Source organism: Antechinus flavipes, chromosome X (assembly GCF_016432865.1).
Source record: "Antechinus flavipes isolate AdamAnt ecotype Samford, QLD, Australia chromosome X, AdamAnt_v2, whole genome shotgun sequence".
Lineage (NCBI taxonomy): Eukaryota > Metazoa > Chordata > Mammalia > Dasyuromorphia > Dasyuridae > Antechinus > Antechinus flavipes.
Window position 1 is genome coordinate 75,082,766 of NC_067404.1, and position 72,089 is coordinate 75,154,854.

General features: G+C 42.6%; 1 protein-coding gene across 1 annotated transcript; it reads right to left on the bottom strand.

The window, feature by feature from the left end:
• Positions 1-10,337: 10,337 nt before the first annotated feature.
• On the bottom strand, positions 10,338-24,020 carry TSPAN6 (tetraspanin 6). Its single transcript, XM_051967784.1, has 8 exons — positions 23,714-24,020; positions 22,864-23,052; positions 22,448-22,522; positions 19,727-19,825; positions 17,939-18,079; positions 17,540-17,623; positions 13,439-13,543; positions 10,338-11,235 (listed from the first exon to the last, which is right to left on the bottom strand). The coding sequence occupies exons 1-7, from the start codon at positions 23,798-23,800 to the stop codon at positions 13,475-13,477; spliced, it is 744 nt and encodes a 247-aa protein (XP_051823744.1). The 5' UTR covers positions 23,801-24,020; the 3' UTR covers positions 10,338-11,235; positions 13,439-13,474.
• Between the last annotated feature and the right edge of the window lie 48,069 nt (positions 24,021-72,089).

Below are 72,089 nucleotides of genomic sequence, written 5' to 3' on the forward strand. Positions count from 1 at the left end.
TTATATATGTGTGTGTGTGTATTATACACACACACACACACACACACACACACACACAAACACACACATACACACACATATGAGAGCAGTCCTAACCCCATACAAGTCACAAGTCACTGTGTCTCAGTGGAACTGGGGGAACTGGAGGGAAGGTAAAGCTGCTCCGCACATCAGCCTTCCCAAGCTCATTCAAGCTATTCCTGCACCTGCATTTTCCTGTCTTCTCCCATTCTGTTCCCTGGTTCCACCTTCCTGTTAACAGCAGGAAATGACAAAAGAGGTCAGCCAGTGGGAGAATTAGGGTTAGGGTTAGACTTAAGGTATGAATTTAGGTTTTAGGTTCAGGTTGGGGTTAAGGTTGGGCGTGGGATTGGGGTTAAGGGAGAATGGTTAGAGTTACAGTTAGCATTAAGGTTCGGGTTGGGGCTAGGGAGAATAGTCCGTGTAAGTCTTCTCATCTGTCACCTTTTCTTTTAGTTGACATTATTCGTGCTGTGCTCCCAAGAGCCTACTGGGCACAGTGAAAAACTACAGATGTTTTCTTCCATGCCCATCAAAGTCTCCACCAAGAGAAGTTCATCAAGGATCGTTGACCGTCTTGCTTTTCCTTTGATTGTCCAGCATAATATTCAGCCTTATTTTGGAGGCTTGGAAAGAGAATGAACAACTTTTCAAAAATCCTTGGAGGAATCACAGACTCGAGGCATTTGGGAGCTCAGAAAGAGCCCTTGAATCTAGTCTAAGCCTCCTTCATTTTATAAAATAGATAAGGAAACCAAGCCCCAGAAAGGTGAGTCAGGGGTATCGGCATCGAAATCCCCACTGGGTCCACAGCTCCTCTATGGTCATCAATTTTATTCTTGATTGGATTTGGTCCCTTAAGGATTTTCCCGGCATTTTGGGCCTGCCTTCTTTCATTTGGCCCATGTTTCTCAATCACTGCTCTTTACGCTTCTGATTGTGAAGGGCACAATGCTCTCCCTGGGCCTGGAAAGGACAGCGTGTGCTGGACACAAAAAGGACACCGCATCAAACAAGCTGTCAGAAAGAGTACCCGAGCCCAGAGGACCAGCCAAAGAATGAAATGCATCAGCTGAGTCGAGGGAGGTACTATACTTATCAGGAGATACAATAAATCTGCCCCCAAATGTCACCTGGCATCTCTCTAGTCAATAGCTGCCTTTGATTCCAACAAAGTCCTCCCTCACCCCACTTTTCACATCACCATGAGTGTTTCAAGCACACTGGACACTGTGGCAATCTTCTCCCGCACTCTCTAACCTGTCTGTGATCTCCAAAGCAAACACAATTTATTTCTGGTCCGCAATGGTGCAAGAGAAAGGTCGATGACAGCTCATGGCTATTAAGACTTCATGCAGCCTCGGAGCACTTGAAGAGAAAGGGGATGTCCATTCCCGAGGTGTCAGAACAAATCCAAAGGGGGCAGAAATCCATTCTCCCAACAACGCCACCCCCTCACACACCATGATCCATGGGGATGTGAAACAAGTTCATGAAGCTGAGAACTGCAAGGGAGCCCATCTCATCCTCCTTTTGCAAATGGGGCCTATTCTGTGAAGCTTCCAGCTCTTTGCCATTTTCAATTAGCTCTTTATTTAACAAAGCTCCAGGCCGGTGGGTTTCTAGCAGCACATAAGAGGGCCAAGTGCAGTCTAGTGATGGATGTACTATCATTCAGTACGGTACCCCGACACTCAGTTGCAGCTAGATGATTCAAACTGTTTTAAAAGCATCAAGAAGACCGTAAATTTTGATGTAGATGCAGCCAGCTAGCTAGATGCAGATATTTACAACATTCATTATGGCACTATTCATTATGGGAAAACAGGATATACTCTTTCATTAAGATTCCATCTTTAAAAGCATGGCAATGACTTAAGTGGATGGCTGCAGATTTCCCACAATGACTTGCTTTGTATGAAAGAAGAGGTAGCAAGGCTATGAAACCCTAGAAAAGAGATATGGACCAATGACATACATAGAGGTAAGAACATATGACCCAAATGTTGCACAGGCAGTCACCAAAGCGTAACAGACTCCGAGTACATTGATTAGATGTTCCGATGACTTGTTCTAGGATGTTGAGATGTTCCAGGACTCGAAGTCACGGACTGTTTTTGCCTTTCTTTGTGTAACCTGCATTTATCACGATATCTGACAAATGGTAGATAATTAATAAATGCTAGTCGACTAACTGATCAGTATCAGAAGGAGTCCTAACCCTCACATAGATCCATCGAGGGATTGAATCATAAAATTCAACAACAGAGATGGACTAAAGTATATTATCATACTATTGTGCAGGGGTTGGGCAGCAGAGTGGGGAAGCCAGAAGCAATTTCTTTTCACTCTGTGGTAATTCCCTTCTCTCTCTAGTATCTATGGGGGGAAAAACTGGTGGACCAAAAAACCAAAAAGGGCCATTCCTTTATGTACTGGCTCAGTATTCCAAGAATTCTACTTCTTTCTCATAGCCATTCACTCTCATTAGTTCTTATACCCTCATATGTTGTAGCTGATAACCCATACCTCAATACTCCAATGAAGCTGTTGCCTCAATAATGTGGGAGCACCTTCCAGCTCGGCAAATCATAACCCATCTATAACTGCCTCCCTCCTCAATCTATAGCACTATCAATGTCTTCCCATAGTTTATCCCAAAAAAAGGTCTACCCAATGCAGTCCATGGGTTTTGATGATTTCGACTTTAACATACAGTTTGAGATCTGAAATTGCTATTCCCTTTCCTCAAAACTATGTTATAAAGTAACAGTCAAATCTACCACTTGGTATCTTTAAGAAAAAAAAGGAAAAGAAGATGAATGGAATAGACTACGTAAGGAAGAATAAGAAATAATGGAACTCAAAACCCTAGTATTCTAAAGATCCCCAAATAAAAGTTACCTAGAAAAAAATTCCATTTGACAAGAACTACAGGAAAAACTGGGAAGTACTCAGGCAGAAATTACGTTTATACCACCATATTGTACAATGAATTAAAAATGGATATGTGACCTAAATATTAAAGATCATGACATTAAAAAATTGGGAAGAGAAGCAAATCTTAGGTATGCCTTTTTACAGGTATGAGGAGGGAATAAATTCTTAGCCAAGCAAAGGATAAAGGTCATTACAAATGATAGAATAGATCATTTTGATTATATGAACTTGAAAAGCTTCTGCATAAAACTAAAGAGCCTAGGAGAAGAAAAGACTGTTTTAACTGGGACAAAAAAAAAATCTCTTTTTATCAAATTTCTCCAATAAGGATCTGGGATCTAAGACACATAGACAATTAAGAGAAATATGTCTACTTTACCATATTTAATATGTATGGTACTACCTGCCATCTAGGCGAGGGGGTGGAGGGAAGGAGGGGAAAAAATGAAACAGAAGTTTTTGCAAAGGTCATTGATGAAAAAAATGAAAAAAAAAAAAAGGCCACTGCTGAAAAATTACCCATGCATATATTTTGTATATAAAAAGCTATAATAAAAAATGTAAAAAAAAGAAAAATGTCAAACCAAAATCCATTCCCTCACTAGATAAATGATCAAAGGCTACAAATAGTTCTCAGAAGAAGAATTGCAAATCGTGAATAGCTACATGAAAGAATACTCTGAATCACTAATAATAAGATAAATGTGATTCCAAACAGACACAAAGTTTCATCTCACTAGTGAATTGACAAAGATGAGAACAGTCCGTGTTGGAGGAGTTGTGGAAAGACAGCTGTGAATTAATACAAACACTCTAAATAGCTAAGCAAAGAAAGTGGCTAAAATGGCCCTACTCTTTGATCCACTGCTAAGCATATATCTCAAGGAGGTCACTAAAATTCACGTGATCTTAAGTGGTCAATTTCATTCGGTAGACTGGCACACTTAGGGGAACACATGCTATAAATGACAAAAAGAAATGAGAAGAAGTTAGCATTTATGAAACCCTTTAAGTCCTGCAGAACCCTTTACAAATATCTCATTTTGTCCTACCAATTCTGGGAGGCAGGCGCTATTATAATCGCCATTTTACAACTGAGAAAACTGAGGCAGAGAGAGGTGACTTGCCCATGATCACACACCTAGTAAGCATCTGAGACGTACTTTGTACTCAAGTTTTCCTGACTCCGGATCCAGCACTTTATCCACCATGCCGCCTGGCAGCCCTTAAAAGACTGATTTCATATACACCAAAATATTCATAACGCCACTTTTTGTGGAGGGAAGAACTGGAAACAAAAATCTCATCTCTCCATAGCCAAACAAGTGTGGGGCTTGGGGGTCCTGGGCTATTGCTATGCTGTAAGAACTGATTATGAAGAACATAGGTAAGACTAACATGAACTGATGCAGAATTAAACAAACAGACCTTGAAAAACAAGATAAGTGTTAAAAAAAAAAAAACAATATAAATGAACAGAACCACCACAATTGAGGCTGAATATTGGAAAGTGATTTTTAAAAAACTAACGTGACATCAACAAGGAATTATGAGAAGATATCTCCCCACTTCCATTCCATATTGCATATACAGTGGTTCTCAAACTTTTGTTCTCAGTATCTTCATGTTGTTACAAAAAACTATCGAGGATCTGTTCAAAAAGTTTTGTTCACATGGGTTATATTTGTAGCTATTTACTATATTGGAAATAAAAAATAATTTTGAATGTGTAGACCCTCTGAAAGGGTTTCAGAGACCCCAACAATTCTTTGGACTACACTTTGAGGACCACTGGGGCATATAACATCAGGTAGAGGGAGGGAAGGGAGAGAGGCTTGGACCAAATGTTGCCCAGATTCTGTTCATTGGTCTTGCTGAATTTTTTTCTCTTGTTCCTCCTTTTTAAAAAAAAAAAAAAAAAAAGTCTTTGTTAGGGCACCAGCCCTGAAGTCAGGAGGATCTGAGTTCAAATCTGGTCCTAGCTGTGTGACCCTGGACAAGTCACTTAATCCCAATTGCCTCAGCCCTTCCCCCCCCTAAAAAAAAGTCTTTGTTAAAAAGCATGGCTCTGTGGATGTAGGAAGAAGAGATATAAGAAATTTAAGTGATGTAAAAGCAAGATACCAATAAAAAATATATTCCAAACTAGTCTCATGGATAACAGTGAGTGCTGCCCATGTGATATCCCTCGTTCTCATCCCACGTCTAGCTCATCTCTTTTTCCAATTATACATTTCCTGGGCAATATCTTTCAGGCTTCTCATGCCTGTGACTGGTGTATACATCTCTCCACTAGCCTTTGAGTCCCCTGTAATTCTGAGGCCTCAGAGATCATGCTCTATAAGTCACAGTCAGATAGCATCGCCAAAAGAATATGGATACTTTAAAAAAAAAGTGTGTTTATTTCAAGGAGTAAGTTGGGATCTTTGAAAACGTTGAGAAGTTTTCCAGCTGCAGACTAGCCTAGCCTCTCCAACCAAGTCATTTCCAAACCCAGCCTGTTCCCCATCAGCAGGACCTGTCCAAGATACTTCTCCGCAGGCTGCCCATCCAACTGGGGGCGATATCTGTTCTTCAGTCCTTTAAGCCTTTCCCCTGCATAAATATCAAACATTCCCAATTTTCATCCTATATGTCATCTCATCAAATAGTCTATATGTCAACTGGTCGTGAAAACATTAACCTCTTTAAGATGGCAAACGCCGGGAAAGCAGGGACCGTGTCTGTTTAACCAACTTTATCCAGTACCCCCTTTACGGAGCCTTGTTTGCTAATGATAGATATCGGCCTTGAGGTTTTCCACAACAGGTGATAAGAGACATTACTGGGGAGAAAAGCATCCCCATTTCAATAGCTCTTATTTAAAAGTAAAGATTTTCAAAAGGCAATTATGGGAGCACTGCCATAGAGCATCCACTCATGTTAAAGAAATCCCATTTGCCTAATAAATGTACAATAGCTTTCTAGAACTCTCCTAGGCCAAGTGCTCTGCCCCAGGTAGATGACCTCCCTGCTAAGGGAGACAGAAAATCGAGCAGGCATCTGGTCAACAATACCGACCGTCGATTCTGGAGAGCGCTGCACTAAGTATTCCAGTGGATTGGATGCTAGACTTGAAGTCTAGAAGACCTGTTTTCAAACCCAGCCTCTGATGCCTACTAACTGTAACCCCGGGCAAGTCACTCCATCCCCGAGCTTCAGTCTTCTCACGTGTCCAATGGGAATACTAAGACCTACAGCCTCTACCCAGAGGGTTGCTGTGAAGCTCAAATAAAAGCAGAGACATAAGTGCTTTGGAAACCGGAAGATGTCACGGAAATGCCGTTACTCTTATCCAAAGAACACAAAATAACTTAAGTGGTCCATGTGTTCAGTTCAAATGTTGCAAGACCATTCAAACAGAGAAGTCCTTTCACAGCTAGAGGTAACAGTGACCCTAATCACCAAAATGGCTATCATTTCCAGGGTCTACATTATCGCATTTGATCTTCACAACAACTCTGCGGTACAGGGGAAGGGAGTATTGGATCCTGAACCAAATCCACTCTCTATCACTACTTGCAAGTTACTTAACCTGTATGAGCCTCACTTACTCTCTAAAATAGGGATAATACTAGCACCTCTCTCATAGTTATTGTATAAATCAAATGAGATTCCACATGTAAGGCACTTTTTAAAACCTTCAAATCTTCTCCAAAAGCTAGCTGCTGCTACTCTTATTATGACTACCTGGCAGCCGTGAGCTAGTCACTTAAATTCTCAGGCTGTTTCTCCTGTAAAATGATGGGGATAGGGCAGCTGGCCTACAAAGGCCCAGATCCTAATTCAGGATCCTATAGAGACTTGCCCATGGTCATATAACTGGCAAAGGAACCGAGGTGGATTAAGGACCCAGGTTTTCCTTGATTCAAAATCTCCTACATTAAAATTAACCTCAAGGCCTGCTGGAACCAGATTCAAATGCAATTGGGAAATGAAAAGAATAAATAAAAACCCATTATAGATGTTGTGAATTTGTAGTCTTCAAAATCCAGCTGAGTTACCACTGGGTAACACTCCAGTGTCAGGGGAAGTCAGGGAGCTGATGAGCTCCCAGATGGTGAGAAAGGGAGGCAGTTAAAACTCTGGAGGCCGGGCACAACGATGGCAGAAGCACCATAGAGAGGGTGAAGTGTCTAAAAGAACAAAAGGGAAGACTCTGCACCCCCAGAATAACACCCAGATGGCAGAAACCAAGGAGAGGACACCAGCAGCATCAAATGCAGCTGGGTTGACTCCAGAAGGGCCAGGATGGAGAAAGCAGATTTGATCACGAAACCTCTGGAAAGGTTTCGGTCCAGCAATGAAGATAGGAGTGGGGGAATGCTGGCGTCCCGGATTGGAGAACTTGGGCCGACTATCCACGTGCCGTTCACGTGTCATTAGTCGCTTCCTCACTTATTCATTCTATCAACTAGAATCTACAGAGCCCTCACGAGCCTTGGCAGCCATACTAAACCAGACAGCCACAGTTCTTAAAGGGTTCCCTGGAGGTCCACAAGGTCAAAACACTTCTTAGACCATACTAAGGCATTCTAATGTCTAATGCGGTAAGTATGAATACAACAAAAGCTCTTTGGAAGATTGGTGTATCTCAATGATTTTTAAGAATGCAAAGAAATGGGCAGCCAGGTGGCACAGTGGATAGAGCACCAGTCCTGAAGTCAGGAGGACCTGAGTTCAAGCCCAGCCTTAAGCACTTACTGTGTGAATCATGTCATCTCCGCCTCAGTTCTCTCACCTATAAAACCACCTCTCAGGATTATGAGAATAAAATGAGATGTTTGTAAATGTGATCACCGTTAACCGTAGGTGTAGAAAACAGAAGCAACAATTAGATAATAATGGCTTCCCCCCTCACTAACAATCAGGGCTGAGTTACAGCAAATAATCAAAGTGGTCCCCTTATTTGCCTATTTCAATTATGTATTATCTTCTGGTACCCTAGCTACCTTGTATTTTCTAATTTCCAAGGAAAAAGCAGAGAGTGTGTAACTATAGTGCCCTATCTTGGCCAAGGAGAAATAGAATGAGGCCCTGTACTGCCCTTCTTTTTTTTTTTTTTTTTTTTTTGAAATTGAAGGCAAATATGGGCAGAGAACATATCAGCTGGTTTTGTTTAATTTAAAGGCCTACTGAATTTTATGGGATTGAGTCAGAAATGACTGTTAGAAAAAAAAGCAAGAGTGAGTAAAACATATTTTTTACATCATTATTTTGCCACGTCACCAAGAAAACCTCCACTTGAGATGGCCACAAGCTAAGAAAGATCAGCTCTCAGAGTTTTAGGCATGCTACCGGCAGGGAGAGTGAAACATCACGATATTTGTAACACCACCAAAAAGGGGTTTCTTGTTTCAATCAGAGCTTTCGGCCTCTACGGCAAACCACAGAGACCAGACGCTGGGGTCTTCAGAAACTCCAACTGCTCCAGCAGCCTGGCAGACTAATTGTATTGAATGGACATGCTCACCTTCCCATCACTTTCTAAAAGAAGTCATTTTGTTCTAAATCACAGAGACTAAGGAACGGGAGATTTTTTCCCCCCCTCTTTTCACTTTATAATTCTGGATTATCCAGCTAGGCCACTCTCTCCTTTGTCAACTGTCAACATTTCCGAATCATCGTGTACACAAACACTTTACCCTGTGCCTCCCGAGCAAAGGGCAAACGAGCGACCGATTCTCGAAGGGACTTCCGCTTCGACAAACCTTTGGAAATGAAGCCACTGTAATCCGAGACATGAAGGAATTCAAGAATCCCCACGGGCCGGGCTCGAGATGATAGAGATAAAAGTTCCAGTTCCAAGAGTAGCAAAGTTGTCTCTGCCAAGAACAACATTCTGTAGACCTTCTTGCTGCTACTTAGAAATCAGAGTTTAGCATGGAAAACAGAAGGTCAGAGCCAAAAGGGACATTAAAGATCACCCTTTTACAAATAGGAAACTGAGGTCCAGAGAGGGGAAGAATCTTTCCCAAGATTCTAGTTCTAGTGAGTAACCAAGCTCTGCCCAGTATCTGGCCCTCTTGACTCCAAGCCAAGCTTTAAATCAGAACCATATCTATGATTCAAAGGTCATACGAAAAAGTCAGTAATTCTCCATGCACTATGTTAACGATTAGTTGCCTCAGCTTACCATAAGGAACTGAATCGCTCCAATGATAGCCCACGTCTTTCAAGCTGGTTAATATCTCCAACAGTGCTATACAAAGCAATCGTAGAGTAAGCAATGAAAAAGGCCTCCCCTGTGTCTGTTTCAGTTTGAAAACTACTGACTAATCTATTCCCATTTACTTCTAAGTTTATAAATTATTTCATAAAGACATTAAGTGGCCTGGGAGCAAGGCCGATAGAGCACTGGGTCTGGAGTGGGCAAAACCTGAGTTTAAAACCAGTCACACACACTTGGTAGCTATGGGACTCTGGGCAAGTTATTTTCCTTCTTTATGCCTTAGTTTCCTCAACTGTAAAATGGGGATAATAAAATCACCTCTCTTCCTGGATTGTTACGAGGATCAAAGAAGATCATATTTGTAAAGTGCTCGGTGGAGTGCCCAGCATAGAGTAGGTGCTTAATACTAGGTGGCATTTATATAGATTTGCCCACCCCAAGGGTAAAGTGCTGGGACAGCTGACAGAAACCCATCCAATGGGAAAGTTTAATGTCTCTGAAAGAACTTCAATAAAACGGTTAGGATTTCACACCATTAAATCTGGCTGCATTAAAAAGAAGGGCTGGTTTTTTTTTTTTAAAGACGAGTTGTGAAAAGATGAGAAAATTCCTCTTCCTCCTCTTGGTTGGTAAATGGGGGACTGTGTGCCTGAGACAGCTCAAATGCTGCCAAGCATGACCGAGGAGATGAGGGGTTAGCCCCCACTTCCTTCTTTGGTATAAAGGAAGGATCATTATAGGATGGGGGGAGGGATTGCAAATCCAGAAATGACAGATAGAAAAGAGACAGCAAAGGAAGGAGAGACAGGCAGAGGGAAGGAGGGAGAGACAGAGATAGAGAGGGAGAGACAGAGAGGGAGAGTCAGAGTCAAAGAGCAAGAGAGAGAACGAGTCAAAGACAGAGAGAAAGAGAGGGAGACACAGAGAGAGAAGAGAGACAGAGAAGGAGGAGGACACAGAGAGACAGATAGAAACAGAGGAAGACACAGAGAGGAAGAGACAGAGGGAGAGATAGGTAAGAAGGGGGAGACAGAAAAAGAAACAGAGGAAAAGACTGACAGAGGGAGAGACAGAGAAAGAGGGGGAGAACACATGAGCAAAAAGCAACCAACTCCCTGGCAGATTTCCTAAAAGGTTCAATAAAAAACATATCCGACACGACTGATATTTTTGAGGACAAGAGTCAACCTTTTATTGGATATTAAGACAGCAGAAGTCCTATTTATTGGCCCAAAACACACATCAATACACAAGAATACAAGGCAAAGGAGCACGTAATACTGACAACTAAGTCATGCCAACCTGGTTGGGAAATACTAGCAGCTTAGGCTACTGGGAGCAACTACTATCCTACAAGTCCCTTAGGGAAAAACAAATCACTACAGTTTAATTCAGAACAAAGTAAGGCCTTTCTATGAACAAAAAGGGAGCGAAAATCTACAAAACAGATATGACACCTTGATCTAGGAGAGAAAGGAAGAGAACATCAGCTTGCTGAACCTGGTCAAGCCCAGAATGGGAGTGTCTGTAGTGTGAATAGGTTGGGTCAGAGATCCAGAAGCACCACACAGCAGCTAAGACGCCAGACGTGTCCACTTGCGGCCAGGCCCGGGCCGCACCCCCCCACCCACCCCGGCGAGCTCTGTGACCAGCGGCCACCCTCTACAAGCACATGGTCAAATGAGGGTGGCTCCGCCGGGCACAGGGCTCGCCTTCCCAAGCTAAAGAAGACCACCGAAGAGGAGAGTTATATATTCAGATGATCTCGAGGGCAGTCGCACCAAGGGACAACAGGAGCGTAGAGCCCGGCACCAAGAGAGAAAGGCGGGCCAGAGGCCCGAAGGCGCACGGTTGTGACCCACAACGCACGCTGTGTTAGCTTTACGTGACTTTTAATGTGCCCCCAGCCTCGACAAAACGAGCTGAGGGAGGTATGTGATGAAGAACTCCTAAGTGCCAGATGTTGATCAGATCGGTCTGTTCATACAACTTTTTAAAACTTTACACATTGAAGGCCGGTGAAGTATGTTCCAAGGAAGAGAGCTGAGGAGAATGTTCTAAAGCTAATGAAAAGAAAAGAACAAGAAATTAATGTCATGGGACTCCCACCTCCAGCCTCTCCATTCCAGGCTCCAGGCTTGGTATTCCACATCTAGCCTCCACGCCTTTGAGCGGGCCGTGGCCCATGCACACGACACACTCCCTCCCCATCTCTGCCTTTTAGAGCCTACAGGAAGCTTTTGGGGATCCTCTTCCTCAGTGGGCAGTGGTCTCTCCATCCTCCTCCTTCCAAGAGCAGGTGTATAGACTTTCTGTTTGCAGGTGGTACCCCCCACCTTCAGGAGAACAGAAGGTCGTTTTTATCTGTCTTCCTGGTGCCTGGCAGCATGGCTGGCACATAATAGGCTTCAAAGAAGAAATGAATTGCAGAGTGGTGGCTCTAGTCTCTTCAGCGGAGCTTTATGGGTAAGGTACACCACAGCCAAGGAGCTGGCCCTCCCTGGTCCCAGCCTCCTGGAGGCTTGTGATCCAAAACCACCACGCGTTTATAAACGCACAAAGGACAGACACAAAACTACAAGCAATGAAGCAACAGAAATCTACAGAGGAAAGCTGGGGGAAGGGTTACCAGCACACAGCCATCGGGGACAGCAGCAACACAAGCCGTAATGGGTTCGAGAATAGAAGATGCCCTTGGCGAGGAGAAAACGGAAAGAGCAAAACCAAACACCTTTCTTGGACAGGCAGCATATGACTCCCAATGCCTCCGAGGGGCAATACTGACAACCCAAAGGTCCGAGGGAATTTGGGGAAGCCGAACCCCAGAGGGGCTCCTGGGACAATCGGGCTGGATCACAAAGGCCACCCGGCAGCAGGCCTGGGCTGGAAAGGGAACAGGGAGTCTGCTGGGATCTCTGGCTGTCCATAGCAGCCAACAGCAACCACAGTCATCGCTAGGTCTCCACCTGCAGCCGTGGCTATAGCTGCGGCCATGGCTGTGGCCTAGAAAGCCCTGCCCCAGCCCAGCTCCTCTGGGCCTTCAGAGGTAGCTTTCAGGGAACAACTAGGGGTGAGGAGCCTCACGATCGATAGCCCTGGAACTTGTGCCAGAGACACGTAGAGGCCCAAGCTTGGGAAGACTGTGGCCTCCCATGGGCTCTCCTGGCTTGGCAGTATACCTTCTAGAATTGTGGGTATGGGGGGACTGGCTGCAAGGAGTTTTCTGGACCCACCTACCCAAGTGCTCATAAGAGGAGAAAGCCAGACCCCAGTGGGCCCCTGTAGGGGAAACCATCTCGGGCCATACCTAGAGGGAAATGCACGCTTGGCCCAGTTACTACAAGGCAGCTTTTGTTGATCCTCTGGAGCAGGAAGGGAAAATTCTGCCAGGGTTTCTGTCTGGCTAGATGGAAAGATCTGTGCCTTCCAAGCTTAGAAGGGCCAAGAGGAAACATTTTCAGAGATGGACCGTACCCTCCATTAGCCTTACAGAACCTCAGACAGGTCCATCAGCCTCTCTGTTTTTTCTGGAAATGAGAAGGCTGGACAAGATACCCTTTATGGGCCTTTCCGGTTCCAAAAATCCTACCGTGGAACTTGGGGTCTCCTCTCAGCCCAATAAAAAAGCCCCTCAATCATTTCCCCAACTAATTAGCCAGTTTAGTACAATGGACCCGCCTCTCTTCCAGAGAAACTGATGAGGAACAATAATGTTGCACATGCCAGCAAACCGGCAGACTCGGGCTGGGGACCATGGGGATTACAGCAGGGCCGGGGAAAGATCAATGCACCTCCAAGCCCTGGTCCCGTTCTGCGTGGTCAGACCCAGAGTCGGCTCCCTTCAGCCAAGGACATACAAGCAGGCCCATTTTCTTTCAAAGGGGGTCATTCAATCAAAGGCTTTGTTTCTTTCGGTTCTCCACACCAAGATCCTCAGGTACAAAGAAAAGGACCACTAGGTGAGCACATGCAGGAACGAACAGTTCTAACCATACATAGCATGCGCCTATATGGCAAGACTTGAAAGAGGGAAGGCTGACTTTACAGACCACCTGGGAAATTTGAGTTGGTGGATTTAAAGGCACAACTTACCCAGGCAAAGCTTCAACAAGCTCCACCGGCAGGATGGCTGGCGGGCAAACCCAAGGCCCTAATAGCCCAGAGGTGGGATGGGCCCCGTGGCTGGGCCTCACACAATGCAGAGCACTTACCGCAATAAGTGCAGGCAAAGACGCCAGGACAGCTACCGGGATCCAAGAGACATACCTTGGTCAGAGAGGCACGGGTCAGTCGGTCACCAGGTTACACGATCTCATATTGGTTATTTGTGATGGAACGTGAGAGGCAGCAGGCCAAAAATATCCCAATCAACTGAAAAGAGAACATGAAGAGGATCAGACAAAGGCAAACTAGGAGACCCAAGGATCCAGGAGGCCTCTGAGCTGACTCCATAGTCTTATGGGCAAGCCTGACTCGTGGGCATTTAGCTCTGTTGGATAATCTGGGTAAAATCTCGATAATCTGGAAAGAGATGAGATCGAACCACTGAAGTCATACCACATCAGTCCAAAGTCAGGAACTCAGACTAAACACACTTCCCTACAGACCAAAAGGCTATAGACAAGAAGACTCTAGGTAAGCGACTTTCCGTGGAACCAAAGAACTAGAAAGAAATCGGGCAGCTGTCGATCAGGGAATGACAGAACACATGGAGCATTACTGTGCGGTGAGAACCGATGAAGATAAGGAAGTCTGAACAATATAAGATCCAGACAAACTGCCAAAAGAAGCAGAATCGGGAGAGCCATTTGTGCCATAACGAGAGAGATTTAAATGAAAAGCTCTGTAAAAGGAGGCTGAATTCTGAGCAAATACAAAATCATCAGGACAAGTCCTGGAGCAAAGAGGAATGTCACATATTTCCACCCTCTCAGCAGAGTGTGCGGCCCATCACTGTAAACAGAGACAGCCAAGGTCACTCTCTCTATGGGGGGGCAAGGGGAGGGCAGGGACTGCTTAACTGTTTTTCTTTTTGATAAAGCAAAATTCAATTCTGTGGGAACTTTCCAGAAAAGACTTTGAAGTCAAAGGACAAAACTGCTTTTTTAGAAGAAAGAAGAGCTGAAAAGCAATCATCTTGACGTAAAAGAAGGCATAAAGATGTGAATGAAGACGACCTAGAGAAAGCCACATTATGGAGGCTCCATAAGGACACACAGACTCAGGAAGACACACAGACTTCGTGTGACTAGAAAAGGGGGGACGGAGCCAAATGCAAAGGTGGGGAGTGGCGGCTGGCTAGCGGACAGCTACCTCTGCTTATTGTACTGGGAGAAAGGAAGATCTATCGTGTCAAAAGAAAAATCTCTGAACCGACTACAGAATATAATAATAATGTCTTCTTATTAATACGGATTGTGATGAGAAGGGGTAACATTTATCTAGTCAGTGGTTCTCAAAGTATAGTCTAGAGAATCCTGGGGATTTCTGAAACCCTTTTAGAGGGTCTACAAATTCAAAAATAGTTTTTATTTCCAATATGGTAAATGTCTATAAATATAATCCAGATAAACAAAAACTCTTTGGAGAGATCCTCGGTCATTTTTAATAGGATAAAGATACTGAAAACAAAAGTTTGAGAACCACTGATCTAGTGCTTTAGATTTACAAAGCATTTCACCAATATGATCTTTGATCTTAACAATTAGGTAGATGCTGTTATCATCCTCATTGTACAGATAAGAAAACTGAGGCAATCACTGGCTAAGTAACTTGCACAGGGTCAAATAGCTAATAAGTATCCAAGAATGAATTAGAACTCAGGTCTTGCTGCCTCCTGGCCCAGTGCTCTAAATACCACAGGGCCACCGCATATGACTGCAATGGAATATTATTGCACAGCCAGAAACCATGAATACTGGAAAGACGTGTAGGAACTGATGCTGAACAGAGCACACACAATGAACACAGTAACGCCAAGGTTTACGACAAGTCCAAAAGCCATCAGAACCTGCACGACTCCAACCACCGGCAAAGTCGATTGACGTAGGCCTCCTAACTCTTAGCAGCGGGGAGGTGGACTTTGGGTACGGAACGAAGCTTCCATTGTCAGCCGGGGCTGATGTGTATGTGTGTTTGTCTTGAATTTCCTTCTTGATTATAAGGAAGTTAGAGAGGCCCGGGTGGGGAGGGGTAATCATTGGCAAGGGCAATAATACTTTGAGGAAAAGAAGAATAACGATTCAAGTATTAGGAAAAAAAACAAAAAACAAAGTACTCAGGGTGAAAAATTAAGACCCCAACCCTGAGCAAACGGTGAGGAAAAGGTTACACCGCTTGCATCCTGGTCGGTGGAGACCAAAGACAAAAGGTCTCAGCGACCGACACAAGTTACTAGCAGTGCCTGCTGGTTGGGGACTTGTAGTAAGGTTACAAACTAGTAAGTTTCAGAGATAGGATTGGCAGGCAAGGCTTCTGGCCTCCTAGGCCATGCTGCTGCTCTGCTTGATCACCCTGCAGCTCCCATCATGGCTCTGGAGCAGTTAGAGTCAAGGAACAAGGACAAGAGCCACCTTCCAGCTTGTCTTACAAGGACAAGAGCCACCTTCCGGGTTGTCTTGGTTAAGAGTCAAATAAGTATCACATTTCACCCTCTAGGGCCATGATGAGAGCTATGGAATGAACAAGCAGAGCCAACAGCATGGCCCTAGGAGGCCAAAAGCCTTGCCTGCCAATGCTATCTCAGAAACTTATTAGTCTGCAAGTCACCCAATCAGCAGGTACCGTGTGACTTGTGTTGGTGGTCAAGAGCTGAGAAACTATTTCTGTTAATGGAAGGAGTCCCCATTCCAGGAATATCCCGGGCTGAGAAAATCATACCTTCTTTATATCTCCAGATAATCAAGTCCCTAGCGGAGTGACAACTATAGCTCTGCCAAGAAAAGTAGGTGTTTGAGGCATGTTGGGGGATAATGTATAACTTAAATCATGGATTTGGACTTGTGGATGCACTGCTAGTGTCTGAGCTCATGAAAGAGAGTTCCTGATTATGTTCTGGAATCATGTCTGATTACAGGTAGAAACTAAAGCCGTTCTTGGGCATCCTAGGATTTGTGTGATGTCAGAAGGCTGCTCTACCCAAGAGGTACCAGTTCTTCCCCCCACAAACTGCTCTCAAAAGATGTAGACAGGTCAAAGTGCTTCCAAGCTAAGGGGGGGAGAAGAAAGGGCTAGTCTGTCATTTTTTAAAGAATAACCACAGGGGGAAAATGAGTGAAAATGGGAGAATTCAGAAAACAGGAAATATTTCCCCCAGGCTTTCAGCATGACACGTATGCTGCTCAAAACAGAAAATTAAGACTTGTGACATTTGAGCTCCAATGCACAAAGCAGGAAATCTAGACTTGCTTTTTTTTTTTTTTCATTTTCTTTTCAAAATTCAGGAATTGGAACCCCAAACCAAATGGCTCCAACTGCATTAAGGTGACCCAAAAAGATGTGCCTGATCATCACGCGTACCTTTGAGGGAAAGGAAGGTCTGCCTCTGCTCATACCTTGAATCAGAAACCACAGGCTTACCAGCAGGAGCATTCCAGCTTACTATAAATGCTATCGAGGCCCCAAAGATGCCAAATCAAGAAGGGAAGATCTCGAATCCACAACCAATCTTCACAAAGCAAGCGGCCCTTGACCGAAGAATGGCTGAATGACCATGTGTATAAGAACATGACAGAATGCTGTTGCGCAATACTCACAAATGACCATTGTGAAGAATTACAAGAAACTTCAAAAGACCTGCATTAATTGGCACAGAATGACGTCGGAAGAACCAGAAGGAAAACACAGAATACGTAAGATCCCAGAAATCGGATTAAAGCTAAGACGAGTCGTGACTGCAGAGGACTGATAAGAAGGGGTTGGAGATATCAGCATTTATATAGGGCTACTCTGGGTCAGGTACCATGCACAGCTCTTTACAGATATTATCTCATTTGATCCTTATAGACTCCGGGAGCTATTATTACCCCCACTTTGACATCCCTAGCCCTGAGTCACGTGGCTAGTGAAGGGTCTGAGTTCAAATTTGAACTCAGGTGTTCCTGACTCCAGGCAGGCACTGTGCCCTGTGGCGACCCCCGGCTGCCTCTCAGCACTCCCAGAAAAAAAGGAGGCATTCATTACGGTGATGTGGGGACTTTTTTTTCTTTTTACATTGCAGACTTATTACAAAAAGAATGGGTGGGAGGAGTCACTCAGAAATGACAGTAACAACAAAAAGCCTGAATAAAATATTATTTTTAAAACTAAATTTCATTATGGACAGGAAGGAAAAAAGGAGGCAAAAACTACTTCAGTCCTCAGACTCACCTGGAAACAAGCAACTCCAAAGGAGATGCCTGCTACAACGCCCATTTCCGACTGGATAATAGTTGTTACTCTTAGAAAACAGCCCTAGGAGGAAACAGAAAGAAAACAAATCCAGCACAAACCCTGGGCCTGCTCCTTAGCAGGATGACCAAATGCATGGTTTTCTTTGGGAGAGAGAAATCGGGGACCAGAGAATGGGACCAGAGAATGGGACCCTGGCAATAGTCACTGTGGGTTTCTTCCCAGATGAAGGCCTTGTCTTGGCAGTAAAGTCTCTCGAGGAAAAAGCTCTTTCCCCACTCAGAGCACAGCTACCACTTCCCAGAAATAAAAGAAAACATAAGATAATCATCCCCCAAACTGCTCTTCCCATCTCCAATTTCCAAGATGGCCACCCACCTCCTGATTTTGTTTCTTCAGATCCTTCCTATCAGCCCAGGAACAGCTGTGATACCTGCAGCAGCTCCGGGGAAAGCCTTTTTCCACATAGTAGGCAGTGCTTTCCCAGTCTGTGGCACTCAGGACACCACAGCAGTGCAACTGAAAAAGTAAATCAAGGGAGTCAGGGTTAACTCTGGACGCCTGTCCGTGTATGTCACATAAAGCCTAGCAAGAAAATGGACAATAATACCCGGCAAATGGGAACAAGAGACATGTGGGCCTGAAATATAACGGGCTTCCAACACGGGCTCTAGCTTATACTAGACCACATGATCACTGATGCTTTCCAAATGGCCCTCCTCCTCCCGGAGCACCCTCAAGTCATGGCATGTTCTGTGGGCAATGAGCTTCCATGGGCAGGTGAGGCAGGGACGCACGTGAGCCTAGCCTCAATCCATACGAATGAGAGGAAAAGACAAATCCCCTGCTGAGAGCGGCCCCATGGAACAGCTTTGGCTCCCAAAGCTGCTGTTCACAGTGTTTCCGTGTTCTTTGTTATGAATGTTCCGTGGCTCTAAATGGTTTGGAGTATAATAGCAGGAGTACTGAACAGGAGGAGAGTGGGCTGGATGGCCTTTAGAAAGCTATACAATTCTGATGACGCCCAAGCCCAAGCTTCTCCCCGAAACGACTCATCTTTATAACACCAATATCTGCCTGGTGATGATGTTGGATGGCTGAGTCACAGGGCCCAAGTCTCTGAACAGCTAAGGAAGGATGATTCAGAGGGCAATGGGGAAGTGCATGGTGGGCTAGAGAAAGCTGTGATACGTGCCAAACAAGGAATCATCCTCTAGAATCATCTCTCAAGAAATACACAAGTAACAAGATGTACTGGTGTAAAAAAATGGCAAGGGCTGAGTGCCAGAGAGCCCCTGGCTCTACCACTAGCCCAGCAAGGTAAGGGAAAGGAAGGAAGGCACAAGGTGAGCCCCATGTGAACGCCATAGGGCCGGGTGCAGCACGGACACATGAGGGAATCTGCCCTACTGGGGGATGATGCCCCATCAAGGAGCTCACCAATGCCCTGAAGCATCTCAGCTAAAGTGGGGATCCGAGGTGAAAGGGTGTGTGTGCGTGGGGGACGAGACTGACGAGACACAGAGGAGGAGACAATTCCGGGCACACTGTTTCAACCTCCCTTTAACTTACCAGCTTCTTCGACGATTTTACGAATTTACCCTAGCTTCCTCCAAGGCAGAACTTTATTATTGTTGTCACTGGTCCTCCGTTCTCAAAGAGGACCAATGACAACAGTAGGGTGACATCTTGCCTGTGCCTCATTGCCAGTCGAGTATTTCCCAACATCTGCCTCAGTACTCTTGACTGCCTGGCTGAGAATTGGCAGCCAACCTCAACCCTTCCATTCCTCAGATCCCTCCCAAGCCTTAACCCATCTCCTGAGTGGCCAAATACAATCTAACCTCCACCCAGAACACACACCCTCCCCCAAACTGGAGGCCAGATCCCAAAGAAACCAGTTCAGATTACATTTCTAGCCTTGAGTCTGCTAAGCACCCCACTAGGCCCCTTGCTGGACTCCCTGCTGGGCTCCCACTAGGCACCCTACTGTCGTCTTCCCCCGCTAGGCCCCCCCTGCTCCACTTTGATCCTCTGCTACAAGAAGGAATCCAGGACCTTCAGTTCCAGTCACCACATCACAAAGTTCTCCCTCAGGACAGAGAGGAAGGAACACGGCCTCCTGTTGAGGACGGTCAGGATAAAGCAGCATGTGTACACACTTACAGTTTTCTGGATGGTATCAACCGCCTCACTTCTTTGGACACCAGTGTCATTGTACTGCTTCAAGGAAGCCTCGTAATTCATCTTAAAACTGTCCTTAATCTGCAGAAGGGAAAAGGAATGCCAGTGAACAAAACCTCAGGGAAACCATTTTCATCAGAAGGTTCAGGTTTCCAACTCTGAGAGGAAGCATCTACCTGGACACAACCAATAACAATCCATCCAAAGGCCCATTAAAACATATCCCAAACCATGGCACCGAGGCATAGATTCTAGATCGAACCATCCTGTGAAGAAATTAAAGAGCTTCGTTGCTGATCAATGGAAGCCTAGAAATGGACTAAGTACAAGAAATATTATTCTTGAGAGAATCCTGTTTCAACGCTCCAAGCATGAACATTCCCACCAAGTCCTCCTGGAAGTGCAAAGAACATGAGATCATAGACTGAGAGCTGGCAGAGGGCCCAGAAATCATACCTAACCATCAGAGGACCATAAAGTCAGCACTGCAAGAGAGGCCACAGGTCATCTGGCTCACAGGATCATAAAGCCTTAACTTGTCTCCTTAGCGGCAGACTACATTCACCCACCCACTCAGAAAACAAAGCCCAAATCCTAGACCAGATAACAATGAAGAGAGGCCCAGGTCCGATGGAGTCCCATGGACTCTGCTGTCCCATGGAGTCTGCTAGTTCCCCCTTGAACCTTCTGCTACATGAAGGAATCCAGGACTTTTGTCCCAAACACATCGAGAATGCCTGCTCAGAACAGAGAGGAAGAACACTTCTTCCTTTCAGAGACTCTCTGATCCATAAATGCTAGGATCAGAGGTCGGGAGCTAGATAGGAGCTTGGAGATCATCTGGCTCATAAGAACAGGAGTGAGAAGGGAGTTTTACTGGCATTTTTCCAGCAGGCCATCCTGTTACTTAGTAGATGACCAAGGTACTTCCAAAAAAACCCTCCTCCCATAATTTGAGCTCCCAGACCTGACAGTAATTTACATCCTGCCTGAATCAATCAATCCACAGATACCTACTGAGGACCCACCACGAGCTCACCAGAGAGCAGGGAACCAAAACATACAAAAATATCCAAATAGAAATATGCCCTCAGGGAGCCTCCAATCTAAGCAGAAGAGATGAAAAAGAGCACTGATTCTGGAGTCAGAGGGTGCCCCTTCCAATCTCGCTTCTGTGACTCACCCCTTGTGTTACTTCCCTTACCCAGGCCTCAGCTTCCCCTTTTGTCACATCAGGGGGCCGGATTACATGGCCACTGAGGTAATTCCAGGAAAGATCTCAGATCCCATGTCCCTGGAGAATTCCATATCGAGGGAACTCTTTCATGAGTAAAAGTTCCCTTTTAGGGCCTATGTCCTAACGCCATGAGGAGGGTCTTGCTACTCAGGTCTATCCAGAAATTGAACATGTTCATAACTGGCTCTCATCTGAGAAGTGCCGGGAAGGGAAGGGAACGAGCATTTATAGAGCATCCACTACATCCTACACACTGTACTAAGCACTTTTTACAAAAATCATCTCACTGCTATCCCCATTTTCCAATGAAGGAAACTCAGGCAGAAGTGGCCAACGGTCACCTGGCTAATAAGTGTCTTGGACCCCATTCGAACTCGGGTCTTCCCGGCTTCAGGCCCCTGCCTCCGTGTACTGTGGCATCCTTTAGTGGCTCCCTAGAAGGGGACTCCCATGACAAACACATGTGCCTCCAGTGCTTGAGCACTTACTGGACACCTATGGGGTTAGATGCTGGAGTTACAGCCAGAGATGCCAGTAAGTGCCCTCAGATGCCTCCAGTCCCCTGGATTAAGCATCTATCATTCTAATGGATTCTCATTAAAAAGAATGAAAAAGGCAACTTAAAACCTAGCCACAGAGAAATCCAAACAATTATTACCTAGATGAGAAGGAACATATCCCTTTTTTAACCTTCTTATGTCAGTACATTTAAAAATTGAGCTCTCCCCACTCAAAAATAAGGCTTCTCACCCAAGGGACAAGAAGCCAAGATTATCAGCTATTACAGTAAGTGGGAGTTCTTTTAGAAAATAAAGGTCAGTTTAGCAGTGTGGTATAGTGAAAAAGAAAAAAAAAAGCTGGATTCCAGGGCAGAGGACCTAGGACTTTGCCAAATGTTCTAGCACTTTGAAGGGCTAGTAGGGGACACCGGAGCAGAGCACCAGGTCTGGAGTCAAAAAGATCCAAGTTCAAATCTAGCCTCAGATAACTCACTCAATGCCCACGTCACCCTGACTGCTACAGTTTCCTCATCTGTTAAACAAGCAAGAGGAGGAAATGGCAAACCATTCCAAGTATCTTTGCCAAGAAAATCTCAAATATGGTCATGAAGAATGGGACTGAACAATAATATGGCATTTTGAGACCCTGGGCAAGTTGATTTCTTTGGGGGGTTATCTTTAAATTATATATTTATTAGTATGTTATGAGATATGTAATATATATTCTATAACAAATTACATATTTAAATTATAAATTAAATGACTGAGATTACCTTTAAAGCTAATTATCCAATTGTTACTTTATAATCCTAAAATCCCTTAGTTATTTAAACTCTTAAGTTAAGACATGGTGACAGGGCCGATCGTGGGCTTAGCTCTTCTCACAAGTGGGGTCAGTGTTGTCATTTAAAAGTCGTATTTCTAAAGGAGAAACTAGCTCATCTCAGGTCCTGAATTCAGCCTTACCTCATGCCTAAAAACGAATCCCACAACGGCAGCCACCAATTCCACCAAGAAAATTAGAGTCAGGAACATGGCATACTGGAGAAAGGAAAAAACAAAACAATTGGGTCAATACAAACTGGGAACATTATAGTTGCCGACCCTTTAAGCTATATGGATCCATTCCCATCTTTGACAAACAGGGATGCAAGAGAAGGCAACGGGGAACAGAGGGCATCTGGGAAGGTGAGCTAGCCATGGAGCTCCTGAATCTGGAAGTGTGGCACACTGAGAGGGTGAAGATGTGAGGAAAAGTTGGACCAGGTCACAATTAAACTGTCTTCCCCAGCCTCCAACACAGGAAAAGGGAAAATGGTGGAAAAGGAAAAAATTCTAGCCAGGAAGGAGAAATCCCCTGGCTTGGGAAGGCCAGCACTCACCAGTTTCAACATCCACGCTGAAGCACGGCAGGTGGCAAAACAGCCAAAGGTCCCCAGAAGGATGATGACCGTGCCCGTAGCTATTAGGACGAAGGGGATGTTGGTGGCCTTCTCGTTCAAGAGGGAGAAGTATACTTCCAGGCTTACTTTGCCCCATATGCCCACTGTGAGGAGGATCACACCTGTGAACTGATGAGAAATCAGGAGATGGAGAATGAGTTCCCAGGAGGCTGTGTCAGAAGGGGAGAAAAGGCCCTGCCCCTGGTCACACACACCCCCATCCCCCCAGCCCCCCGTGGAGGGGGGGGGGGGGCAGACTGGCTGAACTATGGAAGCCAAGGAGTGCGGGAGGGAGCCGGTGTAGACGGGCGTCTTCCTGGCCTCCCTCCCCCTCAAAGAAGCTGCCAGCCTACGGGCTTTGAGAAAGGCCTGCTTGTGGGCCGCGGCTTAGGCGGCGGCGGCGGCGGCCCGGCGGGTTCGGCGAGCTCAGGTGGGCAGGGCACGGCCCAGGAACCACCTGGCGCTGACGCGCCTCCACAAGCCTTTCAGGAGCTGGCGCCGCGGCCGACGCGGCTGGCTCCCCCTCCCCTCGGCCAGGGGCCCCTAGGTGTCCGGCGGGGCGAGGGGGAGTGGGAGGGGGCCACGGGGGCGTAGCGCTCTCCTCGCGCGCCCCCCTCCCCCATGACTAACTTACCTGCGGGAGCTGCTGCCCGCTGGCAAAACACAAAAAAAAGAGGAGAGCGGACCCGGGCACTGAGCAGCCTCCGCCCCCACCCCTGCCCACGGGAGAGAGGAGACGGCCCCGCGCCCAAGGTCCCCCTCCTCCCCCGCCGACCCCCCGCTCGCTCACCCAAAAGATGAAGGTGTAGGTGAGCAACACGCTCTTCAGGCACGTGATGACCGGCTTGGTCTGCAGCCTCCGAGACGGGGACGCCATGGCCTGGGAGCCCCGGATCTCGATGTTCGCCGCCGCTGTCGCTGTCGCCGCCGCCGCCGCCGCCGCCGCTACCGCTACCGCTACCGCTACCGCCTGGGCTTCAAGCTCTGCCCCGACCGGCCCCCACGATCTCCGGAAAGGAGCCAGGAAATAACTGAGGAGGGCCCGCTGCGAGCTGCTACGGCCAGCCCAGCCAGGCCGGAAAGTCCCGCCCAGCTTCTGGGCGCCCTCTAGCGGTTACCATGGAGATCGGAGCCCGCCCTCTGACGTCGGTCCCGCCCCTCATTCCGCCGTATCCAGGATAAGTCGGGCGCCCTAGCAACGAAGCCCACGAAAGACACCGCGCGGTGGGGGGTGCCCCAGCGGGGGAGGAGGGACTCGTCCTCTTTCAAAGCAGGTCGGCCCATCTAGGCGACTTGTCCAGAGTAACTCAAGTCAGGATGCACAGCGTGTCCTCCAAGTTTTAGTGCGGCTTTAAGCTACTGAAAAACAACAACCACCTGTCACGTCATTGATTGGAAATGAGTCAGTCTCGACGTAATACAGAGATGCTGATTTTATTCGCAGTATGAAAAGGGTTGGGTTTTATCCAAACCTCAATCAGTAGGAATTCTTCTTTCAGCTGCTTTCTTCAAACTATTCACCCCCTCCGTCTCCCACCCCACCATGACCCTCACCCTTCTCTTCCTAAGCCACAACTTTTTTCATCAACATTACTACTTTTTGAAATATTTCGACAATATGGTTATTTACCAAGTATTCCCATAACCCCTTGACAAGCCTCTTGTGCCCCTCCCAGGTGTCGGAATAATTCATACCCCAAGTTGGGGACCCCTAGTCTAATGGAAATAGCTTTAAATTGCCATTGAACACCCCAGATTCCCTTATCATTCAAATCTTAGAGCTACCTTTGACCTTAGAGACCACTGGGTTCAATCTATCTGACAAATGAGAAAGCCAAGATCCAAAGGCCCAGTGACAATTCAGGGTCATATAGCTAGTGAGCAACACCACTGCACTGTTCACACAGGCCTATGATGCCAAATCCAGTCTCTTGATCCTTATTATGTAGCTTCCAGCCTTGGTGGAAGCACTTCACATAGCATCTCATTTGAGACTCCTAACAAAGACTACAAGTATTATTGTCACCTTTTTATAGGTGAGGAAATTGAGGCTCAGAAATATCACATCCCCCCTTCTAGAATGTAAGCGGTGTTTGGTATCCCCTTTATATCTAATAGTAACTGGCACAGCTCGACATTTAACAGATGCTTATTAACTGACTGATTGATTGACTGATCTCTATGCCGTTCTGGGATGTTCAGTGAATTTCTTGGAGCTTGAGCTCTCTCTGAGTGAAATGAGAAGAGCCTATTCTTCCAACCTCCACCAGCACTAACAGGTTGGTTGCCCAGATGACAGAATATCTCCCCATCATGATTCTAAGGGTAGCCTTGAGTGGTTTGGAAGTGTCTTTCTTTCTTTTTTTAAATTTTATTTTCCTTTATTAAAGCTTTTTCTTTTTCAAAACATATGCATGGACAGTTCAACATTAGCTCTTGCAAAACCTTGTGTTCTAATTTTCCTCCCTTTCCCCCATGCCCTCCCCTAGCTGGCAGGTAGTCCAATATATGTTAAACATGGTAGAAATATATGTTCAATCCAATATAGGCATACATATTTATACAATTCTCTTGCCACACAGGAAAAATCAAATCAAAACAGAAAAAAAGGAGAAGCAAAATAAAATACAAGCAAACAACATCAAAAAGAGCAAAAATGCTATGTTGTGATCCACGTTCAGTTTGTACAGTCTCTCTCTGGGTATAGATGGCTCTCTTCATCACAAGATTGTTGGAACTGGTCTGAATCATCTCATTGTTGAAGAGGGCCACGTCCATCAGGATTGATCATCATATAGTATTGTTGTTGAAGTATATAATGATCTCCTGGTCCTGCTCATTTCACTCAGCATCAGTCCATGTAAGTCTCTCCAGACCTCTCTGAAATCATCCTGTTGGTCATTTCTTATACAACAATAATATTCCATAACCTTCATATACCATAACTCATTCAGCCATTTCCCACCTGATGGGCAGCCATTCAGTTTCTAGTTCCTTGCCACTACAAAAAGGCTGCCACAAACATTTTTGCACATGTGGGTCCCTTTCCCTTGGAGGTGTCTTTTTAATGCTGTAGCTCATAAGCCCCAACTATTGTGCTTCTCCTCACCATTCTCAGTTGATGTTGATGAACCAAATAGACTTAATTAGCTTTCGGAAATGAACATTTACAATAGTAGTAAAGTTGGTCTAAGACATATTCCCAAAAAGTCTGTGCTATACTCTCCTACAAAGGGGAAAGTTCCCTTCTAAGTTCCAAAGTTCTCTTTCTGTTATGGGCCAGAACTTGAAACAAGGTGTTAAGTCAGTGGAATTGATAGAGACAATGGTTATTTAGTATGGTGCTTAACAGTTCTCTAGTTCAGTACATGTACTATAAGATTCACACCTTTGATAAGAGACCATATAAGCTCAGACAAACGCAGCCAGAATCAGAACGAGGGAAGACAGAGAAGTGGCAGCCTCTCCTCCTTCACTTCTCCACTGAAACCAAGATCCGGAAGGCCTCCAGAAAAACTACTTGAACCCCAAGTGAAGGAGATAGGACTTTGAAAGAGACAATAAAGGATTTAGACTTTAACCCCTGGCTGCACTTGTGGTGATTACTGAACTGAAAGAAAGTCTGTCTCCAGAGACCTCAAGAAAACCTCAACAGAGAACATTACATTTTAGAGAGAATATTACATTTTGGCATCTGAAAATGGGACAGACACGATCCTGATTTCAGTGTAAAAGTCTCTGATCCTGATTTCAGTGTAAAAGTCTCTGTTCCTAATTTCAGTGGATAAGTCTCCTCAACCCAGAAATTAGGGCGAGCACAAAAATAGACAAGGAATCTTTGTTAAAGGGCTAAAGTAGTATTTCAGTTAAAATGGGACAGATATTTAGAAAACAGCCTTCTTTTCCAATTCAAGGAAAATGTATAGAGAGCATTGTCAGACTTATGAGAAGCCAAGGTTTGATTATAATTTGGGAGCAGATCAGTGAACTTTTAGAAACTGTACAGTACACATCTCCTTGGTTCTCTAAGGAAAAAGAATTGGATCTAGAAGAGTAGAAATTAGTAGGAGAGCAACTATGTCAATTCTACAATGAAAATGGACCCGACTCAATTTTCAAAGAAACATTTTATACATATAATTTAATACAACTAGCTTTGGGAAATTATATGTTATAGAATAAGGAAAAAGAAGAAAGAGCAAGACGGGGAGGATCCAAACAAACTAGGTGAAAAGAATGAAGAATCAGATAAGAATGGAATTAAGTACAATTCTGAGTGTAGTACTTCATAGCAGAAGCCATTAGGGCATTCCCCATCCCCTGTCCTACTTCCCTCAATTAACCCTTCATGGGTGGAGGGAGAAGGAGGAGGGGGAGAGGCAATAACACAATCAGCACCACCTATGAAGCAGCCTATGACAAGATTACAAAAAGCACTAGTTAAGGCAAAAAATGAAGAACGGGATGGATCTGATTTAATAAATGCATACCCTGTGATTGAAGAGCTTGACTCTTCAGGTCAACAAAGGAGAAGATATACTCCTTTTGATCTGGAAAAAATTAAGGATTTGAAAAAGGGTTGCACTCTTTATGGGGCTACATCATCTTATGTTAAGATGTTACTAGAGAGTTTGGCTTATGAAATTTTAACCCCCAGTGATTGGAAATCCATAGCAAGAACATGTTTAGAACCTGGACAAAACTTGTTGTGGCTTTCGAAGTATCATGAATTATGGGGGATACAAGCCTAAGGCAATAAGCAAATTGGAATTAACATACAAATCACTTTTGACCAACTAGCAAGTGAATGTCAGTACACAGACAATTCAGCACAGACTAATTACCCCATAACACCTTTCCAAGGGAAAATGTGCTCAAGTTTAGAGCACACATAGCAAAGGGATTAAGTCATAGAAGTCCTTTTGTTGGGGACCTCAAGATGTTTTCCTGAGGTATCATGGAGTTTTTTGTGGTTTTTTTTTTTTTTTGGTTTTTTTTTTTTGCTGTACTCCTTGTAGCAACTTTAATCTCTCTTTCCCTTTCAGTTCTAGTCTGTTCTTACCTCCCAGTGCAGACACTGATGCTAGCTTGGCATGTCAATGGGAACTCTGAAATCCTCCAAACCCTTTGAAACTTACAACACAGGAGAGGCATTGGACTGGGATGGGGGAGTGGAGAAGACTAAGACTGAGGCTCAGGATGATCTCCCTCCCTCAGAACCAAACAATCCAGCCCTTCTCAGGCTGAGCTTAGTTAAAAGGCTTCTAAACTCAAATCTCTTGGGTTCCCAACTGGTCTGTTATTTTATATAAAACCCACAGGGTATGGCCAGTCTCATCAGTTTATCACAATACACTTCCTCCACAGCAGCATTTCACATCATCTAATGGCTTTCAAAGATTTCTCGACTGATCACACTTTGTCTAAAGCCCAGCCCACGATGGATTTATTGATCATGATTCACAACTAGTTCATACCACTGATTGATTTTTTTTTTCATCTAATAAAGAAAGGTATCAGGGCCAGCATTTTGTAATTTACTTCAAGTGGAGGTGGGTAATTGTTTGAGTAACTAAATCAACCCCCATCTTTACATGATGATAATGGCCCATGGGATTACTGTGAAGATGAGGTGTTAGATTGCTACATAAAAGGTTCCCAAGTGGTATGGTCTGAGAAAATCAAATGATGAAGAACAAGATCCTTTTCCAGAACAGAGACATCTCTTGAAGAACTAGCTTAATTTCAGAATTTTCTCTTACCTCCAACCCACACTCAATCTGACCTTGGCCCTCCTTTTAAGTAACAGATTTATGGAGAGAAGAAGGATGAGATGGAAAAAGGAAAAGGAGGTATGAAGCTTCTCTCGTGCTTAGCTTTGAAAGCCTCTCCCTCAAGTACAAAATTAGAAGGGAGTTTGAGGGAAATATCTCTGATTACAGGTAACCCAGATTGCCCCTTATTTCACTGGGATTTCCCCCAAAGGGGAATCCTTAGGAGTCACTGAAATGGTTTCAAGTTGGATTTAGAAGTTAAGATTCTCTATTATTACAAGAACAGCGTTCTTGATACAGGGATGATACAGAGATACAGGAGTGATTGGCCATTTCCTTCTCCAACACATTTTACAGATGGAAAACTGAGGTAAATGGAATGAAATGACTTTCCCAGACTCACACAACTAGGAAGTATCTGAGTCTGGATTTGAACTCAGGAAGATAAATTTTCCTGACTCTGGCCCAAAGTTCTGTGTACTATGGCGCCACCTAGCCACCGTTGACATTTACCAGCCATGGGCCCATGAGTCTCTCTGACACTGTTTCCTCATCTGTAAAATAATATCTGTAGGACCTAATTCCTAAAACGATTATGAGGCTCCAATTCTCCAGTGTCTGAAAAGCTCTTTGCAAACTCCAAATCTACCAGCTGCCCAGCTGCCCCTTGGGGAGGTGGGGGGGGGGGCGGTCTCCTTTTCAGAAGGGGCACCTAGCTTCCACATCTTAGGCTATCTTCTTGCCTTTGCCTATCACTTTTCCTTGGTGTTCTCTTCCATTCATCTGAGTGAAGTGACTTCCAAATTGATATCTCGGCTGCCTAATGTCTCCATCAAACTCCAGTTGTGCTTCTCTGCTCCTTGAACAGGCATCTCCTTCTGCATCTCCATCCGCCTGTCAGACTCAGTGGGTGCAGTGGAAAGAGCACTTGAGTCTGAGGATTCAAGTTCAAATCCTACTTCTCCCACTTATAATTTAGGGGACTACTTAGGCAAGTCATTTAGCCTTTCTTGGTCTGTTTCCACAACTGTGTAATGATATATATATTAACCTCCTGAGTTTCCTTCTCATTCTAAATCTAAATCTCTGACTGGAATAGAACCCAGCAGGGCTCTTGTTAGTTCCTGCATGGGCAGTTGACCACAGAGAACCGAAAAACAGGATGTGGCTGCACAACCATCCAAATGCAGGGGGCTCTGGCTACGGTCAACTGCCCGCTCAGCCAGGTACGGGAAGCCTGGGTCACACTAAATGTTTTGTAATCTGGGATCCCGGCACAGCCTTGTTAATATAAAAGTCTTGATAAGTCCCACCAATAGTGGAAGAATAACCTCCCCTGGGAGGACAACACATTGCCCTATTCTATAAAGATCCATTACAAGCTACCTCCTCTGATGAACCAGTTCCTTGATGCTATTTGATTCTGTCCACTTTTATGATAATACAGCTCCTTCTTTCGAGAAACAGTCTGGCCTCTTGGTAATTCTTACTGATGGAACTCGTAAATCCCACTGCAACTCCACATCCAGAATGGAACCGGTCACCATCCCTGCTAACCCCTTATCTTCTCCATTCTGCTCTATTTCTGTTGAGGGTATCATCCATCCTCCAGGACACCTCGGTTGGTAAGCTCTGAATCATTTTTATCTTCTTCCTCTTCCTCACCTCCTACATTAGTTGCCAAGTCCTATCCATTCTATCTCCACAATATCTCCGAAATCCAACCCCTTCTTTCCACTCACATGACCACCACCATAGTTTAAACCTTCATATTCTTTCCTAGACCATCATATCTGTTTCCTGGGAGGGGCTTAATAAAAGTTTGTTGAATTTATATGAAAGAGTGCCATTTATTTGTGTTGTTACCAATAAACTACAGAATTGTCAACTCAGCCAGGACCTACCCTCAAGGAGTTTTCATCTTAGTGGAGTCATACAAAATCTCACTCCTGGATGGTTCTACAACCCAGGGAGGTCCCATATTCATCAACACCACTATTTTGATAATATCTTTGGGACAGCAACATCAAGAAAACTCAAATCATGTACATTTTTGTTTGGGAAGTTTGCTTTGGAAGAGAACAGATGTGGGTGATTGATTCCTTGGATACATATCCCTGGGACCATCCTTGGGCCAAACATTTCATCTGTCCTGGTATAGGACTCTGAAAATCTTATTTTCTGGAAGAAGCCCTCCTGACATGGTCTTGGGTGGGGAAAGGTCCCTTCCTCACCCCATGGTCAGATCAGTCTTCTGTATAGTCCCAGAGCTTGTATTTAGGTATGAACCAGACAGGCCTCCTGGGCTGAGGGAGGGAAGTGATGCTTGTGGGGGCATGAGCTGATGTGCTTCTACAAGAATCTTCATTTCCTGAGTGTGGACCATAACATAGAATTTACATTCTTTCTGTCGTTGTTTGCTTACATTTTTGTTTTTTTTCCCAGGTTATTTTTACCTTCTTTCTAAATCTGATTTTTCTTGTGCAGCAAGATAACTATATAAATACATATACATATATTGTATTTAACATATACTTTAACATATTTAGCATGTATGGGATTACCTGCCATCTAGCGGAAGGAGTGGAGAGAAGGAGGGGAAAAGTTGGACCAGAAGTTTTTGCAAGGGTCAGTGTTGAAAAATTACCCATGCATATGTTTTGTCAATAAAAAGATATAATAAAAAGGAATCATTTCCATGTAAAATGAGTTGTATTTGGCCTGAAAAACGGTTCAGAGAGGGATTGTGGGGAGCACAGGAAAATTATGTTCTAGGGCATGAGAGTTTGATTTGATGACAAGGACCAAAATTTAGTCTAGAAAACTGATGATGAAACATGTTTCACTCCTCTGGCAGAGACATGGTGGATCATAGGTGCAGAACGAGGCATATACTATCAGACATGGGCAATGTTTCAACAATTTTGTTCAACTACAGGAGGAGGAGGAGGAGGAGGAGGAGGAGGGGGAGGAGGAGGAGGAGGAGGAGGAGGGGGAGGAGGAGGAGGAGGAGAAAGAGGAAGAGGAAACGGAGGAGGAGGAAAAGGAAAAGGAGAAGGAAGAGGAGGAGAAAGAGGAGACAGTGGCATCAGAGGAGAAGTAGCAGCAGCAATTAATGTTTATATAGCACCTTCTGTATGCCAGACTCTGGGATAAGTGATTTACAATTACTATCTCAATCAACTAAAAAACTACTAGAAACAATCCACAACTTTAGCAAAGCTGCAGGATACAAAATGAATCCAGCATTTTTATGTATTACCAAAAAAGTCCAGCAGCAAGAGATACAAAAAGAAATTCCATTCAAAATAACTGTTGATAATATAAAATTTCGGGGAGTCTATCTACTAAGGCAAAGTCAGGAACTATATTAACACAACTATAAAACACTTTCCACACAAATAAAATCATATCTAATCAATTGGAAAAATATCAAGTACTCATGGGTAGGCAGAACGAATATAATAAAAATGACAATACCACCAAGTTAATCTACTTACTCAGTATCATACCAATCAAACCCCCAAGAAATTATTTTACAGAACTAGAAAAAATAATAACAAAGTTCATATGGAAGAACAAAAGGTCAAGAATTTCAAGGGAATTAATGAAAAAAAAAATGCCAATGAAGGTGGCCTAGTTGTGCCAGACCTAAAACTATATTATAAAGCAGTGGTCATCAAAACCATTTGGTAATGGCTAAGAAATAGAGTAGTCAATCAGTGGAAGAGGTCAAGTTCACAAGACAAAAAAAAAAAGTCAACAACAAAAGTAATCTAGTGTTTGACAAACCCAAAGAACCCAGCTTTTGGAATAAAAACTCAATATTTGACAAAAACTGATGAGAAAATTGGAAACTAGTATGGCAGAAATGAGGGACTGACCCACTCCTAACACCCTATACCAAGATATGGTCGAAATGGGTTTATGATTTAGACATAGTGATATTATAAACAAAGTAGAAGAACAAAATATAGTTTGCCTCTCAGATCTGTGGATTAGGAATGAATTTGTGGACAAAAAAAGAACTGGAAATCATTACTGAACAAAAATAAATAATTTTGATTATATGAAGTGAAAAAGTTTTTGTACAAACAAAACTAATGCAGACAAGATTAGAAGAGAAAAAATAAATTGGGAAAGCATTTTTACATTCAAAGGTTCTGATAAAGGCCTCATTTCTAAAAATATATAAAGAATTGACTCAAATTTATAACAATTCCAGCCAGTCTCCAACTGATAAATGGTAAAAGGATATGAACAGACAATTTTCAGATGAAGAAAGTAAAACCATTTCTAGTCATAATGAAAAGGTGCTCTAAATCATTATTGATGAGAGAAATTCAAATTAAGACAACTCTGAGGTACCACAACACACCTGTCAGATTGGCTAAGATGACAGGAAAAGATAATGACGAATGTTGGAGGGGATGTGGGAAAATTGGGACACTAATACAGCGTTGGTGGAGTTGTGAACTGATCCAATCATTCTGGAGAGCAATTTGGAACTATGTCCAAAGGGCTAACAAACTCTGATCCAACATATCCTAATGAGATATTAAAGGAGGGAAAGGGCTCCACATGTGCAAAAATGTTTGTGGCAGCTCTTTTCATAGTGGCAAGAAACTGGAAACTGAGTGGAAGCCCATCAGTTGGAAAATGGCTGAATAAGTTATGGTGTATGAATACCCAACAGCAAGATTATACAAGGATCAATTTTGATGGACATGGCTCTTTCCAACAATGAGGTGATTCAGGCCAATTCCAATAGACTTGGGATAAAGAGAGCCATCTACACCCAGGGAGAGGACTGTGGGATTAAATGTGGACCACAACACAGCATTTGCTTCTCTTTTGTTGCTGTTTACTTCCATTTTCTTTTCTTTCTCATTTTTTTCTTTTTGATTTGATTTTTCTTGTGCAGCAAGATAACTGTATAAATATTGGACTTAACATATTTTACCCTGTTTAAATTATATTGGATTATTTGCTATCTAAAGGAAGGGGTGGGGAGAAGAGGGGGAAATTGGAACACAAGTTTTTGCAAGGGTAATGTTGAAAAATTATCCATGCATATTTTTTGAAAATTAAAAAGTTTGGGGGCAGCTAGTTGATGTAATAGATAGAGCACCAACCCTGAAGCCAGGATGACCTAAGTTCAAATCTGGCTTCAGACACTTAACACTTCCGAGCTGTGTGACTCTGGGCAAGTTACTAACCCCTCAACTGCCTAAGCAAAAGAAAGAAAGAAAGAAAGAAAGAAAGAAAGAAAGAAAGAAAGAAAGAAAGAAAGAAAGAAAGAAAGAAAGAAAGAAAGGAAGGAAGGAAGGAAGGAAGGAAGGAAGGAAGGAAGGAAGGAAGGAAGGAAGGAAGGAAGGAAGGAAGGAAGAAAGGAGAAAGAATGAAAGAAAGAATGAAAGAAAGAAAGAAAGAAAGAAAGAAAGAAAGAAAAAAGAAAGAAAGAAAGAAAGAAAAAAGAAAGAAAGAAAGAAAGAAAGAAAAAAGAAAATTAAAAAGCTTTAATTTAAAAAATACCTGAAAAAAATTATCTCATTTGATCCTCACAATAAATTTCGGAGTAGGTACTGTTATTATCCCAACTTTACAGTAATGGAAACTGAGACAGACAGAGATTCAATGTCATACAGCTAGTAAGTGTCTGAAGCCACATTTGAACTCAGATTTTCCTGACTTCAGGCTTGATATTTATTTACTGCAGTAAGTGCCACCTAGCTGCCTAATATGCCATATATGTGGGTCCCAATGAACACAAATAATAAATCCCCTAGAATAGTTGCACTATTTAAATTCACACTGCATACTTCCACTAGGCTGCCACCAATGACCATGTTTCACATAATTATAAGTACAAATGTGAATAAATGTGATTGCTTCAAAGGATTTATTTATTATTCACACTAAGGGAGACCAGGCTAGACTTCTTTGTTCAAGGGCAGGTCCTACTGGGAACCTGTACTGGAAAATGGCAGGTTTTTTTTTTTTTTAAAAGATACCAATAAAGCATTATTTAAAAAGAAATCTCCCGGTTTCAGAAGTCTTATCTAGGATGGCTATTTGTTTCAGGGGATAGGGTCAGGGGTCTCAAAGCTTCTTTCTCACTGGAAATGTGAGAAACCTCTTGGCGGGAATCCTATAGTAGAGGGCTCCCCCAAAGATGTATTACCATTTGATGAAAAGATCTTCTCTAAAGCTCAGGTTTATTTTGGGAGCTTTGGAAGGAATTCTTGGGGAGTGCCCTAGAGCAAAGAAATATTTCATTGGTTTGAGAGAAAAACATGTAATGAAATAACTAAAACAAACCCAAACTCTCATGCCTGAGAACGCTAGTAATTTTCCTGTGCTCCCCACAATCCTGCTCTGTTTGAACAGTTCTTCAGGCCAAATACAGCTCATTTGACATGGAAATGAAGATTCTTGGAGAAACACATCAGCTCATGCCCCCACAAGCTGTCAGTGTCCTCCCCCCAGCCCAGGAGGCCTGTCTGGTTCATACCTAAACTGACCTGGCAATGGGGTCAGGAAGGGACCTTTCCCCATCCAAAACAATGAACCTAGGAAAGAAGATTTTCAGAGTCCAGTACCAGGATAGATGAAAAGTTTGGCCTAAGGATGGTCCCGGAGACATATGTCCAAGCCAGCAATCAGCCACATCTATTATCCAAAGCAAACTTCCTAAACAAAAACTGTGTAGTGTCAATTCATTAGACTGGGAGTTCTTTAACAGCAGGGACTTTTTTACTCTTTCTCTGTCTCCTATGTACCTAGCACATAGTAGGTGGTTAATAAGTACTAGCTAACTGACAGTCTTCATATCACCAGAAGAGAAGAAGGAACTAAAAGAGCACTGGCTGTCCCCGTCACAGGTCTCCAAGTACACTTGGCTTACCAAAGCCATCAGTAGGGCTGGACACCTGAGGCTCTGTCCCATGGTAGAAAATGTATGTGGCACTGACAATTCTGTCCCAGAGGGGCCCTCTTCTGCCTTGAAAGCTTGTGGTATGCCCAAAGTGCCTTCTCCTCCCTGAGTGAGCTTCCTTTCTCCCAATATCCCCAATGCACCAAGGGTTACTTGTCCCATATGTGAAAAGTACTCATGATTCTGCTCTCAGACCAAACATACTTAGCCTTGGTGAGTGACAGCTAAAGGCTGGAAGCCTTTAGCAAATGGAAGCTAGGTGGCAGCCTGGATACACTGCTGGGCTTTGCCAGGATGGCCTGAGCTTAAGTGCTAGCCAAGTGGATGGAGTTTGCACAGTCTCAGTGTCCTCCTATGTAAAATGGCCATAAGAACAGCACCTACTGCTTCCCGGTCGGTTTTAGAATCCTCTGGAAAGTGCTTTGCAAAGCACTGGGTGAGTCAGGAGAGGAAGGGACATGGTCAGACCTGAGGACTAATATGACATATTCACATAGCAGCTGTGTAGAGGCTGGATTGGAGAAGGGAGAGATGGAAAGCAGGGAGACCAATTAGGCAATTGAGGGGGCCAAGGCCTGAATTAGGGTGGTGGGGAGAAGACAGGTGGAGAATTCACAAGACTCAGCCACTGGCTCTAAAGTCAGTAAGGGACAGAGAAGAATTACAGATGACTCGGAAGGGCCAAAGATGGCGGGACCCTTAACAGAAAGAGGGGAGCCTGGAGGAGGGCAGGTGTGTGGGGAGTGAAGGACAATCCAATTCTGTTTCAGGCCCATTTAGCGTTTGCTGGGAAGCATTTAACAACAGTTCTCCCTCTCTAAAAAGAAAAGGTACCCAGGACACAGTTTTTCAGCAGAATCTCTGTTCTTAACATTCTTTCCATCACTTTCAGAAGTCTAGACAATAAGTGAAACAATCAATCATGGCCCGATTTGTGACATTTCCAATATAGGAGCCACAAATGCCCTTTCTGAAATCACCACTGAGCATGCTGCGGCCAAAGTGTCTCTAGGGCCTCTGGGTTTCGGGGGAGGAGGAGATGTCCAGCAGAGAGTTGGCCACATGGGGCTGGAGGCCTAGAAGGACGAAATATCCTGCCCATGGAAATCAAAATTGGAATGTGCTCTCTCTGTCCCCCAAGGTCTTTTGAAACAAGCTCCAGGCTTATCTTTCTGCCACAGCTGACCTGTTTTCGGTCTCTTCCCCATTCCTTTTCTCCCATATTAGGGAGATCATATCGCCATGAGTCCCATCTTTCTGGCCTGTACAGAAAATCACAGAGGCCCTTCTCTATCACCCTGAAATCCTCTGAAACCTCTGCAACAATTTAAACTACGGCTTTTTGGCACAGGAACATAGTTACCACCTTTTAAAGGAGTGTTTAATTCTGTATAGATAATGCAATTGAAAACAAAAGGAAAAAGGTATAACCCCCTCCTCTCTCTCTCCACATGTGCACACAGGCTGCTGACGTGGGATTTCACCAGCATGACGGCTTCCTCCACCCATGCAGATCCTCTACAGTTGCCTGGAACCCTGAGAAATGCAGTGACTTGCATAGTGTCACTCAGCCAGTAAAGGTCAAAGGAGGCTCTTCCCGACTCCCAAGGCAACACTCCATCTTAGGCCATGTGCTGCCTCTCATGTATGCTTGAAGGCCTGAGGCAAGTGGGAAGCCCCTTGCTCAGAAGCAGGCCATCTCAATCCTACAGGGGCTTCAATTTTAACTGTTTTCAAGCCTAAATCTGCCTGCCTCTGACTTCCACCCACTGCTCTTAATCCTGCTCTTGGGGCCAAACCAATAAAGAATGAAGGAAGAGTGCACAAGTCACTTACCCCCAATTGCCTCAGCAAAAAAAAAAAAAAAAAAAAAATGAAGGAAGAGGGAAAGGAGGAGGAGGAGGAAGAGAGAGAGAGAAGATGCTATCCAGGAGTGCGCTCCTATAGAACAGATCGTCCGATTCATGGTTTTGTCATGGGCAAGACTTAAAGCAACACAAAATATTAATGCAGATTAATCCGAAAAGCTAAACATTTGCTCTTCCAGGAAAATGGAGCCTCTTCCCATTTTAGTTCTAAGAGGTCACGTGACAAAACACAGGTCCTTCCCTTCATCAGATACGGGAAAGCTGCAGGCATCAAATTCACTGATCTCTGTGCCTTTGTAAATGTAGGGTTGACTTTAAAAAAATTCCATTCAGTCCTAAAATACAACACACCTCATTTCCACATACACAACAGAAGAGAAAAAGGATTCTATATGAACTCATGAGTCTCCATTTCATGACGCTTGTTTTTTTTTTTTTTTTTTCGAACATATAATGAAGTCTACACATGAGGTTCCACATTGCCCTGCTTATTTATGCTGCCTTTGGATCTGTTCTCTCCCGAACATGTTGTTAAATGTTGCGATGGCCCCGTGGTGTTGTTATTGTTTTTAAATGATCGTTCCAACGTACATTTAGAGGGCTTTGAGGGTTGCGATGCAATCGTTCCCTCATTTGATCCTCACAATAACCCTGGAAGGTGGGTGCTTCTTTGTAACCCCCAGGTTGCAGAGGAGAAACTGAGGATGGCAGAGGGAAAGTGTAACTCCCGCGGATCTGCATGGGTGGAGGAAGTCTGGAGGCTGCTGAAATCCCAAATCAACAGCCTATGTGCACATTCAGAGGGCCTGCAACTTTTTCCTTTTGTTTCCAGTTGCATTATCCATACAGAATTAAACACTCTTCAGAAGAAGTGTTTACTAATTAACCATGCCAAATGTCCCTAGTTTAAACTGTTGCAAAGGTTACAGGGTGAAATTCCAGGGTGATAGAGAGGGCCTCTATGATTTTCTGGCCAGGGCAGGCCAGAAAGTTGGGGCTCATGGGGATGTGATCACTCTAAGTGGAGAGAGCAGCCAGCCTGGAGTCAGAAAGCCAATTCATGTGGACAGTCCATGGGGGACTCTTGGCAAAGCTATTGGAGTGATCTGCCATTTCCTTCTCCGGAGGATTAAGGCAAACCAAGGCTAAGGGACCTGCCCAGGATGACACAGCTAGTAAGTGTCTGAGTTCAGATTTGAAGTCAGATCTTCTTGACCCCATGGCTGGCACGCTCAATCCACCAAGCCACCCAGCTGCCTCTAGAAAGAGCTGAATCCAAATCTAGCTTCAGAGAGGATAACCTGCTAGCTCTGTGACCCTTGGCAAATCAGTTAACCTGTTTGCCTCCGTTTCCTCTGCTGTAAATGGGGATAATAGCTGCACCTACTTCCCAAGAAGATCAAAACACAAACTCGGAAGAAAACAACGGTGTCAAAATGGTTACATGTGAAACCTCAAAGGGGAATACGAATTGATCTGAAACCCCAAAATCCTTCTTGGAGGAGCTCAAAAAAAATTTTAAAAATCAAATAAGAGAGGTAGGAGAAAAAATGGGAAAAGAAATGAGAGGTATTCAAGAGAGAGTCAACAACTTAGAAAAAGAAGGGAAAAATTGAAGAAAACAATTTCTTGACCTGTATGTGCAAACATATTTATAGCAGCTCTTTTCTCAGGACAAAGAACTGGAAATTGAAGGGATGCCTATGCATTGGAAAATGGCTGAATAAACTGTGATATGTGATTATGATAGAATACTATTGTTCTATAAGAAATGATGAGCAGGGGGGTCAGCTAGGTGGTACAGGAGATGGAGCACCCATCCTGGAGTAAGGAAGTCTTGGGTTTAAATCTGACCTCAGATACCACTACACACCTGTCAGATTGGCTAAGATGACAGGAAAAAATAATGATGAATGTTGGAGGGGATGCGGGAAAACTGGGACACTAATGCATTGTTGGTGGAGTTGTGAACGAATCCAACCATTCTGGAGAGCAATCTGGAATTATGCCCAAAAAATTATCAAATTGTGCATACCCTTTGATCCAGCAGTGTTTCTATTGGGCTTATATCCCAAAGAAATACTAAAGAAGGGAAAGGGACCTGTATGTGCCAAAATATGTGTAGCAGCCCTGTTTGTAGTGGCTAGAAACTGGAAAATGAATGGATGCCCATCCATTGGAGAATGGCTGGGTAAATTGTGGTATAGGAATGTTATGGAATATTATTGTTCTCTAAGAAATGACCAGCAGGATGAATACAGAGAGGCTTGGAGAGACCTACATGGACTGATGCTAAGTGAGATGAGCAGAACCAGGAGATCATTATACACTTCAACAACGATATTGTATGAGGACATATTTTGATGGAAGTGGATTTCTTTGACAAAGAGACCTGAGTTTCAATTGATAAATGACGGACAAAAGCAGCTACACCCAAAGAAAGAACACTGGGAAACGAATGTGAACTATCTGCATTTTTGTTTTTCTTCCCGGGTTATTTATACCTTCTGAATCCAATTCTCCCTATGCAACAAGAGAACTGTTCGGTTCTGCAAACATATATTGTATCTAGGATATACTGCAACATATCCAACATATAAAGGACTGCTTGCCATCTAGGGGAGGGGGTGGAGGGAGGGAGGGAAAAAAAATTGGAACAGAAACGAGTGTCAATATAAAGTAATTATTAAATAAAAATTAAATTAAAAAAATAAAAAATAAATCTGACCTCAGATACTTGACGTTTACTAGCTGTGTGGCCCTGGGCAAGTAGCTTAACTGCCTTGCAAAGAATAAAAAAAACCTAAATAACTATTAATTAGAGAAATGCAAATTAAAACAACTCTGAGGTACCATCTCACACCTATCAGATTGGCTATGTTGACAGAAAAAGATAACGATAAATGTTGGAGGGGATGGGGGGAAACTGGGACACGAATACATTGCTGGTGGGGTTGTCAAATGATCCAACCATTCTGGAGAGGGATCTGGAACTATGCCCAAAGGCCTATCCAACTGTACATACCCTTTGATCCAGCAGTGCCACTGCTGGGCCTATACCCCAAAGAGAAAGGGAAAGACCCACATGTTCAAAAATGTTTGTTGTAGCCCTTTTTGTGGTGGCAAAGAATGAAAATGAGGGGATGCCCATCAGTTGGGGAATAGAATATTATTTTTCTATAAAAAATGATGAACATGAACTGATGCCTAGTGAAGCAAGCAGAACCAGGAAAACAGTAAGATTGTGTGATGCTCAACTACGAGAGACTTAGCTCTTCTCAGCAATTCAGTGATTGAAGGCAATTTCAACAAAATTCGGATGGAAAATGCCATTTGCATCCAGAGATATAACTATGGAGACTGAATATGGATCAAAATATACTATTTTCACTTTTTTCCCACCTGTTTTTTTCTTCCTTGTGGTTTTTCCCCTTTGTGTTCTGATTTTTCTCTCCCAACATAACTCATATGGAAATATGCAAAAAAATGAATGTACATATATAACCCAAAAAAAGAGAATATATATAAAAAGAAAAGAAACAATGAGCAAGATGCTCTCAGAAAAACCTGGAAAGTCTTCCATGAGCGCCTTAAAAATTAAATGTACTGTATACAAAATAATAACAATGTTGTGGAATGATCAGCTACAAATGACTGCTATTCTCAGCAATACAATGATTGAAACTAATCTGAAGGATTTATGATTTTAAACTTCTATCTATACCCAGAGAAAGAACTAACTGTGTCTCAATACAGGTTGACACATATTTTTTTAAAAACTTTTTCTTGATGATTTTGTCGGGGGAGAAATGTATGTTTTCTTTTGCAATATGACTTTTATGGAAATGATTTGCATAACTTCACAAGTTCCTTCTCAATGGGAGCGGGGTAAGGGGCAAGGAAGGGAGAGAATCTGGAACTCAGAGTTTTCTTGGTTTTTTTAAACATGGTGAAAATATACGTAAATCCAATATAGGCACATGTATTTATACAATTATCTTGCTGCACAAGAAGAATCAGATCAAAGAGGGGAAAAATGAGAAAGAAAATAAAATTCAAGCAAACAACAATAGAAGAGAAAATGCTACGTTGTGATCCACATTCAATTCCCACAGTCCCCTCTCTGGATGTAGACGGCTTTCTTCATCACAAGATCATTGGAACTGGCCTGAATCATCTCATTATTGAGAAGAGTCACGTCCATCACAATTGATCATAAAGTATAATCTTGATGTTGCTGTGTACAATGATCTCCTGGTTCTGCTCATTTCACTCAGCATCAGTCCATGTAAGTCTCTCCAGGCCTCTCTGAAATCATCCTGTGGATCATTCCTTACAGAACAATAATATTCTATAACATTCGTATATCATAACTTATTCAGCCATTCTCCAACTAATGGGCATCCATTCAGTTTCCGGTTTCTTGTACAAAGGGCTGCCACAAATATTTTTGCACATGCAGGGCCCTTTCCCTTCTTTAAGATCTCTCTGAGATAGCCCAGTAGAAACCCTGCTGGATCAAAGGGTATGCACAGTTTGATAACCTTTTGAGCATAGTAGAACTCAAAGTTTTAAAAACAAATATTTGAGGGCAGCAAGGTGGCATAGTGGATAGAGTACCATCCTTGAAGTTCAAATCTTTTTTTTTTTTTGATGGTTAATATTTTATTTTATTTAATAATAACTTTATATTGACAGAATCCATGCCAGGGTAATTTTTTTATAACATTATTCCTTGCACTCATTTCTGTTCTGATTTTTCCCCTCCCTCCCTCCACCCCCACCCCTAGATGGCAAGCAGTCCTATATATGTTAGATATGTTACAGTATATCCTAGATACAATATATATGTGCAGAACCGAACAGTTCCCTTGTTGCACAGGGAGAATTGGATTCAGAAGGTAAAAATAACTCGGGAAGAAAAACAAAAATGCAGATAGTTCACATTCGTTTCCCAGTGTTCTTTCTTTGGGTATAGCTGCTTCTGTCCATCATTTATCAATTGAAACTGAGTTAGGTCTCTTTGTCAAAGAAATCCACTTCCATCAGAATACATCCTCATACAATATCATTGTCGAAGTGTATAATGATCTCCTGGTTCTGCTCATTTCACTTAGCATCAGTTCATGTAAGTCTCACCAGTCCTCTCTGTATTCATCCTGCTGGTCATTTCTTAGAGAACAATAATATTCCATAACATTCATATACCACAATTTACCCAGCCATTCTCCAATTGATGGGCATCCATTCATTTTCCAGTTTCTGAAGTTCAAATCTGATCTCAGACATTTAACACATCCTAGCTGTGTGACCCTGGGCAACTCACTTAACCCCAGTTGCCTCGGGGTGGGGCGGGGAACAAATGTTTAAAAAAGTGATTCACATGTAATTGGGAAAACCAAAATATTTTTTAAAAAAGAAAAAAAAAGAAAACAATTTCTTAAAAAATGCAATTGACAAAGTTGGAAAAAAACCTACTGAAGAAAACAACTCTTTAAAAAGCAGAAATGACCAAATAGAAAAGGAAATACAAAAACTAATTAAAGAAAATAATTCATTAAAAATTAGAATTGATGTGGTATATGAATGTTCTGGAATATTATTGTTCTATAATCAATGATCAGCAGGATGAATACAGAGAGCCTTGGAGAAACATACATGAACTTCTGCTGAGTGAAATGAGTAGAACCAGATCATTATACACTTCAACAATACTATATGAGGATCAATTCTGACGGGCGTGGCTCTCTTCAAAAATGAGAGGATCCAAATCAGTTCCAATTGATCTATAATGAACAGAACCAGCTAACACCCAACAAAAGAACTCTGGAAAATGAGTATGGACCACAACATAACATTTCCACTCTAATTGCTTGCTTGCATTTTTTTTTCTTCTCAGGTTATTTTTATCTTCTTTCTGAATCCGATCTTTCTTGTGCAACAAGATAATTGTATAAATGTGTACAAATATATTTAACATATTTAACATGTATGGGACCATCTGCCATCTACGGGAGGGGAGTGGAGGGAAGGAGGGGAAAAGTTGGAATAGAAGTTTTTGCAAAGGTCAGTGTTGAAAAATTACCCACGCATGTGTTTTGTATATAAAAAAGCTACAATAAAAAAATTAAATGGAAAAAAAAATAGAATTGAGTAAGTGGAAGCGAATGACTGACTTTATGAGACATCAAGAATCAGTCAAACAAAATCAAAAGAATCAAAAAGAAAATGTAAAATACCTCACTAAAAAAAACAAATAAAAGAAAAAGAATTGCACATATTGAGCCTATATTGGATTGCTTGTTGTCTGGAGGAGGCAAGGGGAGAGGAGGGAGGGAGAAATTTTTGCAACACAGGGTTTTGCAGGGATGAATCTTGAAAACTATCTCTGCATGTAGTTTGAAAAATAAAAAGCTATTTTTTAAAAAAAACTTACCCAGAAAGTAGATCCGGGAGAGAGAATTATTGGACTACCTGAAAGCTATCATCAAAAAAAGAAGAATCTGGACAACATTTTTCAAGAAATTATCTGGGACAATTGCCCCGACATCCCAGAACCAAAGGGTAAGATAGTAATGGAAAAAAATCCATATGATCACTTCCTGACAGAGATTACAAAATGGAAATTCTAAGGAATATTGTAGTCAAATTCTGGATCAGGTCAAGGGGAAAATATTGTAAGCAGCCAGAAAGAAACACTTGAAATATCAAGGAGCCACAGTCAAGATTACACAGGACTTAGCAGCTGCTACATTAAAAGATCATAGCGCTTAGAATATGGTATTCTGGTATGCAAAGGAGCTTGGATTACAACAAGAATCAGTTACCCAATAAAACTGAGTACAATCTTTTAGGGGAAAAGGTGGATATTCAATGAAATGACTTTCAAATTTTATTTTTGAAAAGACCATAGCTGAACAGCAAATTCAGTCTTCAAATATAAGACACAAGAGAATCATTAAAAGGTTAATAGGAAAGAAAAAGAAAACATGTTACTCAATAAGGTTACACTCTTTACATTCCTACATGGAAATAGGATACTTGTAACTCTTAAGAACTGAATTTCAATTAGAGAAGTTTGGTAGGAGTAGATATAGACAGTCTGGGTATAAGTTGACTTTGATATAATGATTTTTAAAAATAAAAGGAGAAGAAAAGGATTGTAGTTGGAGAAGAGGAAACGGTGGGGAGGGGACGACACAGGACAGGATAATTTATATCACATGAAGAGGGGCAAAAGGTATTATAAGAGAGGGAGAGAAGGGAGGAATGATCATTGTTTGGACTTTAATCTCAGATTTGGTTCAAAATGAGAATAGCAAACACACTCAATTGGGTATAGAAATTTATCTTGTCCTATAGAAAAGTAGGAGGGGAAAGGAGAAAGAAAGGGGGGTGGGGTGCTGATAGAAGGGACATATACCTGAGAGAAGTAGTGGTCAGAAGCAAAACACTGTTGAGGAGGGCCAGGGTAAAAAGAGAGAGAAAAGTATAAATGGGGGTGGGTAGGGGGGTAGGATGGAGGGAACTAGACAGTAATCGTAACTGTGGGTGTGAATGTGACAGACTCTTCCATAAAACAGAAGCAGATAGCAGAGTAGATTAAAAACCAGAATTCTACAATATGTTGTTTACAGGAAAACGTATTTGAAGCAGAGAGATGCATGCAGAGTATTGGTAAAAGTAAAAGTAAAAAACAAAAGCAGGGGTAGTAAACGTGATCTCAGAAAAAAACAAAAATAAAAACAGATCTAATTAAAGATATAAGGGATGAAACTCCATTTTCCTAAAAGGTAAAATAGACAATGAAGTAATTTCCCGTCATTTTGCAAAAATCTTTCCAGATATGAAAAGCATACAGCCCCTACTACGTTCCAGTTACTCTTGCAAGTGATTTGCAGAAATGACTACTCATACCTAGCATTTGATACCCCCTACTGTGTGCCAGGAAGCATGGGAAACATGTCTCTCTAGTCCAAGAGCTAGTAGTTCCATCCTGCCAAGTAGGTGTTTGTCCCTCTTGGAAGCACTTTCCCTAGATAAAGAAGAGCTAACCTTGACATCCTGCTGTGGTGGTCCAGGGGCCTCCTGCCAGGGGCTGCTGGAGGTCAAACTCGGGCCCATAGAATGGATCTCTTGCTTTGAGGGGATGATGATGATGCAAGGAGCCTGAGAGGCTGTTGCTGTTCTCTGACGTCTCCACAGAGCTGCAGTTGCGGTTTCTCCCACCTCCCTCCCACCCCTGGGGGCAGTTGCCCATGTCCCACCTCTCCATAGAGCCCCAGTTGTGGTCTCTCTGACCTCCCGACCTGGGGCAGTTGCCCATCTCTCCCCTCTCCACAAGGCGGCAGTTGTGGACTCTCTGCCCTCTCCGACCTCCCCACCCCGGGGGCAGTTGCCTATCTCTCCCCTCTCCACAAGGCGGCAGTTGTGGACTCTCTGCCCTCTCCCACCTCCCCACCCCGGGGGCAGTTGTCCATCTCCTACCTCTCCACAAGGCGGCAGTTGTGGTCTCTCCCACCCCCCACCCCCCACCCCGGGGGCAGTTGCCCTTCTCTCCCCTCCCCACAGAGCCGCAGCTGTGTTCAATCACCTTCCCATGAGGAGGCAGCTCCACTTTTCTGACCTCTTCCCAGAGAGTCCCTTGTGTTCCCTTAGCTCCCCATCGAGAGGCCTTTGCGTTCTCTCCCCTCTCTCCTCTTCTCTCTGCCTCCACGGGATTCCCTTCCCAGGCCACAAGCCCCACTGCCTCAGGAAAGGCTGCCCCACAGCTCCCTCAAGGCTCACAGGAGCCCACAGCTGCTGAGCCTCTCGGGGAATTGACCTGCCCTTTCCCCCAGCTAGGGCCCAGAACATTCAGAGCCTTTTTGATTTTCCGGGCACTCTTCCAATCATTGTACACAACTGACTCCTCACACCTAGCACTCTCGCCTCCCTACTATGTGCCAGTAACCCCGTGAAACACGATTCATAGATTCCCATATCTACTCTTTCCCTACTGCCTCATTTGTGCCTGTCACTCTTCTCAAGACTTTCCTTAGAGAAATAATAGCTCACGTGGACATCCTGCCTCCCGTGTAGCAGTCCTTGTGCCACGGGCTCGCTATTTAGGAATGATAATCACTACCATTTAGGGTACCTACTATGTGCGGTCCTTCTAGAAGGGAATTCAGAGAAAGTCATGGAAAGAGTTGGCCTTTATACCACCTGCTGTGAGCCATTCCCTCTTTCAGACATTTTCAATGTGTTGATTATGACTGGGATTGATGGCACCTACTGTGTGCCAGGAAATGTCCTTGGAAATGGACATTTATTCATACAAACGATTTACATTTATAGCACTACTAAGTGCCAATCATTTCGCAACGAACGTTCCAGATATTAATAAAAATAGCTAGCATTTGTAGCCATTATTTCCAGTGATTGTGTCAAGCGTTATACAGGAAAGAATAATCATAACTAGAATTTGATGCCACCTATTAGAGGAAAGGCAGCACGTGAAACACTCTCTCTCTATTTGTGATACCTAGTCTTTATATCCTGCCAAATAGGTGCCTTTCCCTGTTCCAAGCAATTTCCATAGAGAAATAATGCCTTACATTGAAATATTGCCTACTGTGCGCCAGTCATGGGGCTAATGGCTTTATATACATTAATAACAATAACTAGCATTTATGGTCCCTACTAGGTACCAGTCATGGTAGAAGGGAATTCACAGAAATTCATCAAAAAGGTCAGCATTTATACCACCTGCTGGGAGCCATTCACTGAGCAAAACTCTTTACATTGATTGATCATAACTGGGATTTATGGCACCTACCATGTGCCGGTCATTGTCCTACTCTATGGACATTCATTCATAGTAAGAGTTTGCAATGATCACACCTAGTATGTGCCAGTCATTTTGGTTTGGGGTTTTTTTTTATTTTTTTTATTTATAAGATATATGCATAGGTAATTTTTCAGCACTGACAGTTGCAAATCCTTTTGTTCCAACTTTTTCCCTCCTACCCCCACACGGCAGGTTGACCAATACATGTTAAATATGTTAAAGTAGAAGTTAAATACGATATATGTATACATGTCCAAACCGTTATTTTGCTGTAGAAAAAGAGTCGGACTCTGAAATAGTGTACAATTAGCTCTTGAAGGAAATCAGAAATGCAGGCAGACAAAAATAGAAGGATTGGGAATTCTACTTGGTGGTTCCTAGTCATCTCCCAGAGTTCTTTCCCTGGGTGTAGCTGGTTCAGTTCATTCCTGCTCTATTGGAACTGGTTTGGTTCATCTCATTGTTGCAGAGGGCCACGTCCATCAGAATTGATCTTCATATAGTCTTGTTGTTGAAGTATATAATCATCTCCTGGTACTGCTCATTTCACTCACCATCAGTTCATGTAAGTCTCTCCAGGCCTTTCTGAAATCATGCCGCTGGTCATTTCTTACAGAACAATAATATTCCATAATATTCGTATACCACAATTTATTCAGTCATTCTCCAATGGAAGGACATCCACTCCGTTTCCAATTTCTGGCCACTGCAAAGAGGGCTGCCACAAACATTCTTTGTGCCAGTCATTTTGAAAAAAAAAAAAACTTTCCAGATAGTAATAGTAAGGGCTAGCAGTTATAGTCTCTATTATGTTCCAGTCATTGATCCAAGCATTATACACAATTTAGTAATCATAGCTACCATTTTATAGCACCTACTATGGGTCACTTGCCATGTGAAAAACACTATTTTAGTAATAGCTAGTATTTCCATGTTGCCAAATATGTGCCTGCCACAGTTCTAAGCTCTTTCCATAGGTAAATAAGAGCTGACATTTGCAAACTGCCTACTTTGTTAAAGTCACCGTCCTAAGGGCTGCATATTTATTAATAATAATAAGTAGCATTTATTGTACCTACTATGTGGTAGTCACTGTAGAAAGGAACTCACCAAAATTCATAAAAAGAGTCTGCAGTTACACCACCTGCTGTGTGAAGGTCATTGGAAAAGACACTATATTTTAACTGATCATGGCTGGGACTTATGGCACCCTCCTACTGTGTGCCAACCATTATTCTAGGCCAGGGGTCCTCAAACTGTGGCCCACTGAGGATGTTTAGGCTGGGTTATGGCAAAATCAGACCGGAAGTGACATTCGACCTAAATTTGGCGTTAGCAACGCACACTTCTGGCACTCGGCTGAGGCAGCGGAGACAGAGTGTGAGGCGATACCAAGGTGAGGTGAATTCCCAGGCTGGGGTGTGTGGTGTGGGGAAGGGGGAGAGATGCAGAAGACGGAGAACTGACGACCTGCGGCCTTGTACCCACCACAACAGACATGTATAGCACATGCTGCGCATGTCACGGCCGCTGCAGGGGGAATTCACTGCAGCAGTGAAGGTCGGAAGTGGGAGCGTGAAGAGGGGAGAGAGAGTGGGGGAAATGGAGGCATCACAGTGCAGAGGCAGCTTGGAGGAAGTTGGGCATTGCAGTCTGTATGTCTCTGTGGGCAAAGTTATTGCAGTATATTGTTTTTGTAGCGCTGTATATATATGTATGTGTGTGTGTGTGTATATATATATATATATATATATATATATATATATATATATATATATACGCATTTTACTAATAGCAGTTTGGAATCCCTAGGAAATAATGATGTCAAGATAAAAGAAAAATTGACTCGGAGTGTAGGATATTCAAAGAACAGTGGACTTATGATTACTTTCTCATGCAGTACAAGGAAAGAGCTGTATGTCTGATATGCCAGAATATTGTGTCTGTGTTCAAAGAATACAATTTGTGTCAACACTATGAAACTCAACATAAAGATAAATATGATTGGTTGGAGAAGTGAGAAAAGATAAAATATTAAAACTGAAAAATACATTGACAACTCAGCAAAATACTTTTGTGAAGCAGAAGCAGCTAAATATTTCATCACTGTGAGCGAGTTTTCAAGTTGCCAAGCTAATAGCACACACTGGCAGACCATTGGTGGAGGGAGGATTTGTTAAAGAATGCCGTCTCTCTGTTGCCAAAGAGATGTGTCCAGAGAAGGCTGATTTATTTAGTACAGTGAGTCTTTCAAGACCTACAATTACATGGAGGATTGAAGAAATGGGAGACAATCTGTATCCACATTTGCAAAACTCCATTAAAAAAATTCCTATTTTCCCTTTGCACTCGACGAAAGCAATGACGTTTGTGATTCTGCACAACTTCTAATTTTTATTCGTGGGACGAACGATTATTTTGAAGTCATAGAAGAGCCTGCTGCACTGCAAAGCATCAAAGGAACAACTCCAGGAGAGGATATCTATGAAAAGGTTTGCCAAACTATTATGAATGGATTGGAGCTGGACTGGGCTAAACTAGCCAGCGTGACAACTGATGGTGCTCCTAGCATGGTGGGGTCTAAGAAAGGAGTAATTGCTCGTATTAACCAAGAGACGGACAAACATAACCATTCTCATCCAATAGCCATAACCTGCCTCATGCACCAATAAGTGCTGTGTAGTAAGTCACTGAAGTGGGACTCTGTTATGAAAATTGTGGGATCTTGTGTTAACTTCATTAGAGCTAATGCACTAAAATCACTGACAATTTCAGGAATTTCTGTCTGAGCTAAATGTTGAGTAGGAAGATGTTCTATATCACACAGAAGTCCATTGACTGAGTCGAGGGAGAGTTTTGAAACGTTTCTATGACTTACTTCCACAGATTACAACTTTTCTGCTTTCAAAAAACAAAGAAGGACCAGAGCTCAATGATGCAGAATGGAAATGGCACCTTGCCTTTCTGACAGACGTAACAGAGCTACTCAACAATTTCAATATGCAACTTCAAGGAAAGGGGAAGCTCATCTGTGACATGCAATCTCATGTCAAGGCATTTGAAGTAAAATTAGGCCTCCTCATCAAACAAGTGAAGGAGGAAAACTTCTGCCATCTCCCCACAACTCAAAATCTGTTAGTGGAAAAACTGCTGATTGCATTCCCAAACAAAACATGTGTGGATTCACTGGAAAAATTGCAAAAGGAGTTCCAATTTAGATTTAAAGAGCTTCATCTCCATGAACGGGCCATACAGCTTTTTCCTAACCCATTTTCTATTGATGTTGAAAATGTGGATACAATTTACCAAATGGAACCGGCTGAACTGCAGAATTGGGACTCTCTGAAAGACACATTCAAGTCAAGCGGCCTTCATAATTTCTATGCATCTCTCCCCTCTGAGACATATCCTCATCTCAGGAACCATGCACTCAAAATGGCAACCATCTTTGGCAGCACTTCTGTCTGTGAACAGACTTTTTCTAGAATGAAACATTTGAAATCTCCAACCAGATCAAGACTAACGTATGCACACTTGCAGCACTTGTTACGACTAGCAGTGACAAATATGGAACCAGACATTGACCATCTCATTAGCCAAAAGCAGGCTTGTAGTTCTCATTGAAATACTGGTATTTCAATTATTATATTGTTGATTTAACTTTACTTCATTTTAAATATTGTCTTTGTTCCCGTTTTGTTTCTTCACTTCAAAATAAGATATATGCAGCGTGCATAGGAATTTGTTCATAGTTTTTGTTTTTACTATAGTCTGGCCCTCCAACATTCTGAGGGACAGTGAACTAGCCCCCTATTTAAAACGTTTGAGGACCCCTTTTCTAGGCAATGTCCATATATCAATAGTAACACTTTGCATTTCTAACACCTACTATGTGCCAGTCATTTTGCAAAAATTTTTTCCAGATTTTAATAATAAGTTAACCTTTATAGCCCCTATGATGTTCCAGTCCCTGATCCAAGCAATACACACAGTTTAAAATTCATACCTACCACTTTATACCACCTACGATGTGTTACTCACCATGTGAAACACTCTCTCTATTAGTAATGACTAGTATTTACATCCTGCCAAGTAGGTGCCTGTCCTAATTCTAAGCAATTTCCCTAGGTAAATAAGAGCTGACATTTACATACTGCCTACTGTGTGTGAAAATCGCAAGACTATGGGCTGTATATTGATTAATCTTAATAAGGAGCATTGATGGTACCTCTTATGGACCAATCCGTGTAGAATGGAATTCACAGAAAGTCCTAAAACATGTTAGCATTTCTATACCTGCTGTAGGCCAGTCACTGTGTAAAGCACTTTCCACTGATTGGTCATAACTGGGATTTATGGCCCCTACTGTGTGCCAGTCATTGTCCTACTCCGTGTACTTTTATTAATAGGAACAGATTCCCATTCTACTACATACTCTGGATATACTTTGGACATACATTCTGCCATACTAATTTCCAATTTTTCGAGCAATTTTTGTCAAATAATGCATTCTTATCCCAGAAACTGGGGTCTTAGGCTTTGTCAAACACTAGATTATTAAAGTTATTGGCTGTTTTGTCTTTTGAACCTAACCTATTCCATTGACCAACTAGTCTATTTCTTAGCCAATACCAGATGGTTTTAGTAACTGCTGCTTTATAATATAATTTTAGATCTGGTACAGCTAGGCCACCTTCGTTTGATTTTTTTTTTCATTAATTCCCTTGAAATTCTTGACGTTTTGTTTTTCCATATGAATTTTGTTGTTATTTTTTTCTATTTCATCAAAGTAGTTTTGTGGAAGTGTGATTGGTATAGCCCTAAATAAATAGATTAATTTAGGTAGTATGGTCATCTTTATTATATTTGCTCGCCCAATCCAAGAGCATTTAATGTTTTTCCAGTTGGTTAGATCAGACTTAATTTGTGTGGAAAGTGTTTTGTAGTTTTGCTCATAAAGTTTCTGGTTTTCCCTTGGCAGATAGATTCCCAAATATTTCATACAATCAGTAGTTACTTTAAATGGAATTTCTCTTTGTAACTCTAACTGTTGGGTTTTGTTAGTGATATATAAGAATGCTGATGACTTATGTGGGGTTGTGGTAAAATTCCTTTTACAAAATCTTTCCAGATATGAATAATAATAGCTAGCGTACAGCCCCTACTACGTTCCAGTTACTCTTGCAAGTAATCTGCAGAAAGGACTACTGGGAGGTAGCATTGGATACCTCCTACTGTGTGCCAAGAAGCGTGGGAAACGCTCTCTCTCTAGTCCAATAGCTAGTATTTGCATACTGCCAAATAGGTGCTTGTAACTTTATGAAGCATTTTCCCTAGATAAAGAAGAGCTAACCTTGACATCCTGCTGTGGTGGTCCGGGAGCCTCCTGCCAGTGGCTGCTGGAGGTGGAACTCAGGCCGTAGAATGGACCTCTTGCTTTGAGGGGATGATGATGATGCAAGGAGCCTGAGAGGCAGTGGCTGTTCTCTGACGTCTCCACAGAGCAGCAGATGCGGTCTCTCTGACCTCCCGACCCGGGGGCAGTTGCCCTTCTCTCCCCTCTCCACGAGGCGGCAGTTGCGGACTCTCTGCCCTCTCCCACCTCCCCACCCCGGGGGCAATTGCCCTTCTCTCCCCTCTCCACGAGGCGGCAGTTGCGGACTCTCTGCCCTCTCCCACCTCCCCACCCCGGGGGCAATTGCCCTTCTCTCACCTCTCCACAAGGCGGCAGTTGCGGACTCTCTGCCCTCTCCAACCTCCCCACCCTGGGGCCAGTTGCCTATCTCCCCCCTCTCCACAAGGCGGCAGTTGCGGTCTCTCCCACCTTCCCCCCCACCCCCGGGGGCAGTTGCCCTTCTCTCCCCTCCCCACAGAGCCCGCAGCTGTGTTCAATCACCTCCCCAAGGGGAAGCAGTTCCACTTCTCTGACCTCTTCCCAGAGAGTCCCTTCCTTTCCCTTAGCTCCCCACCGAGAGGCCTTTGCGTTCTCTCGCCTCTCTCCTCTTCTCTCGGCCTCCACGGGATTCCCTTCCCAGGCCACAAGCCCCACTGCCTCAGGAAAGGCTGCCCCACAGCTCCCTCAAGGCTCACACGAGCCCACAGCTGCTGAGCCTCTCAGGGAATTGACCTGCCCTTTTCCCCAGCTAGGGCCCAGGACATTCAGAGCCTTTTTGATTTTCTGGGCACTCTTCTAGTCATTGTACACAACTGACTCCTCGTACTCTCTCGTTCCTACTGTGTGCCAGTAACCCCGTGAAACACGATCCATAGATTCCCAGATCTAGTCTTTCCCTACTGCCCCATTTGTGCCTGTCACTCTTCTCAAGACTTTCCTTAGAGAAATAATAGCTCACATGGACATCCTGCCTCCTGTGTGGCAGTCCTTGTGACACAGGCTCACTATTTAGGAATGATAATCACTACCGTTTAGGGTACCTACTATGTGCGGTCCTTCTAGAAGGGAATTCAGAGAAAGTCATGGAAAGAGTTGGCCTTCATACCACCTGCTGTGAGCCATTCCCTCTTTCAGACATTTTCAATGTGTTGATTATGGACTGGGATTGATGGCACCTACTGTGTGCCAGGAAATGTCCTTGGAAATGGACATTTATTCATACAGATGGTTTACATTTATAGCACCTACTAAGTGCCAATCATTTCGCAATGAACGTTCCAGATATTAATAAAAATAGCTAGCATTTGTAGCCATTATTTCCAGTGATTGTGTCAAGCGTTATACAGAAAAGAATAATCATAACTAGAATTTGATGCCACCTACTAGAGAAAAGGCAGCACGTGAAACACTCTCTCTCTACTTGTGATACCTTGTCTTTATATACTGCCAAATAGGTGCCTTTCCCTGTTCCAAGCAATTTCCATATAGAAATAATTTAGCCTTACATTGAAATACTGCCTACTGTGTGACAGTCATTGTGCTAATGGCTTTATACAGATTAATAACAATAACTAGCATTTATGGTCCCTACTAGGTACCAGTCATGGTAGAAGGGAATTCACAGAAATTCATCAAAAAGGTTAGCATTTATGCCACCTGCTGGGAGCCATTCACTGTGCAAAGCTCTTTACATTGATGGATCATAACTGGGATTCAGTCATTGTCCTACTCTATGGACATTCATTCACTGTAACCGTTTGCAATGATCAGACTTAGTATGTGCCATTCATTTGGAAAAAAAAAAAAACTTTCCAGATAGTAATAGTAAGGGCTAGCAGTGATAATCTCTATTATGTTCCATTCCGTGATCCAAGCATTATACACAATTTAGTAATCATAGCTACCATTATATAGCACCTACTATGTGCCACTCGCCGTGTGAAAAACACTATATTAGTAATAGCTAGTATTTACATGTTGCCAAATATGTGCTTTCACATATTTGTTCTAAGCTTTTTCCATAGGTAAATAAGAGCTGACATTTGCAAACTACCTACTATGTGAAAGTCACAGTACTAAGGGCTGGATATTTATTAATAATAATAAGTAGCATTCATGGTACCTACCTTGTGCTATTAATTGTCCTACTCAATGTACATTAATTAATAGTAACAGGTTCCAATTATATCACATACTATGTGCCATTCATTTTACAAAATCTTCCCAGATATTAATAATAACAGCTAGCATATAGCCCTTATTATTTTCCTGTTACTCTTCCAAAATTGTTTAGAAATTTCTACTCATACCTAGCATTTCATCCCACCTACTGTGTGCTAGTGACCATGTGAAACACTCTCTACTTATTCAAATATCTAATAGGTACAGTCTGCCTAATATGTGCCTGTCATGGTTCTAAAGACTTTCCATGGATAAATAATGACTTATATTTACACACTACCTACTGTGTGACAGCCATTTTACTAAGGGCTGTATAATTATTCAGAATAATAAATACTATTTATGGTGCCTACTATGTGCCAGTCATTGTTAAAAGGAATTCAACAAAATTCATTAAAAAAGAGTGTGCATTTACACCACCTGCTGTGTCCCAGTCACTGTGCAAAGCCCTTTGCCTTTATTGATCATGACTGGATTTTATCACAACTACAGCTTGCCAGCAATTTTCCTAGGCAACATATTTCATCAATAGTAATAGCTTGCATTTATAACACCTTGCCCAATATATAAAGAATACTCATTACGATTCTGCTCTCAGTCCAAACATACTTAGCCTTGGTGAGTGACAGCTAAAGGCTGGAAGCCTTTAGCAAATGGAAACTAGGTGGCAGCCTGGATACACTGCTGGGCTTTGCCAGGATGGCCTGAGCTTAAGTGCTAGCCAAGTGGATGGAGTTTGCACAGTCTCAGTGTCCTCCTATGTAAAATGGCCATAAGAACAGCACCTACTGCTTCCCGGTCGGTTTTAGAATCCTCTGGAAAGTGCTTTGCAAAGCACTGGGTGAGTCAGGAGAGGAAGGGACATGGTCAGACCTGAGGACTAATATGACATATTCACATAGCAGCTGTGTAGAGGCTGGATTGGAGAAGGGAGAGATGGAAAGCAGGGAGACCAATTAGGCAATTGAGGGGGCCAAGGCCTGAATTAGGGTGGTGGGGAGAAGACAGGTGGAGAATTCACAAGACTCAGCCACTGGCTCTAAAGTCAGTAAGGGACAGAGAAGAATTACAGATGACTCGGAAGGGCCAAAGATGGCGGGACCCTTAACAGAAAGAGGGGAGCCTGGAGGAGGGCAGGTGTGTGGGGAGTGAAGGACAATCCAATTCTGTTTCAGGCCCATTTAGCGTTTGCTGGGAAGCATTTAACAACAGTTCTCCCTCTCTAAAAAGAAAAGGTACCCAGGACACAGTTTTTCAGCAGAATCTCTGTTCTTAACATTCTTTCCATCACTTTCAGAAGTCTAGACAATAAGTGAAACAATCAATCATGGTCCGATTTGTGACATTTCCAATATAGGAGCCACAAATGCCCTTTCTGAAATCACCACTGAGCATGCTGTGGCCAAAGACGCCCTCTGGGGGTCGGGGGAGGAGGAGATATCCAGCAGAGAGTTGGCCACATGGGGCTGGAGGCCTAGAAGGACGAAATATCCTGCCCATGGAAATCAAAATTGGAATGTGCTCTCTCTGTCCCCCAAGGTCTTTTGAAACAAGCTCCAGGCTTATCTTTCTGCCACAGCTGATCTGTTTTAGGTGTCTTCCCCATTCCTTTTCTCCCATATTAGGGAGATCATATCCCCATGAGTCCCATCTTTCTGGCCTGTCCTGGCCAGAAAATCACAGAGACCCTTCTCTATCACCCTGAAATCCTCTGAAACCTCTGCAACAATTTAAACTATGGCTTTTTGGCACAGGAACATAGTTACCACCTTTTAAAAGAGTGTTTAATTCTGTATAGATAATGCAATTGAAAACAAAAGGAAAAAGGTATAACCCCCTCCTCTCTCTCTCCACATGTGTACACAGGCTGCTGACGTGGGATTTCACCAGCATGGCGGCTTCCTCCACCCATGCAGATCCTCTACAGTTGCCTGGAACCCTGAGAAATGCAGTGACTTGCATAGTGTCACTCAGCCAGTAAAGGTCAAAGGAGGCTCTTCCCGACTCCCAAGGCAACACTCCATCTTAGGCCCTGTGCTGCCTCTCATGTATGCTTGAAGGCCTGAGGCAAGTGGGAAGCCCCTTGCTCAGAAGCAGGCCATCTCAATCCTACAGGGGCTTCAATTTTAACTGTTTTCAAGCCTAAATCTGCCTGCCTCTGACTTCCACCCACTGCTCTTAATCCTGCTCTTGGGGCCAAACCAATAAAGAATGAAGGAAGAGTGCACAAGTCACTTACCCCCAATTGCCTCAGCAAAAAAAAAAAAAAAAAAATGAAGGAAGAGGGAAAGGAGGAGGAGGAGGAAGAGAGAGAGAGAGAAGATGCTATCCAGGAGTGCGCTCCTATAGAACAGATCGTCCGATTCATGGTTTTGTCATGGGCAAGACTTAAAGCGACACAAAATATTAATGCAGATTAATCCAAAAAGCTAAACATTTGCTCTTCCAGCAAAATGGAGCCCTTCCCATCTTAGTTCTAAGAGGTCACGTGACAAAACACAGGTCCTTCCCTTCATCAGATACGGGAAAGCTGCAGGCATCAAATGTTGTATTCACTGATCTCTGTGCCTTTGTAAATGTAGGGTTGACTTTAAAAAAATTCCATTCAGTGCTAAAACACAACACACCTCATTTCCACATACACAACAGAAGAGAAAAAGGATTCTATATGAACTCATGAGTCTCCATTTCATGACGCTTGTTTTTTTTTTTTTTTTTCGAACATATAATGAAGTCTACACATGAGGTTCCACATTGCCCTGCTTATTTATGCTGCCTTTGGATCTGTTCTCTCCCGAACATGTTGTTAAATGTTGCGATGGCCCCGTGGTGTTGTTATTGTTTTTAAATGATCGTTCCAACGTACATTTAGAGGGCTTTGAGGGTTGCAATGCAATCGTTCCCTCATTTGATCCTCACAATAACCCTGGAAGGTGAATTCTTCTTTGTAACCCCCAGGTTGCAGAGGAGAAACTGAGGATGGCAGAGGGAAAGTGTAACTCCCGCGGATCTGCATGGGTGGAGGAAGTCTGGAGGCTGCTGAAATCCCAAATCAACAGCCTATGTGCACATTCAGAGGGCCTGCAACTGTTTCCTTTTGTTTCCAGTTGCATTATCCATACAGAATTAAACACTCTTCAGAAGAAGTGTTTACTAATTAACCATGCCAAATGTCCCTAGTTTAAACTGTTGCAAAGGTTACAGGGTGAAATTCCAGGGTGATAGAGAGGGCCTCTATGATTTTCTGGCCAGGACAGGGCAGAAAGTTGGGGCTCATGGGGATGTGATCACTCTAAGTGGAGAGAGCAGCCAGCCTGGAGTCAGAAAGCCAATTCATGTGGACAGTCCATGGGGGACTCTTGGCAAAGCTATTGGAGTGATCTGCCATTTCCTTCTCCGGAGGATTAAGGCAAACCAAGGCTAAGGGACCTGCCCAGGATGACACAGCTAGTAAGTGTCTGAGTTCAGATTTGAAGTCAGATCTTCTTGACCCCATGGCTGGCACGCTCAATCCACCAAGCCACCCAGCTGCCTCTAGAAAGAGCTGAATCCAAATCTAGCTTCAGAGAGGATAACCTGCTAGCTCTGTGACCCTTGGCAAATCAGTTAACCTGTTTGCCTCCGTTTCCTCTGCTGTAAATGGGGATAATAGCTGCACCTACTTCCCAAGAAGATCAAAACACAAACTCGGAAGAAAACAACGGTGTCAAAATGGTTACATGTGAAACCTCAAAGGGGAATACGAATTGATCTGAAACCCCAAAATCCTTCTTGGAGGAGCTCAAAAAAATTTTTAAAAATCAAATAAGAGAGGTAGGAGAAAAAATGGGAAAAGAAATGAGAGGTATTCAAGAGAGAGTCAACAACTTAGAAAAAGAAGGGAAAAATTGAAGAAAACAATTTCTTGACCTGTATGTGCAAACATATTTATAGCAGCTCTTTTCTCAGGACAAAGAACTGGAAATTGAAGGGATGCCTATGCATTGGAAAATGGCTGAATAAACTGTGATATGTGATTATGATAGAATACTATTGTTCTATAAGAAATGATGAGCAGGGGGGTCAGCTAGGTGGTACAGGAGATGGAGCATCCATCCTGGAGTCAGGAAGTCTTGGGTTTAAATCTGACCTCAGATACTTGACGTTTACTAGCTGTGTGGCTCTGGACAAGTAGCTTAACTGCCTTGCAAAGAATAAAAAAAACCTAAATAACTATTAATTAGAGAAATGCAAATTAAAACAACTCTGAGGTACCATCTCACACCTATCAGATTGGCTATGTTGACAGAAAAAGATAACGATAAATGTTGGAGGGCATGGGGGGAAACTAGGACACGAATACATTGTTGGTAGAGTTGTCAAATGATCCAACCATTCTGGAGAGGGATCTGGAACTATGCCCAAAGGCCTATCCAACTGTACATACCCTTTGATCCAACAGTGCCACTGCTGGGCCTATACCCCAAAGAGAAAGGGAAATACCCACATGTTCAAAAATGTTTGTTGTAGCCCTTTTTGTGGTGGCAAAGAATGAAAATGAGGGGATGCCCATCAGTTGGGGAATAGAATATTATTTTTCTATAAAAAATGATGAACATGAACTGATGCCTAGTGAAGCAAGCAGAAGCAGGAAAACAGTAAGATTGTGTGATGCTCAACTACGAGAGACTTAGCTCTTCTCAGCAATTCAGTGATTGAAGGCAATTTCAACAAAATTCGGATGGAAAATGCCATTTGCATCCAGAGATATAACTATGGAGACTGAATATGGATCAAAATATACTATTTTCACTTTTTTCCCACCTGTTTTTTTCTTCCTTGTGGTTTTTCCCCTTTTTGTTCTGATTTTTCTCTCCCAACATAACTCATATGGAAATATGCAAAAAAATGAATGTACATATATAACCCAAAAAAAGAGAATATATATAAAAAGAAAAGAAATGATGAGCAAGATGCTCTCAGAAAAACCTGGAAAGTCTTCCATGAGCGCCTTAAAAATTAAATGTACTGTATACAAAGTAATAACAATGTTGTGGAATGATCAGCTACAAATGACTGCTATTCTCAGCAATACAAAGATTGAAACTAATCTGAAGGATTTATGATTTTAAACTTCTATCTATACCCAGAGAAAGAACTAACTGTGTCTCAATACAGGTTGACACATATTTTTTTAAAAACTTTTTCTTGATGATTTTGTCGGGGGGGAAATGTATGTTTTCTTTTGCAATATGACTTTTATGGAAATGTTTTACATAACTTCACAAGTTCCTTCTCAATGGGAGCGGGGTAAGGGGGAAGGAAGAGAGAGAGTCTGGAACTCAGAGTTTTCTTGGTTTTTTTAAACATGGTGAAAATATATATAAATCCAATATAGGCACATGTATTTATACAATTATCTTGCTGCACAAGAAGAATCAGATCAAAGAGGGGAAAAATGAGAAAGAAAATAAAATTCAAGCAAACAACAATAGAAGAGAAAATGCTACGTTGTGATCCACATTCAATTCCCACAGTCCCCTCTCTGGGTGTAGACGGCTTTCTTCATCACAAGATCATTGGAACTGGCCTGAACCATCTCATTGTTGAGAAGAGTCACGTCCATCACAATTGATCATAAAGTATAATCTTGATGTTGCCATGTACAATGATCTCCTGGTTCTGCTCATTTCACTCAGCATCAGTCCATGTAAGTCTCTCCAGGCCTCTCTGAAATCATCCTGTGGATCATTCCTTACAGAGCAATAATATTCTATAACATTCGTATATCATAACTTATTCAGCCATTCTCCAACTAATGGTCATCCATTCAGTTTCCGGTTTCTTGTACAAAGGGCTGCCACAAATATTTTTGCACATACAGGGCCCTTTCTCTTCTTTAAGATCTCTCTGAGATAGCCCAGTAGAAACCCTGCTGGATCAAAGGGTATGCACAGTTTGATAACCTTTTGAGCATAGTAGAATTCAAAGTTTTAAAAACAAATATTTGAGGGCAGCAAGGTGGCATAGTGGATAGAGTACCATCCTTGAAGTTCAAATCTTTTTTTTTTTTTGATGGTTAATATTTTATTTTATTTAATAATAACTTTATATTGACAGAATCCATGCCAGGGTAATTTTTTTACAACATTATTCCTTGCACTCATTTCTGTTCTGATTTTTCCCCTCTCTCCCTCCACCCCCACCCCTAGATGGCAAGCAGTCCTATATATGTTAGATATGTTACAGTATATTCTAGATACAATATATGTGTGCAGAACCGAACAGTTCCCTTGTTGCACAGGGAGAATTGGATTCAGAAGGTAAAAATAACCCGGGAAGAAAAACAAAAATGCAGATAGTTCACATTCGTTTCCCAGTGTTCTTTCTTTGGGTGTAGCTGCTTCTGTCCATCATTTATCAATTGAAACTGAGTTAGGTTTCTTTGTCAAAGAAATCCACTTCCATCAGAATACGTCCTCATACAATATCATTGTCGAAGTGTATAATGATCTCCTGGTTCTGCTCATTTCACTTAGCATCAGTTCATGTAAGTCTCGCCAGTCCTCTCTGTATTCATCCTGCTGGTCATTTCTTAGAGAACAATAATATTCCATAACATTCATATACCACAATTTACCTAGCCATTCTCCAATTGATGGGCATCCATTCATTTTCCAGTTTCTGAAGTTCAAATCTGATCTCAGACATTTAACACATCCTAGCTGTGTGACCCTGGGCAACTCACTTAACCCCAGTTGCCTCGGGGTGGGGCGGGGAACAAATGTTTAAAAAAGTGATTCACATGTAATTGGGAAAACCAAAATATTTTTTAAAAAAGAAAAAAAAAAAGAAAACAATTTCTTAAAAAATGCAATTGACAAAGTTGGAAAAAACCTACTGAAGAAAACAACTCTTTAAAAAGCAGAAATGACCAAATAGAAAAGGAAATACAAAAACTAATTAAAGAAAATAATTCATTAAAAATTAGAATTGATGTGGTATATGAATGTTCTGGAATATTATTGTTCTATAATCAATGATCAGCAGGATGAATACAGAGAGCCTTGGAGAAACATACATGAACTTCTGCTGAGTGAAATGAGTAGAACCAGAAGATTATTATACACTTCAACAATACTATATGAGGATCAATTCTGATGGGCGTGGCTCTCTTCAAAAATGAGAGGATCCAAATCAGTTCCAATTGATCTGTAATGAACAGAACCAGCTAACATCCAACAAAAGAACTCTGGAAAATGAGTATGGACCACAACATAACATTTCCACTCTAATTGCTTGCTTGCATTTTTTTTTTCTTCTCAGGTTATTTTTATCTTCTTTCTAAATCCGATCTTTCTTGTGCAACAAGATAACTGTATAAATGTGTACAAATATATTTAACATATTTAACATGTATGGGACCATCTGCCATCTAGGGCAGGGGAGTGGAGGAAAGGAGGGGAAAAGTTGGAATAGAAGTTTTTGCAAAGGTCAGTGTTGAAAAATTACCCACGCATGTGTTTTGTATATAAAAAGCTACAATAAAAAAATTAAATGGCAAAAAAATAAAATAAAATTGAGTAAGTAGAAGCGAATGACTGACTTTATGAGACATCAAGAATCAGTCAAACAAAATCAAAAGAATCAAAAAGAAAATGTAAAAGACCTCACTAAAAAACAAATAAAAGAAAAAGAATTGCACATATTGAGCCTATATTGGATTGCTTGTTGTCTGGAGGAGGCAAGGGGAGAGGAGGGAGGGAGAAATTTTTGCAACACAGGGTTTTGCAGGGATGAATCTTGAAAACTATCTCTGCATGTAGTTTGAAAAATAAAAAGCTATTTTTTTTAAACTTACCCGGAAAGTAGATCCGGGAGAGAGAATTATTGGACTACCTGAAAGCTATGATCAAAAAAAAAAAAAAAGAATCTGGACAACATTTTTCAAGAAATTATCTGGGACAATTGCCCCGACATCCCAGAACCAGAGGGTAAGATAGTAATCGAAAAAAATCCATATGATCACTTCCTGACAGAGATTGCAAAATGGAAATTCTAAGGAATATTGTAGTCAAATTCTGGTTCAGGTCAAGGAGAAAATATTGCCAGCAGCCAGAAAGAAACACTTGAAATATCAAGGAGCCACAGTCAAGATTACACAGGACTTAGCAGCTGCTACATTAAAAGATCATAGGGCTTAGAATATGGTATTCTGGTATGCAAAGGAGCTTGGATTACAACAAGAATCAGTTACCCAATAAAACTGAGTAAAATCTTTTAGGGGAAAAGGTGGATATTCAATGAAATGACTTTCAAATTTTATTTTTGAAAAGACCATAGCTGAACAGCAAATTCAGTCTTCAAATATAAGACACAAGAGAATCATAAAAAGGTTAATAGGAAAGAAAAAGAAAACATGTTACTCAATAAGGTTACACTCTTTACATTCCTACATGGAAATAGGATACTTGTAACTCTTAAGAACTGAATTTCAATTAGAGAAGTTTGGTAGGAGTAGATATAGACAGTCTGGGTATAAGTTGACTTTGATATAATGATTTTTAAAAATAAAAGGAGAAGAAAAGGATTGTAGTTGGAGAAGAGGAAACGGTGGGGAGGGGACGACACAGGACAGGATAATTTATATCACATGAAGAGGGGCAAAAGGTATTATAAGAGAGGGAGAGAAGGGAGGAGTGATCATTGTTTGAACTTTAATCTCATTAGATTTGGTTCAAAATGAGAATACCAAACACACTCAATTGGGTACAGAAATTTATCTTGTCCTATAGAAAAGTAGGAGGGGAAAGGAGAAAGAAAGGGGGGCGGGGTGCTGATAGAAGGGACTTATAACTGAGAGAAGTGGTGGTCAGAAGCAAAACACTGTTGAGGAGAGCCAGGATAAAAGGAGAGAGAAAAGTATAAATGGGGGTGGGTAGGGGGGTAGGATGGAGGGAACTAGACAGTAATCGTAACTGTGGGTGTGAATGTGACAGACTCTTCCATAAAACAGAAGCAGATAGCAGAGTAGATTAAAAACCAGAATTCTACAATATGTTGTTTACAGGAAAACGTATTTGAAGCAGAGAGATGCATGCAGAGTATTGGTAAAAGTAAAAGTAAAAAACAAAAGCAGGGGTAGTAAACGTGATCTCAGAAAAAAACAAAAATAAAAACAGATCTAATTAAAGATATAAGGGATGAAACTCCATTTTCCTAAAAGGTAAAATAGACAATGAAGTAATTTCCCGTCATTTTGCAAAAATCTTTCCAGATATGAAAAGCATACAGCCCCTACTACGTTCCAGTTACTCTTGCAAGTGATTTGCAGAAATGACTACTCATACCTAGCATTTGATACCCCCTACTGTGTGCCAGGAAGCATGGGAAACATGTCTCTCTAGTCCAAGAGCTAGTAGTTCCATCCTGCTAAGTAGGTGTTTGTCCCTCTTGGAAGCACTTTCCCTAGATAAAGAAGAGCTAACCTTGACATCCTGCTGTGGTGGTCCGGGGGCCTCCGGCCAGGGGCTGCTGGAGGTCAAACTCGGGCCCATAGAATGGATCTCTTGCTTTGAGGGGATGATGATGATGCAAGGAGCCTGAGAGGCGGTTGCTGTTCTCTGACGTCTCCACAGAGCGGCAGTTGCGGTTTCTCCCACCTCCCTCCCACCCCCGGGGGCAGTTGCCCATGTCCCACCTCTCCATAGAGCCCCAGTTGTGGTCTCTCTGACCTCCCGACCCTGGGGCAGTTGCCCATCTCTCCCCTCTCCACAAGGCGGCAGTTGTGGACTCTCTGCCCTCCCCGACCTCCCCACCCCGGGGGCAGTTGCCCATCTCCCACCTCTCCACAAGGCGGCAGTTGTGGTCTCTCTGCCCTCTCCGACCTCCCCACCCCGGGGGCAGTTGCCTATCTCTCCCCTCTCCACAAGGCGGCAGTTGCGGACTCTCTGCCCTCTCCCACCTCCCCACCCCGGGGGCAGTTGCCCATCTCTCCCCTCCCCACAGAGCCACAGCTGTGTTCAATCACCTTCCCATGAGGAGGCAGCTCCACTTCTCTGACCTCTTCCCAGAGAGTCCCTTGCGTTCCCTTAGCTCCCCACCTAGAGGCCTTTGCCTTTCTCGCCTCTCTCCTCTTCTCTCTGCCTCCACGGGATTCCCTTCCCAGGCCACAAGCCCCACTGCCTCAGGAAAGGCTGCCCCACAGCTCCCTCAAGGCTCACAGGAGCCCACAGCTGCTGAGGCTCTAGGGGAACTGACCTGCCCTTTCCCCCAGCTAGGGCCCAGTACATTCATAGCCTTTTTGATTTTCTGGGCACTCTTCCAATCATTGTACACAACTGACTCCTCACACCTAGCACTCTCTCCTCCCTACTGTGTGCCAGTAACCCCGTGAAACATGATCCATAGATTCCCAGATCTAGTCTTTCCCTACTGCCCCATTTGTGCCTGTCACTCTTCTCAAGACATTCCTTAGAGAAATAATAGCTCACGTGGACATCCTGCCTCCCGTGTGGCAGTCCTTGTGCCACGGGCTCGCTATTTAGGAATGATAATCACTACCGTTTAGGGTACCTACTATGTGCGGTCCTTCTAGAAGGGAATTCAGAGAAAGTCATGGAAAGAGTTGGCCTTTATACCACCTGCTGTGAGCCATTCCCTCTTTCAGTCATTTTCAATGTGTTGATTATGACTGGGATTGATGGCACCTACTGTGTGCCAGGAAATGTCCTTGGAAATGGACATTTATTCATACAAATGTTTTACATTTATAGCACCTACTGAGTGCCAATCATTTCGCAACAAACGTTCCAGATATTAATAAAAATAGCTAGCATTTGTAGCCATTATTTCCAGTGATTGTGTCAAGCGTTATACAGAAAAGAATAATCATAACTAGAATTTGATGCCACCTACTAGAGAAAAGGCAGCACGTGAAACACTCTCTCTCTACTTGTGATACCTTGTCTTTATATACTGCCAAATAGGTGCCTTTCCCTGTTCCAAGCAATTTCCATATAGAAATAATTTAGCCTTACATTGAAATACTGCCTACTGTGTGACAGTCATTGTGCTAATGGCTTTATACAGATTAATAACAATAACTAGCATTTATGGTCCCTACTAGGTACCAGTCATGGTAGAAGGGAATTCACAGAAATTCATCAAAATGGTCAGCATTTATACCACTTGCTGGGAGCCATTCGCTGAGCAAAACTCTTTACATTGATTGATCATAACTGGGATTTATGGCACCTACCATGTGCCGGTCATTGTCCTACTCTATGGACATTCATTCATAGTAACAGTTTGCAATGATCACACCTAGTATGTGCCAGTCATTTTGGATTTGGGGGTTTTTTTTGTACTTTTTTTTATTTACAAGATATATGCATAGGTAATTTTTCGCACTGACAGTTGCAAATCCTTTTGTTCCAACTTTTTCCCTCCTACCCCAACATGGCAGGTTGATCAATACATGTTAAATATGTTAAAGTAGAAGTTAAATACGATATATGTATACATGTCCAAACCGTTATTTTGCTGTGGAAAAAGAGTCGGACTTTGAAATAGTATACAATTAGCCCGTGAAGGAAATCAGAAATGCAGGCAGACAAAAATAGAAGGATTGGGAATTCTACTTGGTGGTTCCTAGTCATCTCCCAGAGTTCTTTCCCTGGGTGTAGCTGGTTCAGTTCATTACTGCTCTATTGGAACTGGTTTGGTTCATCTCATTGTTGCAGAGGGCCACGTCCATCAGAATTGATCTTCATATAGTCTTGTTGTTGAAGTATATAATCATCTCCTGGTACTGCTCATTTCACTCACCATCAGTTCATGTAAGTCTCTCCAGGCCTTTCTGAAATCATGCCGCTGGTCATTTCTTACAGAACAATAATATTCCATAATATTCCTATACCACAATTTATTCAGTCATTCTCCAATGGAAGGACATCCACTCCGTTTCCAATTTCTGGCCACTACAAAGAGGGCTGCCACAAACATTCTTTGTGCCAGTCATTTTGAAAAAAAAAAAAACTTTCCAGATAGTAATAGTAAGGGCTAGCAGTTATAGTCTCTATTATGTTCCAGTCATTGATCCAAGCATTATACACAATTTAGTAATCATAGCTACCATTTTATAGCACCTACTATGGGTCACTTGCCATGTGAAAAACACTATTTTAGTAATAGCTAGTATTTCCATGTTGCCAAATATGTGCCTGTCACAGTTCTAAGCTCTTTCCATAGGTAAATAAGAGCTGACATTTGCAAACTGCCTACTTTCTGAAAGTCACAGTCCTAAGGGCTGCATATTTATTAATAATAATAAGTAGCATTTATTGTACCTACTATGTGGTAGTCATTGTAGAAAGGAACTCACCAAAATTCATAAAAAGACTCTGTAGTTACACCACCTGCTGTGTGAAGGTCATTGGACAAGACACTATACTTTTACTGATCATGGTTGGGACTTATGGCGCCCTCCTACTGTGTGCCAACCATTATTCTAGTCCAGGGGTCCTCAAACTGTGGCCCACTGAGGACGTTTATGTGGCCTGCTGGGTTATGGCAAAATCAGACCGGAAGTGACATTCGACCTAAATTCGGCATTAGCAACGCACACTTCCGGCACTGGGCTGAGGCGGCGGAGACAGAGTGTGAGGCGATACCAAGGTGAGGTGAATTCCCAGGCCGGGGTGTGTGGTGTGGGGAAGGGGGAGAGATGCAGAAGACGGAGAACTGACGACCTGCGGCCTTGTACCCACCACAACAGACATGTATAGCACATGCTGTGCATGTCACGGCCACTGCAGGGGGAATTCACTGCAGCAGTGAAGGTCGGAAGTGGGAGCATGAAGAGGGGAGAGAGAGTGGGGGAAATGGAGGCATCACAGCGCAGAGGCAGCTTGGAGGAAGTTGGGCATTGCAGTCTGTATGTCTCTGTGGGCAAAGTTATTGCAGTATATTGTTTTTGTAGCGCTGTATATATATGTATGTGTATGTATATATATATATATATATATATATATATATATATATATATATATATATATATATATATATATATACACGCATTTTACTAATAGCAGTTTGGAATCCCTAGGAAATAATGATGTCAAGATAAAAGAAAAATTGACTCGGAGTGTAGGATATTCAAAGAACAGTGGACTTATGATTACTTTTTCATGCAGTACAAGGAAAGAGCTGTATGTCTGATATGCCAGAATATCGTGTCTGTGTTCAAAGAATACAATTTGTGTCAACACTATGAAACTCAACATAAAGATAAATATGATTGTTTGGTTGGAGAAGTGAGAAAAGATAAAATGTTAAAACTGAAAAATACATTGACAACTCAGCAAAATACTTTTGTGAAGCAGAAGCAGCTAAATATTTCATCACTGTGAGCAAGTTTTCAAGTTGCCAAGCTAATAGCACACACTGGCAGACCATTGGTGGAGGGAGGATTTGTTAAAGAATGCCGTCTCTCTGTTGCCAAAGAGATGTGTCCAGAGAAGGCCGATTTATTTAGTACAGTGAGTCTTTCAAGACCTACAATTACACGGAGGATTGAAGAAATGGGAGACAATCTGCATCCACATTTGCAAAACTCCATAAAAAAAATTCATATTTTTCCTTTGGACTCGATGAAAGCAATGATGTTTGTGGTTCTGCCCGACTTCTAATTTTTATTCGTGGGATGAATGATTATTTTGAAGTCATAGAAGAGCCTGCTGCACTGCAAAGCATCAAAGGAACAACTCCAGGAGAGGATATCTATGAAAAGGTTTGCCAAACTATTATGAATGGTTTGGAACTGGACTGGGCTAAACTAGCCAGCATGACAACTGATGGTGCTCCTAGCATGGTGGGGTCTAAGAAAGGAATAATTGCTCGCATTAATCAAGAGATGGACAAACATAACCATTCTCATCCAATAGCCATACCCTGCCTCACGCACCAATAAGTGCTGTGTAGTAAGTCACTGAAATGGGACTCTGTTATGAAAATTGTGGTATCTTGTGTTAACTTTGATTTGACCTGCCCTTTCCCCCAGCTAGGGCCCAGAACATTCATAGCCTTTTTGATTTTCCGGGCACTCTTCCAATCATTGTACACAACTGACTCTTCGTACCTAGCACTCTCTCCTCCCTACTGTGTGCCAGTAACCCCGTGAAACACGATCCATAGATTCCCATATATAGTCTTTCCCTACTGCCCCATTTGTGCCTGTCTCTCTTCTCAAGACTTTCCTTAGAGAAATAATAGCTCACATGGACATCCTGCCTCCCGTGTGGCAGTCCTTGTGACACAGCTCGCTATTTAGGAATGATAATCACTACCGTTTAGGGTACCTACTATGTGCGGTCCTTCTAGAAGGGAATTCAGAGAAAGTCATAGAAAGAGTTGGCCTTTATACCACCTGCTGTGAGCCATTCCCTCTTTCAGACATTTTCAATGTGTTGATTATGGACTGGGATTGATGGCACCTACTGTGTGCCAGGGAATGTCCTTGGAAATGGACATTTATTCATATAGATGGTTTACATTTATAGCACTACTAAGTGCCAATCATTTTGCAACGAACGTTCCAGATATTAATAAAAATAGCTAGCATTTGTAGCCATTATTTCCAGTGATTGTGCCAAGCGTTATACAGAAAAGAATAATCATAACTAGAATTTGATACCACCTACTAGAGTAAAGGCACCACATGAAACACTCTCTATTTGTGATACTTAGTCTTTATATACTGCCAAATAGGTGCCTTTCCCTGTTCCAAGCAATTTCCATATAGAAATAATTTAGCCTTACATTGAAATACTGCCTACTGTGTGCCAGTCATGGGGCTAACAGCTTTATATAGATTAATAACAATAACTAGCATTTATGGTCCCTACTCGGTACCAGTCATGGTAGAAGGGAATTCACAGAAATTCATCAAAAAGGTTAGCATTTATACCACCTGCTGGGAGCCATTCGCTGTGCAAAACTCTTTACATTGATGGATCATAACTGGGATTCAGTCATTGTCCTACTCTATGGACATTCATTCACTGTAACAGTTTGCAATGATCACACTTAGTATGTGCCATTCATTTGGAAAAAAAAAAAAACTTTCCAGATAGTAATAGTAAGGGCTAGCAGTGATAATCTCTATTATGTTCCATTCCGTGATCCAAGCATTATACACAATTTAGTAATCATAGCTACCATTATATAGCACCTACTATGTGCCACTCGCCATGTGAACAACACTATATTAGTAATAGCTAGTATTTCCATGCTGCCAAATATGTGCTTTCATAGTTCTAAGCTCTTTCCATAGGTAATTAAGAGCTGACATTTGCAAACTACCTACTATGTGAAAGTCACAGTACTAAGGGCTGGATATTTATTAATAATAATAAGTGGCATTCATGGTACCTATCTTGTGCCATTAATTGTCCTACTCAATGTACATTTATTAATAGTAACAGGTTCCAATTATATCACATACTATGTGCCATTCATTTTACAAAATCTTCCCAGATATTAATAATAACAGCTAGCATATAGCCCTTATTATTTTCCAGTTACTCTTCCAAAATTATTTAGAAATTTCTACTCATACCTAGCATTTCATCCCACCTACTGTGTGCTAGTGACCATGTGAAATACTCTCTACTTATTCAAATATCTAATAGGTACAGTCTGCCTAATATGTGCCTGTCATGGTTCTAAAGACTTTCCATGGATAAATAATGACTTATATTTACACACTACCTACTGTGTGACAGCCATTTTACTAAGGGCTGTATAATTATTCAGAATAATAAATAGTATTTATGGTGCCTACTATGTGCCAGTCATTGTTAAAAGGAATTCAACAAAATTCATTAAAAAAGAGTGTGCACTTACACCACCTGCTGTGTCCCAGTCACTGTGCAAAGCCCTTTGCCTTTATTGATCATGACTGGATTTTATCACAACTACAGCTTGCCAGCAATTTTGCTAGGCAACATATTTCATCAATAGTAATAGCTTGCATTTATAACACCTTGCCCAATATATAAAGAATACTCATTATGATTCTGCTCTCAGTCCAAACATACTTAGCCTTGGTGAGTGACAGCTAAAGGCTGGAAGCCTTTAGCAAATGGAAGCTAGGTGGCAGCCTGGATACACTGCTGGGCTTTGCCAGGATGGCCTGAGCTTAAGTGCTAGCCAAGTGGATGGAGTTTGCACAGTCTCAGTGTCCTCCTATGTAAAATGGCCATAAGAACAGCACCTACTGCTTCCCGGTCGGTTTTAGAATCCTCTGGAAAGTGCTTTGCAAAGCACTGGGTGAGTCAGGAGAGGAAGGGACATGGTCAGACCTGAGGACTAATATGACATATTCACATAGCAGCTGTGTAGAGGCTGGATTGGAGAAGGGAGAGATGGAAAGCAGGGAGACCAATTAGGCAATTGAGGGGGCCAAGGCCTGAATTAGGGTGGTGGGGAGAAGACAGGTGGAGAATTCACAAGACTCAGCCACTGGCTCTAAAGTCAGTAAGGGACAGAGAAGAATTACAGATGACTCGGAAGGGCCAAAGATGGTGGGACCCTTAACAGAAAGAGGGGAGCCTGGAGGAGGGCAGGTGTGTGGGGAGTGAAGGACAATCCAATTCTGTTTCAGGCCCATTTAGCGTTTGCTGGGAAGCATTTAACAACAGTTCTCCATCTCTAGAAAGAAAAGGTACCCAGGACACAGTTTTTCAGCAGAATCTCTGTTCTTAACATTCTTTCCATCACTTTCATAAGTCTAGACAATAAGTGAAACAATCAATCATGGCCCGATTTGTGACATTTCCAATATAGGAGCCACAAATGCCCTTTCTGAAATCACCACTGAGCATGCTGTGGCCAAAGACTCCCTCTGGGGGTCGGGGGAAGAGGAGATGTCCAGCAGAGACTTGGCCATATGGGGCTGGAGGCCTAGAAGGACGAAATATCCTGCCCATGGAAATCAAAATTGGAATGTGCTCTCTCTGTCCCCCAAGGTCTTTTGAAACAAGCTCCAGGCTTATCTTTCTGCCACAGCTGATCTGTTTTAGGTGTCTTCCCCATTCCTTTTCTCCCATATTAGGGAGATCATATCCCCATGAGTCCCATCTTTCTGGCCTGTCCTGGCCAGAAAATCACAGAGACCCTTCTCTATCACCCTGAAATC

Excerpts from the sequence above, each read along its gene's own strand:
- TSPAN6 (XM_051967784.1), bottom strand. The coding sequence starts at position 23,800 with ATGGCGTCCCCGTCTCGGAGGCTGCAGACCAAGCCGGTCATCACGTGC. Across the intron at positions 22,523-22,863 it reads CAGCGTGGATGTTGAAACTG|TATGCCATGTTCCTGACTCT; the intron begins GTGAGTGCTGGC and ends TCCTTTCTCCAG. Across the intron at positions 13,544-17,539 it reads TTGGAGTTGCTTGTTTCCAG|TTGATTGGGATATTTTTGGC; the intron begins GTGAGTCTGAGG and ends TTCTCTTTTCAG.